At 37.0% G+C, this 72,089-nt stretch overlaps 2 protein-coding genes across 4 annotated transcripts; both read left to right on the plus strand.

The window, feature by feature from the left end:
- The first annotated feature begins 1,533 nt into the window (after positions 1 to 1,533).
- On the plus strand, positions 1,534 to 2,190 carry LOC134540926 (activity-regulated cytoskeleton-associated protein-like). Its single transcript, XM_063384003.1, has one exon. It carries the CDS (start codon positions 1,534 to 1,536, stop codon positions 2,188 to 2,190), a length of 657 nt encoding a protein of 218 aa, XP_063240073.1.
- Positions 2,191 to 6,925: 4,735 nt separating this feature from the next.
- Positions 6,926 to 54,206, plus strand: LOC134540930 (ADP-ribosylation factor GTPase-activating protein 1). 3 transcript variants are annotated; one of them, XM_063384008.1, is made up of 10 exons: positions 6,926 to 7,181; positions 12,177 to 12,344; positions 15,299 to 15,412; positions 15,867 to 16,093; positions 17,052 to 17,166; positions 26,868 to 26,990; positions 29,363 to 29,422; positions 30,620 to 30,759; positions 35,785 to 35,889; positions 48,672 to 54,206. In XM_063384008.1, exons 1-10 carry the CDS (start codon positions 7,122 to 7,124, stop codon positions 48,889 to 48,891), a joined length of 1,332 nt encoding a protein of 443 aa, XP_063240078.1. In that variant the 5' UTR covers positions 6,926 to 7,121; the 3' UTR covers positions 48,892 to 54,206. The 3 variants fall into 3 exon arrangements, with proteins under 3 accessions (XP_063240078.1, XP_063240079.1, XP_063240080.1); XM_063384009.1 differs by having other exon boundaries at positions 26,868 to 26,957; XM_063384010.1 differs by lacking the exon at positions 35,785 to 35,889.
- The last annotated feature ends 17,883 nt before the right edge of the window (positions 54,207 to 72,089 follow it).

The following is a 72,089-nucleotide window of genomic DNA, read 5'->3' on the forward strand; positions in this document are numbered from 1 at the left end:
AAATCCATTGCTTAAAAAAAGTGACTAGCCGTTTCCTATCGTACACTAGGAATATGGTTAGGGTACAGGTGTAGCAAATTCAACACTTTAACGAATTATTTTTGTGTTGGACTATTTGCCGTATAGTTAATTTAAAATATTTATTTTCAGTGAATTTTTTCTATTTAAAACTAAATTCACCTAATTTTTACATATTTTGAAGTAGCATTTATGTTAATCCTCTGTTTATAATTGTATCCTAATCAATTCTAAATCAAATATTGATTGAATAACAAACTTCCGAATATCGAAAGGTTTAATCAATTGTCATACCCACCATTTTGGCCTCGGCTGGTATAATAGCACAAGCCCCAGGTGCGCCACCCCTCCTACACACTCTATGGGCAGGACATTTAGTTCGCCACCCGCCCCTAGATGGCAGACAAAGGGGAATGTAAAGTAAGGTGACTTTGTCTACCTGCCCCGTCTAACTCAGGGCAAATATGTAAATATATGGTGTGGTGACAAGAAACTGTTAATGATACAAGTGAATGTAAAGAGTTTTGTAAGTCGAATATGTATGCACAGGAAGGGTACAGATGTGCCCTCCCTACTGAATATGTACATATTTTGTATATTTACCCTGGCTGAGCTAAGCCAGGCAGAAAGCTCTTCCCAGTATTTCTGGGCCAATAAAAGTGACTGAATACTTGAGCAGTATTGTTTTAGACAGCGACCTCTCTGGAGGACTGCTCCTCCCCCTTCCTTCCTCTGGTAGGCAGCGACCTCTCTGCAGGACTGCTCCTCCTCCTTCCTTCCTTCTCTGGTAGGCAGCGACCTCTCTGCAGGACCGCTCCTCCTCCTTCCCCCCCTCTCCTCTGGTAGGCAGTGACCTCTCTGGGGGACCGCTCCTACCTCTCCCTGTGCTTGGGCAGCGACCTCTACTTGGGGACCGCTCCTGCTCCTCACCTCTGCCTGATCTTCCCCTGCTCTTGGGCAGCGACCCCTGTTCGGGGACCGCTCCCGCTCCTCCTCTCTGCCTGGGACAAGTCAATTTGGATAACCTGAGGACCACGCCCTGCCTCTACGAGAGCCATCAGCAAAGCTGGAGCAAACATCCACTTCCAGGAGTGCAGACAACACCTGGTGGCGCCCAACAGAAGTACCGCGATGGAGGTTACACCGTGTGCCGCCCCAGATTGCAGTGCCCAGGATGGACCCCAAACCCCCTGCGTGTGTTGCAGGACATTATTCCACTTGCAGTGTCTGGGACACAATAAGCGAGACCTCGATCCCCAAGACTTCATCCACATATGCCAAACCTGCCGAGAACAATTGCGGGACCAGAAGCCAACGTCAGTTGTACCACGCCGATGCTTCGCCCAAGGCTGCCCACGGACTGCCCTAGTACTTACCACCTGCAAGAGCTGCTATCGGGAGTACCATTTATCCTGCTTAGGCTGGGAGGACACCCCACTGAACCTCACAGAACTCTCTTTCAAGTGCGGGATATGTAGGAACATCCCAGAAATTCCCAGTGGCGCCGAAACGAAGATGACACCGAGGCCTTTCCGGGGACAAGACCATGAGGATCCTGTCAAACAGCTCCAGCACTGGGAGCAGGCCCTACAGACCCAGGGGATTCCCCAGGGCGAATGGATTGACCATGTCGGAGGACTACTAATGGGAGAAGCTATTGGATGGTGGAAGAGTCATGAAGGACTTTACGACACCTGGGAAGATTTCGCCTCAAGTTTCGCCAACCAGTTCGGCAGCCTGCCACGAATCGCGGAACTTACTGCCCAGTTGTTCAGCCGCAAGCAGAAGGACAGCGAGGAGATAGAGAGTTTCCTCGCCCGCAAGAAGAAACTATATGAACGCCTCTACCCTGATAGAAATGTGAAGGAATTCCTTCCTACGGCACTGGAATTGGTCAGACCCAACCTACGGCCATTCCTCAGACATCCACCTCCCAAGGATTGGGCAGAGCTACATCTCCGAGCAACCGCAGTACAACGGGACTATCAAGAGATCCGGAGCACTCCCACGGGAAAAGTGAACACCTTCCCCACTCGGGAAGAGAAACCTGTCAGCCGCCAGGAGGTACCAAAATGCTGGTACTGCCCTGAGAGGCACTTCAACGCAGAATGCCCGGTCCGACGCCAACAGCGGGACACCCAGGACAAGAAGCCCTTGCAGGGAAACGCATAAGGGGAAGGAAACCTACCTCCGGAACCTTCCCCAAGGGAATGGAGGAATACAAGAACCCGCTGGCCATATCAAGAGAACCAGAGGGAGCTGGGCAAGTGACGAGCATCCAGCAGAACCACCCTCGGGTCCTACCCCGCCTTTCCGTACAGCTGGGCCCTCACCAAATCTATGCATTACTGGATTCTGCAGCCACTACCAGTTACGTAAAAGCTGAGTTGGTTCAGAAGACTGGAGCCGCCATGACCACACAAGTACAGTATGCCCAACTGGCACAACGAAACACCCGTATTATGCTCCAAGGCAGGACCTCCTTGAGATGCCACATTGGAGACAGGGAAGTGCCAGTTTCCTGCTGGGTAGCCGAGGACCTCCATGAAGACATGATACTGGGGCAAGACTGGCTTATTGAACAAAAGGCTGTTATGGATTTCGAAGCAGAGCGGATATGTTTTGGAAGAGCTCCACGCCAAACCCTCTACTGGGTAGCCCGGCGAGTAACTGAGACATCCCTACCGGAACTATCATTGGCAGACCTACAACAAGCCTTCCCTGAGTCTCTTCAACAACAATTGGTTGATATGCTCCAGCCCTATAGAGTTGTATTCATGCCCAATGGAAACCTGCCACGAACTTCAAGTGCATGTCACCAAATCACGCTGAAAGACAACCGTCCCATCTACTGTAGGCCGGGGGATCCTCCACACCTCAAGCGGAAGTTGATTGCAGAACAGGTGGCTGAAATGCAGGAGGCGGATATCATAGAGCCCAGCCGGTCTCCATACAACTCGAAAATTGTCATAGTGACAAAAAAGGACAAGACACCACGCTTCTGCATTAACTTCCAGCCGCTGAATGAGGCGACAGTCAGTGCAGCGCCCCCGGCAGTAAATATCCACGAAACGCTTAAAGCCATTGGGACAGCACGGGTATTTTCCACCCTGGATCTTAAATCAGGGTACTGGCAGATCCCCATGCACCCAGACTCCAAGCATTTGACTGCCTTCACCACTCCGACAGGGGAGCGTTATCAGTTCAAAGTCATGCCCTTCGGCCTGAAGAACGCCCCTAGTACGTTCCAGCAAATGATGTCACAGGATGTATTACCGGACCTCATTGGGCAATGCTGCTTTGCCTACCTCGATGACATTATTATTTTTTCCAACTCTTGGGAGGAGCACCTAACCCATCTAGCACAAGTACTGGAACGGTGTCAGTTACACCATCTAACTTGTCATCTAAAAAAATGTCACTTTGGAAAGAGCCAATTGGAGTACCTGGGACACATCGTTTCAGCAGATGGAAACGAAGCTAATCCAGAGAAAATACAGGCCATCATGGAAGCTGAAGCGCCCAGATCGGTACGTCAAGTCCGGAAGCTAATGGGTCTCTGCAATTGGATCAGGGAATTTGTACCACATTTCTCTAGTATCTGCCAACCCATTACCGATCTGCTGAGCCCCCAAGTGCGCTTTCACTGGGGGGCCGAACAAGCACAAGCCCTGGCAGACCTCCGCAAGACATTCTCCCAGATCAAGAGGCTAGGCCGACCCGACCCAACCCAGCCATTCACGCTACAAACAGATGCCAGCCAAAAGGGACTAGGAGCGGTACTATACCAGGAACCGACTCCGGGAAACCGAAGGATCATTTCCTATGCCAGCACCAAGCTATCACCGGCAGAACAAAAATACCACAGCAATGAGCTGGAGTGCTTGGCCATCATGTGGGCCATCAAGCGATTTCGGCCATACCTGGAAGACCAGCATTTCACGTTGCGCACCGACAACAGGGCACTTACGTGGCTGGGATCCATGAAGGACAGTAAGGCGAAACTCGCCCGCTGGGCATTGATGTTACAGGAGTTCGATTTCACCATTGAGCATTGCGCCGGGAAAGACAATGAGTTCGCAGACGCCTTGTCACGAGCACCCACAGGACCACCACTGGAAGATGACTTCCAAGACTACGACAGGATGGTCGCAGACCCGAACCCACTCCCTCCAACAGCAACGGAAGGGATGAGCCTACAACAAACGGGGATCCTAGGAGAAAGTCTCTGCCAAGCCATAACACAGGGTCAACAAGCAGACCCAGGCATTTGTATGATGGTGCAGCGCTTGCAGCGCATACATAATACCCCACCTTCTGAGCAATCGCCCGCTGATCAACAGTTTGCTCGCACCCACCGCCTCCACCCCACTGGCCTAGTGAGATGGCCTGACAAGGGGGTCAACCCGCAACTATTAGTTCCCCGAGCCTTAAGGGAAAGGGTAGTAAGGGAATACCATGATGCGGATCTCGCCGGCCACCCCGGCATGGCGGAAACCCGGAGGGCAATCCAAAAGGGATACACCTGGGACGGGATAAAGAGGGATGTGGAAGAGTATGTAGGGCAATGCTATCGGTGCAACACGGCCAAAGCACACCGACCTGCGGGGCCCGACCACCTTCATCCTCGCCGCCCAGAGAAACTCTGGGAAACAGTAGCAGCCGACCTCATGGGGCCATACCCCAAGAGTGCCCGGGGAAATCGGTTCCTATTAGTGGTGACCGACCTTTTCTCCCGATGGGTGGAGGCATTTCCCTTAAGAAACTCTAAAGCACCAAGGTTAATACAAACCTTGGAGAATGAAGTCTTCTTACGCTGGGGATATCCCAAACAGATCCTTACAGACAATGGGAAGCAATTCACCGGAGAACAATGGGACAAAGCCTGCAAGCGATGGCGAGTGAACCGATGGACCACCGCACTGTACCACCCCAGGGGGAACCCCACCGAGCGAAGGAATCAAGAAATTAAAAAGGGAATACGGATTCGGCTTGGGGAAGACCACCGCCAATGGGACTCGCATATCCCATCGATATTATTCTCCCTTCGGAACAGATACAATGAAGCGCTCGGCTGCAGCCCCAGCCAGTTGCTGCTGGGAAACGAACTTCCCCGACCGGGAGAATGGGAGTTACCCACTACCCAACCCCAAAAAGCCGAAGTCCGACAACAAGCCGCCAGAGAACATCAGTCTCAATACCACCAAAGGGTTCACCCTGCGTCTCCTGAAGGAGTGCAAGAATCAACACTCCAAGTAGGGGACTGGGCCTACTGGCGGACACACCCAATGTCCTCACAGGGGGATAACTTCTGCGCCAGCCTCTCCCCTAGGTGGCAGGGACCCTACCCAATAGTGGGGAGACGCGGGCAAGTGCTCGCCCTAGAAATGAATCCTCAGAAGACCATCAAGGTCCACCAAAAGGACCTACGAAAATCCCCACTAAGGGATCCCACCGGAAAACCTAACTCAGGCCCAGATAACCTCCGCAAATCCCCATCATTAGGGACGATGTCATCAGGACCACAGGACACTCGGCAAGAGGAAAACACCACTCCAAGAAGACACTCCAGTCCATGCCAGAGGCTACGACCACGGGATCGCCTCACCAAACCGGCACGGTACCGGTTGTCATAAAGCGAAGTGTAGTGGCCAGTGTAGAGGAGCCAGCCCTGGGACTGAAGCCCAGCGTGCTGACTCCTGGCATGTGCAACGATCCCAGTCAAGACCACAGAGGGAGGGGGGCGAATTGTCATACCCACCATTTTGGCCTCGGCTGGTATAATAGCACAAGCCCCAGGTGCGCCACCCCTCCTACACACTCTATGGGCAGGACATTTAGTTCGCCACCCGCCCCTAGAAGGCAGACAAAGGGGAATGTAAAGTAAGGTGACTTTGTCTACCTGCCCCGTCTAACTCAGGGCAAATATGTAAATATATGGTGTGGTGACAAGAAACTGTTAATGATACAAGTGAATGTAAAGAGTTTTGTAAGTCGAATATGTATGCACAGGAAGGGTACAGATGTGCCCTCCCTACTGAATATGTACATATTTTGTATATTTACCCTGGCTGAGCTAAGCCAGGCAGAAAGCTCTTCCCAGTATTTCTGGGCCAATAAAAGTGACTGAATACTTGAGCAGTATTGTTTTAGGCAGCGACCTCTCTGGAGGACCGCTCCTCCCCCTTCCTTCCTCTGGTAGGCAGCGACCTCTCTGCAGGACCGCTCCTCCTCCTTCCTTCCTTCTCTGGTAGGCAGCGACCTCTCTGCAGGACCGCTCCTCCTTCCCTCCTCCTCTGGTAGGCAGCGACCTCTCTGGAGGACCGCTCCTCCCCCTTCCTTCCTCTGGTAGGCAGCGACCTCTCTGCAGGACCGCTCCTCCTCCTTCCTTCCTTCTCTGGTAGGCAGCGACCTCTCTGCAGGACCGCTCCTCCTTCCCTCCTCCTCTGGTAGGCAGCGACCTCTCTGGAGGACCGCTCCTCCCCCTTCCTTCCTCTGGTAGGCAGCGACCTCTCTGCAGGACCGCTCCTCCTCCTTCCTTCCTTCTCTGGTAGGCAGCGACCTCTCTGCAGGACCGCTCCTCCTCCTTCCCCCCTCCTCCTCTGGTAGGCAGCGACCTCTCTGGGGGACCACTCCTACCTCTCCCTGTGCTTGGGCAGCGACCTCTATTTGGGGACCGCTCCCGCTCCTCACCTCTGCCCGATCTTCCCCTGCTCTTGGGCAGCGACCACTGTTCGGGGACCGCTCCCGCTCCTCCTCTCTGCCTGGGACAAGTCACTATCATTGTTATAATTGTTAGTAGAATAATACTTTTATTAATTTAATATTTTTATTTTGCCGCAGGCTGCTAGGTCATTGCCTGACAGTCAGGCTGTGCATACAGTAGGAAAAAAAAAAATCCCTGTGTGTAATAATGGTTACAAGTTTACACGTCAACGTCTGTGGAGGACGACCTGTTTTGATTGAAATATTAACGTAGTATTACATTAATTTATTGTTGGCAAAGAATGACGTGTAACTATTGTTGATATAAGAGACTGACTGCACAATAATTCGCATAATATAGCTTCTTTTTTTCGTACCAGAACAAGAGTTGATAAGACATGGCAAGTCCACGAACCCGCCGTGTCCTCCAAGAACTTAAACCGACTAATGAAAATAGTGTAAGATGCATATTTTTGTTACATTATCACGGTATGAAATTATTTCAATGCATTAACCTACAAGTTTTTCATCGGTCTACCAATCGACTTGACGATTACATAAAATTTGAAAGTTGTTAAAAGTTGCGCACAAACATTATAAGTAGTAGTCTAGTATACTAAAATTAGTTTTGAAAATTTAGCAGTTTGTGTGCAGAACATATTGTAGAAATATCAATGACCGATGCATGTCTGCTAAATATTTAGCTCTACAATGGCTTATATGTGAAGCAGTGTATGCTGATAAACCTTTGGCCATATGGATGATTTATTTATTTATAGTAATTTCAGCATAATAACTGGGTAAATGTTGAAAGTTGCTGCTGATTGGAAACTAAAATAAATCCATGTAATAAGTTCTATCTATAAGTATAAACTATACTAATTGAAATATTGAAAGGGTGAAGTTTGTAGAGTCACTGCTTATATTTGTAAAATTGGAATATATGTGTTAACATAACAGATCTAACCTAACCAAACTTTTTTTTTTAATATTCACCTTAATATCAATAAGTCCAAAACCTTCACTTGTATACAAAATATTTCAATATTTTAATGGACCATTCAGTAATATACCTGAGTGGTACTAAGCCCTAATTACAGGGAAAATATTTTTGGTAATTTTTTTCCATTTAATTCCTATACGCCATTACTTTTCACAATTAAAATAATCTATGTTGTATTCAAATAGTTTTACTAAAATAAAAATATTTCATTGTGATTGGTACATAACAGATCAATTCTTTGTGTATTGGCGGTATACTTAAGAGAGATTCAGGAATGCCTTCATTCACTTAACTGTTAAAACGAAAAAGAATCATCTTGTTCAGTGTCATCCAATACTGTCATTGAATTGAATAGAGCTCTCTTGCTATTGGGAACAAACCCGGTGGTAAGTTGTCCCCCCTCCCCCCTTTTTTTTTCTTTACTTTCCTTTTGCCACCACCTGAATTGTACTAGGCTATGTAAATTTTTTGCCAACACACACACTATGTATTCCATTGCCCAATCGTCTTTCTTATGATCAGCGAGTTTTACCCCTTTCCATTCTCCCTTTCTGTCTAAATACTTTCCTGGATTCATCCCTTCTACTTCTAGATTTCCCTCTCTCAATGCCGTTACCCATCTTTTCCATCATCCCACACAGTTCTCAGTATCTGTTACATCTTAACTAACCTCTCTGTCAGCCTTTACATTTTAGGCTCTCCCAACTTATTTCTTTCATTAGCACTGACTTCAGTCTCATCGGACCAATGGTAGTTTTGACATGCCCCGAAGGACAAGACTACACATTACAGAATGTGATTGACCAATCACATGCAATCCGGCTGGAAGGTAGCATCTGGCAGCCGCCTGTCGACAATAGACTCTGTTATTTTGGTTGATTGTTCTGTATTGCGTATCCAGTATAGTTTAAAATAAAATATTTTAAAAAAAGACAAGATTTGGAGGTTTTGCTATTCAAAGCTGTATAATTACCAAAATCTATTTGATTTTGGAACGTATTTATAAAACTTTGGGGATTGTTTTTTTCCAGGAGAAATTACACTTTAACGTAAATAATTAAAATAAAGTTTGTGATGCGAAATAGACTAAATAAATTTGATTTTAAGAATTTTATATAAACTGGATGTGCAATAAGGAACAGTTACCAACCCTATTTGTGTACAAATGTATGGAGATCTTTCTGGTGCCAGAAAATAACAGGTTTATATTCTTGGGTGCAGGGTAATTGTGGACATTAACATCTGTACTGAGGGAAGGTAAATTTAGCGTTGAAGTAAAGATATTAATTGTGATGCAGAAATACAATAAATACAATTGAAATTAATTTTTTGTACTGTATTAAAAAAATTTTTTCTCTATCCAAAATTAGTAAATGGGTCAGATCCAAATTTTCTCTAATCCAAATACCAAATATTTGAGTAGGCTACCTCGAATATACCCCTCAAATCCGAATCTAGGTGTAAAATGTCAAAATTAAAATAATGTACAAGAAATAAAAAATATTAACTATGGTGTTAAAAAATTCTACCCTTTAAATGTTTGTTTCACTAATTAAGTTTCCAGAATCAACAAATATGGTAATTTTATAGTTACATGTTAAAAGTACAAAATTTTGGGGAATGGTAACCGGATAGGTATGAAGAAAAAAATTGGCCTAGTAAACTTTAAAGGTTATCGGTGTTGAATTTTTTAAATTTATTTTTTTTCCTTTGATATTTTTTTTAGAATCTTTTTCCTCAAATATTGACTCCTTCGAATACTAAAGATTTGATTGGACCATTTTATTGGCCCATGCCTAAGCAAAAACTCTGAAACCGTAAATGTTGGATCCTCAAACTCCACTTAGGGCCACTATTATTTATTTCCTTGTGTACAACAGTGACCTCCATACATCTCGGCTACAATTGTGTTTTATGTAGGCCTAAGTGTGGATCATCAAGAATTTAGTTATTTTTCAGGGTCCAGCCAGGAGCATATGCAGAAGTATTTTTTCAGGGGGGGGGGGGGGTAGAACCACTTTTCCCATTGTTTGTTTTCTAATTATTTTTAATTGTTGGTGAGAATGATAGATTTTTTTGGATTTTGGTTAGGGAGAGGGGGGGTTATACCTATACCTATTTTCCCAGTTGTGTATGCTCATGTCCAGCATCAGAGAAAACCTTGAAATATCATGTAATTTCAAGTTTTTGAAAGAAATCAGTGATTTTGGGGAATTTAAATGAAATGGTTAGACAAAGGCTTGTCCTATATCGTTCAATATTTATCTTGTGCAATTTAGTTAATTTTGAGCAGAGTTGTATATTTTTGGCACATGAATTTCATCTGTAATGGTGCCTCGGAGTGCAATGTAAGAAACACAGCTTTGTGCATAGTTTCCAGGATTTTTGTTACTGAACAAATATTTCTGTCACAGCATTAAAAAAAACAGTTAAGTGTGCTGTGACCATGGCAGTGTTTGAAATTCACATAAAAATTGATATTGGTAGTTTTGGTAAACAAAAAATTACAAAATACGTGAAGGAAAAGGTCAGGAAATTTTGTTTTTGGGTTTTGCTCGACCTGCTGTTTTTTTCTTCTTAATGGACTTCTAATTGAATAACTCTGGTATAAATTACATGTGGACAGCAACACATTAAAAATAGTTTTTCTTGGCTATGTAAGCTTCAAATTTAATCCTGCCATACTGATGAAGTCCCATAACGTTTCTTCTTTCTGATTGTGCATTATTTCTATAGAATGAAAGGACTAGGGAGAAAGTCCTTATTTTAAAATTGAGGGAAGTCTTGTGATGGTAAGTCATTAGCCTTGCATTCTAGGGGACCCAGGAAGGGTGCAATATGTAGGATTCTATGGCCGAAGGGTTTTGCACGTGAGGTAAACAGACTCATCGTATCGCTTAGGGGTTTGGAGCTTATATGAATGCAATAAGCTGGACACTTTATAATTTTTAAAACTTTGCTGCAATGGCTTCCTGTTTTGCCTGTGTCATGTCTCGAGTTGATGAAACATTAAGCAAAAATAAATATAAATTAAAAAGTACTTGTGAATTTTAGGTACCAAACCAAGCGTTTTTCAATTAGTGTGATGCTATGTAAAACTTCAGTAGACATCCAATATTCCGGAATCCAATGGTCCAGAAAGTCTGATGGTCCGGCACCGCGTAGGAATGTACGGACTCGAGCCAACTAAGTGATTCTAAGCTAAAATTAATTTTATATATATATATGTATGTATGTATATATATATATATATTAGCTATAATTGGAAAAGAAAACGCTTTTACAGTATGCACATAAGTGGCAGTCAGAAGCGTTCTGTGCAGCCTGGAAATAAGTTCAGTTGACAGACAAACTTAGTTTTGGCCTGTGTTTGCGTTGAAATGTTCATCCTTATGTTCCTGCTGAACAATGTTTGCAGCTGAGCACCATCTTGCAGACATATTTGCTCTACAACTTAGCGTTTATTGATAAAGGGATATACCATCGGTTGATTCAGCATTTTTGGTGATATGGCACTAGAAACATCCCGAACTGGCCAGATCGTCATAAGTTTACTCTACTTGTCTTGATTGGTTATCAGTTGGAACAGATGTTGTATATATTTTCAGATGCCCTTAACTTTTTTATATAACAATTTAGTGAAAAGTACCTACTTTCATTACTAAACATCAAAACTGTACATCATTGACTGCTCAGCCATCAAATTTACAAGGTGTACACATTCTGAAATTCAGGGGAAACAAGGAAATATCAAGGTAGTTGGAATTGGTCAGGTAATTTTCTTGAGATCCCATAATAGTCATGGAAATTTCCAGTGATGGTGATTTGGGTGGAAAATGTCATGCTCTAGTCTGCCATCACCCAGACTATGAAATTATTATTATTATTTTAGATTGTTTTAGTGCATAGTTATATTCTCTATAAAATGTTGTATTCAAGGTTCTGTTTGAAAATAAAAAAAGTGGTGAGAGAATTCTATGGTTATCGGGTGGAAAATAAAAAAAAGTGGTGAGAGAATTCGATGACAACGTGGTTTGTGGAGGCTGGGTTTTATTTATTCTGTTAAGAAATTTGTAATAAAAATTGTCAGGGAAGTTTGAAATTTCGTGTCTGGTAAAAGTCTGGTAAGTTTTTGTTTTAGAATTGTGTGGACGGACTATAATCATCTATGTACTATAAATGCATCTCCGATGTAGCTTGGCTTCTGGGTTGTAGCTGTGTCCTTGGCAAAAAATTCACAAACGTTTTGGTCGACATTGCAGTCACCATCATAAGGCAGCAGTAGGTAACTGCTCCCTGATGATGGTGACTGCAATGTCGACCAAAACGTCGGTGGATTATTCGCCAAGGACACGGCTACAACCCAGAAGCCAAGCTACTTCAGACAATGGCCGTGAAAGCCTGCGAACATCGTATCTCCGATGTTCTACCATTGCCAATGCTTCCCCAGAAATGTTTCGAGTGCGGCGCCCACAACCCGCAGTGGGCGTCCGTGACGTACGGAATATGGATCTGCTTGGAGTGCTCGGGGAAGCACCGGGGCCTCGGCGTCCACCTGTCGTTTGTGCGCTCCGTCAGCATGGACAAGTGGAAGGACGTCGAGCTGGAGAAGATGAAGGTACCTATGCTATTTTCAGGCATCGTGCCGGTCTGGGAAACATTATAAAATCCTGGCTGGGAAATTTTGGAGTGGGTCCAAGAAAAATATGGAAATATCAAAGAAAATTTAAGACCGTCAGATGAAACAGAAATGCATTATGACATTTGTGCCTGAAAAAATGTGTCTGCTAAATAATTTCCGTTTAGGACTAAGATTTCCTCTAACTGCTGAAACAATATAAGCCCTAACTTGGGATTGTTGAAATAATATTATTTATGATAAAAATTAGTACATTATTAATCAAAAATTCTCCTGCAGAAGAGTTGTCATACTTCACAAATTTATGTTTTTTTGTTTAATTTATACATTTTGTTTCAATAGCAACATTTCAAAAAATGTCTAAAATTCGTAGTTTTTAAAAATTAGGATACATACCTAGAAAATTGAGGGAAAATTACTTCTGAATTTCTTTAGCAAACATGTGATAGTGATTCTGGTTCCCACCAAGACTGTAAGGGTTTTATTCTCTGCGGGGTCAAACCCAACATTTTTTGCACATGGTAAATATGGTGGACTTTGCTGTAAGGTAGGCTGTTTTTCTCCACCAATGCATTCAAACTTTTCTTATCCCCCACCAAGGCATCATTCACTTCTTATTCCAAACAATGTATTCAGTCACTTCTTATCTCCATTAGTGCATTCAGTCAGGTATTATTCCTACAATGTATATATGTGTACCACTTATCCCCACCAATTCATTCAGTCATTTCTTAATCCCATCAATGCATTCATTCTCTTCTTATTACCATCATTTCCTTCAGTCACTTCTTATTCCCAGAAATACATCATTCACTTCTTATACCCACTTCCAATTGATCCATTCACCATTCATCCCCACCAATGCATTCCATAATTTCTTTTAGCAATTAATGCATTCAGTCACTTCTTATTCCCAACAATATGTTCAGTTTATTCCCACCAATTTAATCCATCACTTTGTATTCCCACCATAATGTCCAAAAATGTTTGATCCCCAACAGTGCATTCCAACACTTATTATTCCCACCTATGTGTTCAGTCGTGTTTTATCCCCACCAATGCATTCTTATCAATTATATTTCAAACCAATGCATTCAGTAACTTTTATCCCACCTATGCTATCCATCACTACTTATCCTGACCAACGCATTCAGTCACTTCTTATTCCCACCAATGCATCAATCACTTCTTATTTCCAAAAGGCATTCATTTACTTCAAATACACACCAATGCAACATTACTTCTTATTCCTTTCAATGCATTCAGTCACTTCTTATCCCCACCAATTCAAAAGTCACTACTTATTCCACCATTTCGTTCAAAAACATTTTATCCCCATCAATGCACTCCGTCACTTCTTATTCCCACCAATGCATTCAGTAACTTTTATCCCCACCAATGTATTTCATATCTCTTTATCTCCACTAATGGATTTAGTCACTTGCATCATTCACTTTTTAGTCTCTAAAATGTATTCATCACTTCTTATTCCAACCAATGCTTTCAGTTACTTTTTATTTCCACCAATGGATTCAGTCACTTTTTATTTCCTAGGTGGAAATTAATTTTATATTCCTACTATTACAAAATTCACTTCTTAGACTTCCAATGCATTCAGTCTCATCATGTTCCTACCAAAGCATCATTCACTTTTTATTCCAACTAATGCATTCAGTAATTTCCTATTCCCATATTGCACCATTCACTTTTTATTTCCACAAATGGTTTGAGTAACTTTATATCTCCACTATTGTATTCCATCACTCCTGATCTCACCAATACATTCAAATACTTCTAATCTTCATCTTCACCAATTAATTCCTTAATGTATCCCCACCAATGCAATCAGTCACTTCATATTTCCACAAAAAACATACTACACTTATTATTCCCACCAATACATTCAGTCCCTTTTTATCCCTACCTGTCCAGTCCATCATTTCTTATCCCCACCAAAGCATTCAGTCACTTATCCCCACTAATGCATGCAGTCACTCGTATTCCCAACAATGTATCATTCACTTTTCTTTCCCACCAATGTGTTCAGTCACTTCTTATTCCCACCAATGCATAAAATACTTTTATTCTCACCAATGCATTTAAATTCTTTTTATTCCCAACAATGCAACATTCACTTTTTATTCCTACCAATGAATTCAGTTGCTTCTTACCACTTCTTATTGCCACTAATATATTCAGTCACTTTTTATCTTCACCAATTCATTCAATCACTTCCTTTCCCCACCAATGCATTCAGTCATTTCTTATTCCTACGAATGCATCATTAAATTATAATCCCCACCAATGTATAAGTCACTTATTATTCCCAAAAATGCATTGTATTACTTTTTTTTTGTCAATTTAGTATATTAATTTTTGTATATTAGTTACTTTTAATTCCTAGTAAATTATAGTGGAATGATTTTATATGATTTGGCAAAATCTTTGGGTTAATGTTGAATGTCTTAATTTTGTTTGAAACAATTATGTTGAAATTTCTTTTGTGTGCATTAATGGTTTTATATTTAGTGTGTATTAAATGGATCATGAATGAGTGCTAATAATTAGCATATTAGTAAATTAACAACTGCAGGCCTTCTTCTTTTTATGTCTTAGTCATTCTGGTAACATTACCTAAATGAAAAATTATATTTTTTGTAACCATCATAGTAACATTTAAATGTTTGGTCAAGTTTAAGATATGTGGGAAATATAACTGAAAACTGTTTTGAAAACTTAGATAAGCAATTTTGAAATTTTTTTTTCCATCTTGTTAAATTAGGCCTAAGTGCCCTAAGTAACTATTTTTGACATAGTGTAGTTTACCTAAGCAACAATTTTTATTTACTTATTTTTATGGTATTATTGTATCATGTGTGTTATTTTTGTTTAGTCATAACCCTTACATTTTTTTTTTTAATTTTGTGTGTGAGGTCGGTGGAAACAGAAGGGCTCGAGAATTTCTGGAATCCCAGCCTGACTGGAACGAAGCGATGCCCATCCAACAGCGCTACAACACGAAGGCAGCGGCATTGTATCGAGACAAGGTATACATATTTTGGAAAACCACTGGTCTGCTATAATTCAGTTCCGCATAGGTTGCCGGTGAAAACATCAAACTGGTTCAAAGTTTAAACGGTGCTGGTTGCACAGGGGTGAATGCAGGTTTGACTTCTGGGGCTGACGGGTGAAGCTTCCTTTAGAAAAGGTCCTGATATTGAGCTTAATTGACTTAATATTTATAAACTTATAACTAGTGATAGGTCAAATCCCAATTTTATAGAATCCAGATCTCGAATCGGAATCCCAGTGGGTGCCTCGAATACGCCTCTGGAATCTGAATCTAGGTGTCAAGTGACAAAAATGAAATAATATACTCTAAATGAAACATATTAACTATGATGTTAGAACATTGTAATGTTTAAATGGTTTTTATAACGAACTACTATATTCCCCAAATAAAAACATATTGTAATATTATTAATGTGAATTGTTGGGCAGGTGGCCACCCTGGCGCGCGGCGAGGCCTGGGACGAGGCGAGGTCGCCGGCGCAGGGCCACGCGGGCGGCTCGCCGAGGAGGCCCGGGAGCGCGTCCCCGCCGGGCGGCGACGCGCCGGGCTACCAGTCGGGCGGCGGCTACCGCACCCTCGACTCCCAGCAGGCCTTCGACAACCAGAAGGAGGCCTTCTTCGCCCGCAAGCAGAACGAGAACCTGACCAGGCCAGAGTGAGTACCTCCGCACCTCAGGGTCGGAAACAAACCAAACCTAGTTGTTTTTTTTAAATCCAGGTTTTTGAAGTGAAACTTCATTGCTGAGGGGGCTACAATTTTGGAGCGTTAGGAAAATTTTGTCCACATGAGGGGAATGGTCAGGTACGTGGTAGGGGAACCAGGAGAGATGGGGAATAGTCAGGTACATGGTGGAGGAACTGGTAGAGGAGACAGGTGGGGAGAGGCAGAAGTGATGCAGCATACGTGCACATTTGCATACTTGCACTCAACAAACAAAGACCATATTCCTGTTATGGAATATTATGTGGTGGTTATATCCTGTTGACAACAGCAATTTTTTGCTTAATTTGTGTTTTTGTCTTTAGGGTATTTTTTAGTTTTCCTCTACAGACATACATGTGCTTAGCAATGGTGTATGTCCAAAAGTCAATACAATTATATTACAATAAAAATTATAATCAAATAAAGTTACATTTAAAATGAATATAACATAACAGAAAAAAACATAACGATGATTAAATACATTAGCAATGTCTTGAAGGTAAAATTGTGCTTCAGGAATACATTAAAAAAAATTTAACTTAAAAGAAAAGGCTTAAACCCTCTATAGTGTTATAAATCTATACCAATCTATAAAAGCATAACATGCTTTTTTTTTTTTTGTGGAACTTCATTTTTATTTATAGTATGAGCATCATATTTGTGTAAATATTTCAAATGCAGTCTTCCCGTCTTTTTTTTACAGGGTATTTATTAAAAAAAATTTTTTTAATTTAGATACAAAAATGTTTATTTGCTTGTTACGCATAAAGAGCAACAATTTGTATTTTTGCTAAAAGTACCGAGGATATCAAATTGAAAACAGTGTCAAATCTTTAAATTCGAGAACCATTTCAACTCTTTAGTTTCAGTCCGCTGATTGTCGGTGATGTGTGGTTCGCGGTTGTTCCAGTGGTGTTCCTCCGAGCCAGGGCGGGAAGTATTCCGGCTTCGGCTACACGATGGACCCGCCACCTCGGAGCAGCAGCCAGGAGTTCTTCGACAGCGCTGTTTCCTCTCTTGCCAGTGTAAGTTTCCTGTTGTACCTCACTGCGAGCCGAGTGGGGTAGGGGGCCGATGGTGGTACACATGCTGGGATGGGTAGCCTCAGCCCCTGGACATAGCTGCACCTCTAACACCTTTCTGGCTTGCGCATGCGGCGTGATCCGCATCCACGCCCGTGGGGGCCCCGGGGCGGCAGGGCCGTGAGGCTAAGAGCGCCGGGTTACTAAAGAAAAGGGGGGGAAACCCCTGTAACGGGCTTAATGTACTTCACTTAGGGATGGGGCGAATCCTGATTTCCTCGAATCCGAATCCTAACTCAAATCCTCGACTGGAATTGCCGAATCTCGAACCCAAACCTGAATCTTTTAACAGATGATGACCACATATCGAATGTAAGTGAGATGTATTTTGCTTGCACTAAAAGTCCCTTGACTTTCTCACATGTTGTTTGGTACATTTCTGGTATAAGTGTATATAAAGACAAAAATTATTTCTTGAGAAATTTCAGATTTAGTACAGATTAGCGGTTAGGATTTTTTTCTATAAATAACTAGAGGTCTGCAAGCCTAAGAATTTTACTTCGAGCCGAGCTCGAGCGAGCCTACTTGAAACATCTCGAGCTTCGAGCGAGCTCGAGCTTGAACTTTTGTGGTACAGTTACAATTTGGGAAATTATTTTTATCTTAAACTTAGTACATATAATGTTTGAATAAAGTATTAAAATTAAGTGGGCTTATTAATTTTGGGTAACTATTTACAGTGTGTGTTTACATTTTGCACTGCTAGAAAAGAAAAACATTTTTTTCTATTGAATCTTACCTGTTTCCATTGGTTCATTAGTAACTGATATCATCCAACCAACATAACCACAGTTTACAAGTATATGTTTGTGTAAATGTAACATATCTTTGGAATAATTTCATCCTTGTCAATTTTTCTGGAGTCCTTACTGAGCTTCAACAAACTTAGCACCAAAAATCATGTTGTTTGAAAAGTACATTCACATTGTTTCAACATTTCCACTTTTCAGCACAATAATTCTGAGAGAGATTGTCATAGAGTATTAAATTCTGTTCTTTAATCCATCATGCAGAAAAATAATTTGTTCTACACGTTCAGGAGTTAAATTATCTCTACGATTGGAGATATTTTTGCCAGCAGAAGAGAAGCGTCTTTCGCTGGAAACCTGCGTGACTGGAATGCTTTAGTAAAATTGCTTAACCTCAAAATTAGTGTCATAAATATCTGTAACTGGTCATTAAAGTTTAATCAATTGAAAGCAATAAAAATAAAATCATTTTACTTAATTCAATCTATACTTGAAAAAAAACATACGCACAAAAAACCTACATGGAAATTAAAGTTTTCAATATCCTGAAGACTGAAATATGTTTACTCATGTCATCAAATGTAGAGCTGTACTGAAGAAGCAGATTTTGCCAATATTTAGTTGAATCTGTATTTCTGCCGACTTCCGATACGCTTGTTATTTTTCGGCCAATATTACTGAAAAACGAAAGAGACTGTCATAACCTAAAAATCACCTAAACATCCACGAGTACCATTTTCACTTTTCTTTGTAGTACTGCATTCTTTCAGATCGCATTATTTCTTAGAAACATGTGCCAACTGTACATATCAAAATTTAACATCCTTTTTTTTCAACATTGTTCTTTAATTTTATGTCATAAATAATACATTACTATCACGGTAAATATACATCTCGGTTGTTACGGTAACTATAGTGCAAATGTGGTAGCTATCTGCTTCTGTAGTAACTATGGTATCTACAAAGAATCTTTAGTTCTTTTCATGGTAATTATCTTACAATAACTATTGGGTTTGTACTGTAGTTATGGTACATCATCCATATTTCTTCGTATGTTGTTGTTCATTTGTCTTTTCTTCATATTTACGTGCGCCATTACTATTTGAGACAGAAACTTTCATAAAAAATTTTAACGGGACTTTATATCACACATTTAATGGCGTAAACGATGAGACCTCGGGCAATTTAAACGCTTTATACGGAAAAACCTACCATGCGGGACCTTGTAAGCGGGTTTTACTGTTTTTTTTTCTCAACAATATGTTATGGCTAGAGGTAAGATTGTATGGTAAATTGTGTTAAATCAATATAACACCACAAAGAATGTCAATGTAACACTGAAATGCTAGTTAATACACCATTTAGCACTGAAACGTAACTAAAAACATGAAATCAATCGGCAGTTTGACAACACTTAACACTAATTACAAAATATATTTTTTTTATGGTAATTTCATTGTAGGTAATTTATTTTACATGAATTTTTACCAAAAATGTATTAACTAAATGGATTGGAAAAAATTAATACGTATTATATTAGTTTTATTTTGTACACTTTTTGTAACATTTTTTTACATTATGAAGACATTTTTCAAATTTACTAAATTTGTAGATTAATTTTTATTTTTCTGAATAGTTTTTTTCTAGACATGCAAATTATTAATGTTTTAATTGTATAAGCGCATCATGTGTCAGTCAAAATTAATATGACTGTTTCTGTGAAAAAGGTATTAGGAAATATATTAGTATCATATATAAGCTATGAATAAAGACAATGTTTGAAAAATAAAAAAAAACACTAAACCTCCTGATTTAAAAATGAAGTTGACCAGGCACAACAAATATACAAAGACATGTACAAAACGACAACATAAGAGACAAAAGACAAAACACAGATAAATACATTAATTAGTTACACAAAAAAAATTTACACAGAGCAACTGATCATTCACAGAGAAGATTACACCCGAAAATTACTACAGAGTAAAACAAAAACAGAGTAATGAATAAAAACAAAGCAGAATTAATAGGCTACTTAACTAAATTGCATGTTTCGTTTGTTAGTTTGTGACTAACCTCTAAATTAGGTCATTGTTCTTATGAAGGATGCACAAGAAAGATTTCAATCGACTATTAAATTGAGGGACACTCAAACCAGTATTGTCAAGTATATAATTGCATTTAATTTTGTGATTGTAACATTTTTGAATAATGAGAGCATCTCATTGTGTTCTACAATCAGAAAGGAAACTCAAAGATTGTTTTTCAATATAAAAATTTCTTAAGATAAATTTGCAAAATCATCGTAAAATTTAAGTTCCACATTGGTGTAGAAAAGTTGTTTTAACAAGTTTTTTCAAATTTTCTGGATGGTTTATTCCATACCCTGGCCCCATAGTGAAACCTCTTTCCTAAATATTAGGGTCTTGCAAATGTAAATGACGCAGTCTAATGCTAGAGTGGCCTAGAGTGACTATTTCATCAACTGCGGTCACTCACATAAAATAATTGGTTATTTTCTTCCGGCGGTGATAAGCAGAAGTGTAAACTGCGTAAAACACCTTGGGAAGTTATTTTTTTTATTTCTTGTGCCAATAATTAGGATGGTTATTTAAAAATATGAATTATAACAAAAATAACAGCCCTAGTATATATCCCCCTTAAGGCAGTTCGATATGGTGGTTGTCGTCAGGCTAAGGAGGAAGTGTTGACCTCCATTTGCTTGTATTTCATTAATCTTTCTTTTATATTGACATGGCTTTTGGCATTTCTACCTTTTCCCCCCACTTTTATTTTTGTGTAAACATCTTGGCTCTTGGTGGGAGTAATTTCTTGAATGTAATGGAAGTTGCATGGAATGGATATATGTAACCATGGTGCTGCCATCTGTGACGTATGGAGCAAACCATTTTATAGTATTAAATGTTCAGTGAATTTTAACAAGATGGGCAGTATTTTAATAAAATTATTTTTGAATATCAGGTTCTAGCTGGGGTTAGTATTTTTTTTTTTTTGTCTTTTTCCCTTTTATCGAAGAAGTTTTATTATATAGTTTAACCTTTCACTCTCCAAATTGAATGATTCAATAATCAACGTAGCTTCTCCGGCAATGTATTCTAGCGGCGGGTGCGGAAACTACGTGTGATTCACATCAAGAAATGCAATTGAAAACACAAATTTCGTAAATTTATCACACTCAGCATTATTTTAAAGAATTCTACGTTAAATTTTGTGTTCGAGATTAGTTTTATAAATGTATTTGCTACATGAGGACACATGAATTTGCACGTTACAAATGTTATATGTTTAAAAATCACTTGCTAGTACTGAAAGACTTCCTCACATTTTTTTTCCCTCCTACCACTATTGGTACTACTGGTGGCTGTGACTCACCATGTCTGTCAGCTAAGACACTGGTCTGTAAAACCAGAAATTCAAATCCTGGTTAGATCCTGTTTGTGTATTTCCTTGGTTTTCATAAACTACTTCAAACAAAGCACAATACCTTTCTCAATGTCCTACATACAGTCAAACTTCTCTGAAACGACCCCTCACGGTTCCCAGGAATAGGGTCGTAATAGGGGGGGGGGGGGGTCGTAATATGTTTTCCGAAATTTTCAGTTGATTTCACCCCCCCCCCCCCCCCTTCTCAAATCGCTACTCGTTAAGAAACCAAACCAGCCGTACAATGGCAGGATGCTGTCACACTCACAATGCTAGACGGCTTTGCTTTAAACCCACTTCAACCTTCATGACAAGTCCGTTGCCCTACAGGCCACCTCTAAAGAAAATATGTCATAAGACAGTTTATTTTTACTGGTTAGTTTACATGTACGTTTTCTGCTTGCCGTTGTTAAATACACAAGAACCCCGATGTCAAGAACCCCGGATTTAACGAAGCAGTGATTTTACGAATACATTCTCGGGATACAAGATATCGGTTGATCACTTCGTATACTTGTTCATAACTGGCTCAGGGTCGATAAAGGCGTGTCAAGAGCATTATAGTAATATCATCGCCGCGAAGCAGGTGCGAGGCAGCTTTACACGAAGCGTGCAACGGAACGCAATTAAAAAAAAATTATTTAGTAACTCGCGGTGAACATGCGACCAAGGTGCAAAATCAGAAAAAAAATTAAAAAAAAAAAAGAATTGAGAAAGATCATTAAAATCTGTTAATTTTAACACACGGCCTATTTTTGTGTCAACTTTAATACTTCCAATAATGTTCATGTAAGAATAACAAAAAAATAATGGGACATTTCCTTTAAATATATGGCAGCTGTAGGTTCTGCAACGCGAGTGGGCGCACACGAAGCTCGCCCGGCTGGCTGGGGGCAGCGGCTTCATGACACATAAGCTCACCCCTACCTCCCCTCGTTAACATTCTTCAAGGCTAGCTCATCCCTCCCAGACACACAAACCATCTAGTGTCCTCCCTTATAACACCCCAACTTCGCTCTCCTTTGAAAAACCTTCAGTGAGAAAATGCTCATTTCACCCTCCCTTCTCCCATAAAATTTTGCTATTATGAATGGGGTACTAAAGCGGTGAGGGAGGGGTAAGATCATTGTAAATATTGTAGTACCCCTCCCTCCTCAAAAACACGCCCAAAAAAAATATGTCAAAATATGTCACTTTTCACACCAAGTTCGAGTTCAGTCATCTCTGGCAAGAAATTGACAAGCTTTCAAACTTTATAACCTACACGTATTGCCAGATGTTTTCAGCCTGATCCATGCAAGTTCTTTAGCCACGTTTTGAATGAAAACAACTGGCGGGCCAGTGTTGTGCCCTGTTTTGCGGACACATAAAGCTTTTATCAATTTTCTGACAGTTTTAATATATTTTTACTCTCGTTAAAATGAAGCAGATAACGTGATTGTTAACAAGTACAAGCAGCGCACGGTACGGGGAGAGGGTGAGCAAGGGCGAGCGAGCGGCCGACTACCATGTTCACACACTGTGAGCGGAGGGTTTTTCCTGTATTGTATTAATAGTAATTAATATTTAATGGTATTTTATTTATTAAGTCATAATACACAAAATCGGGGGGAAAAAAGAAAGAAAAACTGCATAAGTCATTAACAATAGAATAGTTCACAAATTCAAGCCAGAAAATATACCAAATCGGACTTCAAAAACTAAGCAAACATTGTCAACCGATAGTAATCAAAATCAAGAGAAATCCAGCAGGTAGCTTTGCCTTAACTGCGTACCACACTGACACTCGCAAAAAGCTAAATGTAAACACGTTACCACAAAAACCTTTATCTGCACCCTGCTGGCAAAAGTACGTGGAATGGGGGTTGTCAAGCGCTGACAGCGGTGGACAGGAAGTGGTATCTATTTATAGATATGCGCTGCCTACGGCAGTACAGGACTCGGCAAGAGAAACGCAGTAACATGCTACTCACCACAAAAAAACTTATTTTCTGTCGAATTTTCTTCGGATTTTCAGCAATTTTTTCTAAGCCTGTGCGAATATCAGTTTTTTATTTCGAATTCGAATACGAATACCAAATTATTCTCGAATACGAATATTGAGTTCGAATAATTGGAATGAGAATTGAAATCCCATAAAACATGTTATATCTAGGCATGGGCCGGTCGAATCCTCGAATCCTCGAATCCCACCGAATCTCTAGTATTCAAAAGATTCGAAATTCGAGGGAAAAGATTCGGGATTCAAGGAAAAATATTGATGTAAATGTAGTACTTTAAAAACTTAAATGCTTACAATTTACTTGGCCTGTTTACGTTTTCCTTGGAACACATCCTATTGAGGTACAGTAGAACCTCGTTAATACGTGATGGTCAGGACCGAGATAATCACGGACTAGCGATTAAAAGCCCGGAAGGTCTTGTCAAGCTTCTCAGACACCTGCGTGCAGCTGGGTTAAGGCCGTTCACGGTAAGGGCCGGCCGTCTTCGAATTAGTGTCTCGGCTTAAAAAAAATACAGCACTGCCTAGCCATTAGTTCACGGTCATTTACAACAGACGAAGAGAGAAAGATAAGATCGTGCTGACCTTGCACCCTCCCCCCTCGCCCACTTCGTACAGCCGAATGCCAGCCAGACACGTCACTCGCCAGGCGCCTGCCGTGCGTTGGCGGGTGGAAACAAACAAAGGGAGACGGGAAGCAGAAGTCAGGACATCCCCCTCAAGTTTAAAGAGTGACAAATGTGACAGCTAAAAGGGGGACGACAAAGGGTCGGTACAAACCTTGGGTACAAACAGCGTTGCAGAGTTTGGCGGCCCACGCGATGGCTGGCAGTGTTTGCCGGCCGCCGGCCCGCGTGACGTTAATTTTAAGCACTGACAATTTTTACTTCTCTTTTTTCTGCTCTTTTAAATCGTCCCGGATTATCCGATTCCCGAATTAGTGCATCACGGATTAACGAGGTTCTACTGTATTGTACTTTTAATTCGTTATTATATAAAAAAAAATTATGAAGCATGTACTGATTTGGGAAACTTACTTTATATTCATGAACATGGATGCATTGTCGCTACATTGGCATTAAATAAGGCATAAATCACATATTTATTCTCAGAATATGCAAAAAAATAAAATAAAGCATTTTTGGGATCTAGACTAAATATGAATCTTGTTTTTTTTAAATAACTTTACAGAGAAATCTGTTACTTAGTAATACAACAGTAATGCCGACTTTCATCACAAGTTACGGTCGCACATGTAGTAATAACAATGAAATAATGAATGACAAAAATTAATACATTATACAATTATTATTTTAATCGCAATTCAATTTTAAATATTCTGATACACGTTCTATTTATGAATTTTTTTAGGACCAAGTTTGGTTTGTGTAGACTACCAACGTTAAAATATGTATTATCTGAGAATTCCATGATGGCCAACCCATAGAAAACACATTTACTTCACAATCTTGGTACACCATGTAACGTGATCGCAAGCTTTTAAGTAAGTTCTTGGCAAGAGTTTTTTTTTTTTTTTTGACGCGTGGGACAGGATAATTGCCTGAGCTGTCACTATGCGAGGAATTTGGAAAGGGTATAAAGTGGGGGGGGGGGGGGGGTTGTGTTTGCCGCCTGCATCCGGTCATTTGCTGTGTATTATCCTATTGAAAAACATTGACGTAGCATGTTAGGCTTTTGGAGTCTTTTCTGTGAGTATGCGGCCAGATGTTTTCCACATGGTCTGTACAATTTTCTTTCTCTTCGCCGTCACGTTCGGAACGAAATTACAGTGCCGACAAACCATGTTTCACCCTCTAATCTGAAAACTGTCACCTATAACGTCCCGGTTGTATGGATTTTACAGACACGTATTTATCTTTATCAGTATGCTGACAGTTCAAATCTATTTTAAAACGACCTGACGACACTCTTCTACATAAAATACGTTAGTTATCGCTCCGAATTACTGTGTTCAAATGGGCTTTACGTGGCCAGATGTAGTGATCCCGCTCAGCCTTTTTCGTAAATGACTGAATATTCGCTTTTTCGAAGTGTTAGTATTCGAAATCGAATCGAATACGAATAATAAACTATTCGTTTTGATATTCGAAAATTCGAATATTCGCACAGGCCTAATTTTTTCACGGTTCCTCGAAATTGGGTTGTAATAGAGAGATGGTCTCAATAAATGGGGTCGCAACAAAAAGGTTTTACTGTATAACCATATTTACGTGAATATAATGCGATGGTTTTTACGGAAACTGCTAAACCTAAAAGTTAAAAGAGTCATATTATATCGCAAACTTGTATCTTGCCACTGGAAGATGTGTACTTACAGAGATGGGAATAGCTCAGTTGAAAAACTACATGCTCTGCCTTGTAACTGTGTCGCTGAAGCCTTTTTAGACCGCTGGTATTACTGCCTGTGAACTGCTTCATGTATGCTACTTTAGTCCGCTCTTGTTTATGGCTTTCTGAACCTTGTTGGGGGGTAGGAGGTGTCAGCAGGCGTGATGAGACAGGATAACACTTTAGGATGCCATGAAGTGGAGGGGGGGGGGGGAAGTAGTTTCACTGCAGCTGCTAGCCCCCATGTCTTTCTCTTTCAGGTGACCACCGTATATTACAGCATTCCTTGCTTTCTGACGAATGGCTTATGAACTACAGTTATAAAACTCTTTTTTTTCTTCTAATTGCCGCTTGCTGTTTCTAAATGTAACTCTCTCTATTGGCAGAAAGTGGCACTATAAAAGCCGTTAGTAAATATGGTATGAATTTACTAGTTTAAATAAGGTTTGTGGTCACATTATATTCAGAGTCGCGTTATTTTAGGGTAAATATGGTATATAATATATGTGTTACCATCTTTAATGCAGGGTTCAGGGTTGCTACAGGTATAGAAAATATGGAAAAGTCAGGGAAACCACCAAATTTTTCCATAATTTTTTCTTGTGACAGCAAAATTAAACAAAAACTACCATTTCCACCATTTTTCTGAGTAGTTCTTTACTAAACTTGCATATTACAAATTATTTTATGAAGTGCATTATGTGTCAGTCAAGATGAGACTACTTTGGTGAAATAAGTATTAAGAAATATTTTAGTTTCATAGTATCATTTTTATTGTATGTTTATTGTACAATTTTTATTGTATCCAATAACACCATAATTCCTATTTAAAAAATGAAATTGACCTTGAAATTAAAACCATAAAATCTTTTCACTAGTAACTAAGTGCAATAATTTATATTGGTTGTTTTTATGAAACTATTTCAGGTGTTTGGTCAGTGTAAAATGGTAAAATAAACTGATGAAGTCAGTAAATTCTGTTTGTGGATTGTATCGAACATGCTACTCAATCTTGCATAAAATTTCCATCTTATACACTGGAAGATGTGATACGCTGAGTGCCAGTCTGATTTGTAAAAAAAGTTTTTTTTTAATTGCAGGGCTGGTCTGTTTTTTCCACTTCCGCGACGAAGATGGCCAGCCGAGCGACGGAAGGTGCTATTAAAATCGGAGGAATTGCCTCTCAGAAGGTAGCTGACATTAGTGTTTCTGTTAGTGAGAAGGTAAGAAGCTAGTGGTAGCTGCGTATGCTTTGCGTTTGCTTTCCTTCTGTTCGCTGTGCTCTAGAGTCTGGCTGTTATTAAGATTTTCCCAATTAGTTAGTTCCAATCGTTTATGCTGGTATCATAATAGTGTGACAGGCACAAAACGTGATAGATGGAACGCGAATAAAATATATTTTCTGACCAATCACATTCGACACTCTCGTGACGTCAGCACGACAAAATTTGCAGACTAGCAAACTTTCCGATTAGAAAATTTTTTATTTCCGTCACAGGTGAGATGTTATTGAAATACATAAGTATAAAGATTTTGTTTTTGAATTATGGTTAAATTTTGTGTAATCTTTAAATTATGTTCACATTCAATGATTTTTCCAAATAAATATTAAATTTGGATTAAACAAAGTTAATGTCAAACAGGTTGATTAAAACCAGTTTGTAAACATTAATAGCGTTCGTATGTGTCTTTCCAATGAAATTGCAAGAAACTGTTTTTTTTTTTATGTAGTTTCTTCTCTTAGTTGTGCAGTTAAAAACCACATGTTCACAATAATGCAAGATTTTTCTGTCATTTAAAGTCTGCCGTGCATTTCTGATTCCAGCATTATGGTTTGGTGCATATTTTATTTTCTTATTTCCTTTCTTTCTTCTTGGCCTAGTCTAAGAGTGGTTATGTTTATGATAGTTACGAAGAATGGATTTTATTTATTTAAATTTTGGTGTGTAGCAAAATGTATCATGCATTGCTAACTAACAGCTATAAAATTACTTCAACTGGATTTGGAAAATTTGAAAGAAAAATAGAATTGAGTAATTGTGATGGTGTAATTTTCATGGTGTTTGATTATGCTTTTTGTCATTACCGTTTGTTTTAAACTCTTTTATTATTTGCAAAAATTGATCAATATAAGTAGTAGCCTAACAGAATTATTTGTTGAGCATTAAAAGCGGTTCTTTTAAAAGATGATTTTAGTATTTTTCTGTTTTATTAAGGACAGTTTTAGTTACCATTTTCTTTATCTAATACTATACACAAGGGCAAGATTTTATGTTTTATTGTAATAAAATCTAAATAACACCGAAAACAATATACCATATAGTACCGAAATGCAAGGCAGTACATATATGTATTATGTACAATATGTGTAACACCAAAATGGTAGTTAAATCAGAAAATTAAACAGTATTTAACTATTCAAATCACAAAGTGTATTCTTTTCATACAACCAATATCTTATTTTCAGATGAATTTTGTACGTAAATAGGAAAAATTTATTTACCTTGTTTCTTGTTTGATTATGCATCTCTTATTGGATGACTTTTAACTACAAGTTCTAGTCAATTAATTGTTATTCAACCAAATGAATCTATTTTAAATAAACTTACTACATATATTTTATATTTTATTGTAACAATGCAGCATGTCAGCATTACACTATAATCTTCTCTCCAGATACAGCATAGAAGTTCTATAAACCACTTGTATGGACAATTTCTATGAATTTTTGTGTTAACTGCTGGTAGAAATGTTTTATTGGTTTTGTTTGTAGAGTGATAGCTTCCAATACAGTACCACCATTTTTATACTTACATGAGTACTTAAAAGCTTTTGATAGCTTGGAAAGCTTTTGATACAGTGATATGGCAGGCAATAATACCATCATTTTGATACTTGCTTAAATATTTTAAAACTTTTGATAGGTACAAAAGCTATTAAAGTATGGTAACCTATAATACCACCATGTTTATAATTCAATTGATATTTTAATAACTTTTCATAGCTTTAAATTTCAGAAACTATTGGAAATGCACGTGTGATTTTGCATTTAAATGACTCCCTAAAATGCCACCTGTTTGATTAGTGGGGGAAAAATACTCTAGTTTAATGTAAACCATATGACACTCTTTGACAATCTTTAAATTATTCAACTGTCTTACAGTGATAAATTAATTTATTACTCCACAGTTGGTACGTCTCTTTTTTAATAAAAGTAAGGGAGTTAAAAAGGTTTTGAAATTTTGTTTTGTGTTTACTTATTTTTAAGTGTAAGTACATAATTGTTTTAGTTAAATAATTTTAGCATAAAGTTATTATGGATTTTTTTTTTTGTAATAGACTGTAAACTTTAGAAAGTTATATGGAAATTCTGTTTCAGAGTGGAAAATATTACTTTTTTGCATTGCTGATACATTCAACCTAGTTTGCTAAATTTTTTTTTTGCTCTTTTTGTTCATTTTACTAAAATTACTTAGGGATACACGTATCATAACCATCGCATGTGCTTTCTGACAAAGTTTTTTTTTTTATTATTTATTTTAATCATTTTAGGTTGCTACTTTTTTTATTACAATTTTGTTGACTTCTGCAATAGGTGAAAGAAGGGAAACTCCTAGATGATGTGAGCTCTCAGGTGTCTAGCATCGCAAACAAGGTAAGAATGTTGGATGTAATCTCAAGTAATTATCTGTAATTGCTAAACTGTATACTAGTTATAACATTTTCTCAGTCTAAAAAAAATTTTTTTTGCAAGTCTTGCCTTGGTGTAATTTAAATGAAAATGATTACAGTAGAAGTAGTTACGTACACTTTAATTACTTTCAGTGTAACAAAAAACTAACCTTAATAAAAAAAATATTTCAACTAATTATGTGGGTAGATTAAAGAGTCTTATCGCTGAAAGAAAACATGTAATTTTGATTGTAAGTTAATAGGGCCTAACGCCCAAAGTAATTATGATTTGTGGTATTTCAGACAGTCATGTGTATTTAAATTGCATTATGATCTTGTTGTATTGGTTTTACTTAAGTTTTTTAAGTGCCTTTTGTAGTTCCCTAAACCTGCCATTGGTTTAAGTTGATTTATATTTATTTGTTAGGTCATACGCCAACTGATTTTAAAACTTAAAACATGTTTTAGTTACCACTATTGAGCCAAATTTGTTTTACGTAGGGTTGTGTTTTGAGAATTATTTTATTTTAGTCTAAAACTCCACACATTTTTCAATTTATTTTCATAAAACTAATAAACAAATCTGTATTAACGAGATGAAAATCTTGTTTAATCTCACATATCTCAAATATTTGATAGTCTCTCTAAGACCTGACGATTCCGGCAGCTTTGTGCTAGGATCGGTGAAGCTGCGAGTAATAGTCAGGGCCATGCATATTTCGCGAGAAGATTCAAAGACTAGCTGAAAGTTAAGGCACTGTAGCATCGTCTATGTTTCGTGATTAGGCGAGTTTCGTCCAGGTGCATGACGATTGTTAGAAAACCAATGACAGTAATTCGTTGCGGAAGCAAATGCGTCCTGAGTGGCTCAGCCAAACAAGGCAACTACTTCTCTCGCAGACGGCCGCCAATCACAAGGGAGATACCTCTGGTGCGCGTATACCTTGTTGCAGTCTAGTAGGCGTTCAGCTTTATTCGCGACAAATGCCTGCCCCTGGTAATAGTGTGTTTGTGTGTGTTTTTATGTTGTGTTTGTGTGTGTATTTTTGTGTGTTATGTGTTTTTTTGGTTTTGGGTGTTTGTGTTGTTTGTGTTTTTGTGTGTTTGTGTTTTTGTGTTTGTGTGTGTTTGTTGCTGTCTACATTGGAGTGTTTAAAGCGGTCCACATATTTGTTGGCAGGTGAGCGACCTGGGGAGGAAAGGCTGGAAGGACATATCCGGGACGTCGTCTGCCAATCCGCACAGCCCGCTCAAGGAAACACGGGAGACGTCGTCCACTGAGAAGTCCTCCTTGCTGACGGAAACTGGAATCCCGCAGAGGTAGACAAGCCTGCGAGTAGACAAGATGTGCCTTGGTTTTACTTTGATTTTTTTTTTACCACTTTCGTTGTTCTACTTCATCCTTCACAAGGGATGCGGCTTGCACAGAACACAAGTTTAGGCACATTTTTGAGTTTCGAAATATTTTTTTTTTCTTTTTATCTAGCTTGAAGTATTTTCTCACATAAAGCATGGATCATAATTTCAACTATTGAATCCACTTCTCTCAAATCCGTCCCTGATTCCTAAAGAAGGGTCTGTAAGAAATTAATATATGATTGAAAGCACAAAATTTTATATATGATTAAACATTTAAACTGTAAATATTTTTTGATTATAGTAAAATATCTAATTTTCATGTTTGTTTTGGTGTCAAAATTGTTCCCTGATGTGCTAAGCAAAAATTCCCAGAGCACTGTTGGGTAGTGGCAGAGGAAAACATTTCTTTGATAGATTCTGCAGATATGAATAATGTATAGGGGCATGCATATTTCGCGAAAAGATCCCGAGGCTGACTGAAAGTTAAAACACTTTAGCATCATCTGTTTTCGTGATTGGGTGAGATTCTTTCATGTACATGACAATTATTACAACACCAATCACAGGCATTCACTACGGAAGCAAATGCGTACTGAGTGGCTCGGTCAAATAAGGCAACTACTTCTCTCGCAGACGGCTGCCAATCACAAGGAGGAAATCTTTAGTGCGGGTATACCTTGTTGCAGTCTAATAGGCGTTCAGCTTTATTCGCGAAAAATGCCCGCCCCTAATAATGAAGTCTTGGTCAACTACACATGTGCTAATGTTAGACTTTCTGAATTTTCTTTTCTCCGTGAATATCAAATCTTTCAAGTACTATTTGATGGTATTTTAAGGATTTGATTGGTCCATCCTGATTAGGAACATTCATTACACCAAGTGCATATGTGATCAGCATGGGTTGTTAAACTTTCATGTATAAAAAAATGCTGTCTAAAGGGAAAAAAAAGGCCAAGTTTTTATGGCATGTATTTATTCTACGTTCAAGCAATAACTTATTTTAATTGGTTAATTAACTCCTGGTTGTAGACTTGTCACACTCCAAACTTCCCAGCTAGCTCAAATATTCCGTCTGGAGTGGACATTAATGTTTCACATGTTTCATGAACACTTAAAGAAATTAATTGGGGGCGCTGAAATAAAATTTGTAAGTTCCAAAATAAATGTTAGTGTCAACGATGGGTTACTGAAATAATGTCTCTCGTACAAAACTTGATTTTTTTACAGTTTTTTAATTAATATTTCCCGAATATTCACAAGTCGTCATGGCCGCCATTTTCAAACCACCATAACAAATACTTGTCAAATTTACAAGCAAGTCGCACATAACCTTTTCCATTTCTCAAAAACAAACAAGTTGACTGTTCGCAGGTACAGAATGATTAATATTATAATATTGTTCGCAAGTAAATCCCATGGTTGCACACAAACTCACAGTACAAGCCGATGGACTATTGTCCTCGGAACAACGGCGAAGATTATTCAATCCCTGTTTGGGGGTAATACCGATGACTGTGGTCAAAAAATTGGTAGTTACAGTTCCAAAAAGGGGGAGGGGGTTTGATTACCGTGTTTTATCGCATAATCGTCGCACATTTTATACTAAAATCAAGTTTGAAAAGTAGAGGTGCAATGTTTATGCGAGAGAAAAAAATTTTTGTTAGGTAAAGTTATCCAAAAAACAAAACCCATTCATGGAAAATACATTTATTTAAAAGTGGAGTATACAAGAGCACGCCAAACAAGTTAAATTAATAACTCATGCAACAAAAACCTTTCTTCAACTTTAAATAGAAAAACAAAATGTGAATGTGAATGTGAGCCTACGCACAACTATCGTCGTAGTACACACCATGAAAGGGGGCGGGCTAACAAATATAGTTACTAGGTACTCAACAAGGAGCGCCCGTTGCATGCAATCGGCGAGATATCCATATTCGATTACGTGCGCGCTCTATACAGGAAGCAACATAACCAAACATGAATGATGCCAACTAGCGCTGGCTACATTTTAATAAGCGGTACACTGCAGCGACGCAGACGAACAGATAAAGTTTATAACGTTTAAAAAGTCTTTAAAAGAAAATTTACACGTCAAACTACTACTTTGTATTTCCGTTAATTAAATAAGTAAGTGGTAATTTCCAATTAAATATTGGATTTCTACTTTAAAATACATTGTTTTATACGGAAAAGATGCCCACACCAAGCGCTCGGGATCTAATAGCGGGACCAAAAACATCATGCGATGTTTACGTGAGAGATTTTTTTAATCCAAGTTTTGACGCTCTAAAATATCAGTGTGACGGTTATGCGCGTCAAGGATTATGCGATGAAAGAGGGCATATACAATGGCTTCTGGACGACAGCCGCAAAATTCTCTATAACTCAATTGATATGTTTTCGTGAGTCACCACCCGACCCACGACCTACAGGTACCTCGTTCAGGCAATGAATGACTAGCGAGGCTTCGTGCAACTGCGTACCGCCCGAGGGAAGTGTAGGTTGTAACATTGTCCACCCCCGACTCACATTTGTTCGGGCGCCATTGGTTGTTGCTACCAAACAAAGGGATTTTCCAGCGGTTCAGTGGTTACCGAGAAATGGCTACACTAGAGTTTGTCACATCACTTCCACTCAACCAACTCGCAACACGTTGATCCAGTCTTTTTGCAGTTGCGCTTCCTTACTCCTCCCCTGTGCACCTTACACACACGTTTTCTCTCCGCGTCCCCTCCTCCATCTTGTCCTTTCTTTCTCTCCCGTCCCCCCTTCCGCCGGCACACCGTATCCCTCCGCCGCACTTCAAATGAGGGAACTTGAATTCAACACTGTTTAGCAACCTCACTTATTCTAACGAAGTATAATTTGAGAAAGTGTTTAACCACTATTATTGAAGTCCTACAAGTTAATTCACAACGCAAAAGTTTCAAGCTAAATACTAGGTGGATCAGGGCGCAAGAAAGTAGTTCTTAGCCAATAACAGCTCCCTTGCTATAGACAATACTGCTATCGAAGCGATTGGAAAAAGTGGCTCAACTGCCATTTACCAGGGCATTGGGGTAAGCTCCAGTCCACCTCACAAGGTGCACGGCCTCTTCAACCAATAGCAACACAACCCTCACTAAAACATGGCAGTACACAAATTCCCTAACCCTCGCGACGAGGAGCTGTTATATGAACAATACCAGGAAACATCACCAAAGTACCGAACCTGATGAGGCAACTTACTAAATCGTTAATTAAACCATTTCACAAGTGTCCAGAAGGTTTGTGGTAAGAGCCGGTGCTGTGAATCCATGAAATTTTCTGCACTTTAGGTTCGTGTAAGTTTTAATTTTGATGTACTCCATTACATGATAGTGTTTTCTTGCTTAGTGTACTTCTTTATATTTTATTTCTTTAATGAAGTTGCCACTGTTTGATTGAAGATCTTAATTTGTATGCCTTTATTACTCAAGTTACTTGCTACATTTTTTTTTTTTTTTTTTTTTTTAGGGGTTTGTTGAAATTTCATTTTCAATAATCAGTTATTAAAAATATTATTGATATTCATTGCAAGTGAAGATATAATTTTTATGGCATAAACAATGAACAATAAAAATTTGAGGGAAACAGTTTTGGGTTATTAAAGTAAATTACAGTAAAAAAAATTATTCTGCTGACTTCAAGACATGGCCAAGCACTGAAACTTGATTTACTTTTATCATCTCCAAATTTAAAAAAAAATACTGTATTGAAGAACCTGAGCTGTTAAATAAGATTAACCAAGAACTCAGGAATCTTAATTAACTGCTTGAAAAATATCTTAAACATTTTTTTTTATTCTGAAGATCTAAAGCCAACATTTGATTTTAGTCCATGTTTTTGAAGGGCATTGCAAAGAGAAGAACCTAGTTACAGAAGAAAAAGCTTGATATATTATTGTATGTTTGTGTTTAATTTTTTTTTTTTATCAGTGTTAAATTCTAAAACTAAACACGTCTATAAAATTTTTCCTTGCATTTTCTTCTGTAGTGATGTTGTGCTCTTCGGTATGGTCGTTGGTGTGAAAAGTGGGCGAATGACAGAAAACGCATTAAGCCTCAGAGCTTTCACAGTGAAGTTTCCCCAGTGCTGAGATTTTTACAGTAAACAATAATAGCTGTCCTTAACATTGCACCATAACTGATCGACTGTATTTACTATTTCATGTAGTTCATGTTTTGGTAAGTGTATTTTCCTTTTTATTTTAATGCATAGCAAGTGTGACTCATTAAAAATATATATATTTGATAAGTATGTAACATACTATATGATGCTAAAAAGATTTATTCAAAAATTTTGATTAGTTTCTGACACACAGTGCATACACTATGATTACAATTAAAAATAATAACATTTCTTTATATTTTATGTAAGTAATCAGTTGGATCTACGAAAAAAATTTCATTATTATGATTTTACTGATTTAAGGAAATACATAGCCAGTTTTTTATATATGTACATCTCTCTGTTATGTTACCATGTAAGATATGTCCATTTAAATTTCCCCCTTTTTATTTTACTGTATTTGGCATCAATTTTTCTTGGGCTCCTGTTAAATGTTGAAAAAAATATTATTTGAAAAATTTTCAGAATTGGTGAATAGTTTTATATTAAATCGAAAGTTTAATCTGGATTTTAAAAAAAATTCTCGGAATCTTATGTAGCCTGGTGGAAGAAAATTAATTTTTGATTATTATGTCTATGCTGTGCTGTCGCTTGAAAATATGCATGTTAACACTTAATAATAATAGTGTTGATGGGTACATTATGAACATCCTCAGTTTTTTTTTCTTTTTGCTTGCATTCCCCGACACTTTGCCACGTGTTTTGTATTGGTTGAGGTGCTCTGTAAGAACTCTTGCTTTTGTTTTTGTACGTTGTTTTTAAGTATTGTAATGCTTACTGTGTTGTTGATTACGTTTTGTTGCACTGTTCCATGCGGTCATGTCACACGCACAGAACTCACACGCAAGAGCACATTAGCTCCCCGTTGCTTTCTAACAGTCACGAGGATTCCAGCAACTGCGATTGGAACTGGGACTCGGGCAGTAAACACCACGCGAGGTACATGTCCATTAAATATGCTTAAGTATGTGTATTTTTGTGTTAATACATGTGTTTTCTGCAATGCCATGGTAATGTTGCTTTGCTAAAAAATTCTTGATAGTAATAGAAAAGATGTGAACCGAAAGACACCATCATCTTGATTTTGACAGTTTTTTATTTATTTATATTATTTTTTGTCCATCTGACCACCAAAATTTTTTTTCACACTATTGTATAATTAGTTAAATATAAAAAAAACTTTCAGACAAGAAAAAGAAAGCAAAAACAGCATTACAAGTACAAATATAGCTTCTAAAGATAAAAATGGATATACGTACCTACACACAGATGGTTTTTAAACAGTAATACAAGTACAGATATAGCCTATTGAGACAAAAAAAAATACAAGTACATACTGACACATTCCACTAGCTCAAATATTTGGTCTAGAGTGGACATGCCTGTTACATGTTTCATGAACACTTGTGTTGAAAAAATATGTGAGTTCCTAATATAGGTATGTTACTGTTAATTTTTGGTTTTTGAAATAACGTTTCTCGGACACAGATTGGTCGATATTTTCTGGTTTTTTTATTAATGTTTCACAAAAAATCTATAGTCATCATGGCCGCCATTTTTCGACCAAAAGAACAAGTAAATGTCAAATTTACAAGCAAGTCGCATACAACCTCTTCACTGGCTCAAAAACAAACAAGTGACGGTCCACAGGTACCGAAGGACAAATATTACAAGATAGTTCGCAATCACGTCCCATGGTTGCACACAAACTCACGGTACGAGCCGAAGGACTCAGTCCTTCGGAACAGAAACAAAGTTTACTCAGTCCTTCTTGTGGACTAATACCGACAACTGGGATCAAGAAATTACCCTCTTTTATCGCATAATCGTCGCACTCGCATAATCGTTGTACCTATATTTTAGGCGTCAAAATTTGGATAAAAAAACCTCTCGTGTAAACGTTGCATGATGTTTTTGGTCCTGCAATTAGATTTTGAGCGCTTTGTTTGTTTCCGTATAAAACAATGTACGTATTTTAAAGTAGAAATCTGATATTTATTCGGACATTACCACTTACTTATTTAATGAACGGAAATACGAAGTTGTCTGATGTGTAAATTTTCTTTTAAAGACGTTTGCAAACGTTTATCTGTTTGTCTGCGTCGCCGCGGTGTACCGCTTATAAAAATGTACCCAGTGCTAGTTGGCATCATTCATGTTTGGTTATGTTGTTTCCCGTATAGAGCGCGCACACGTAGTCAAATATCGATATCTCGCCAATTGCATGCAACGCACACTCTCTGTCAAGTGCCAAGTTAACTACGTTTGATGGCCCGCACTCTTTTGTGGTGTGTACTACGACGATACCGTATAAACCCACGTACCACCCGCGCCTTTTTTAAAAAAATCAGGTTCAAAAAAGTAGGGTGCGGATGTTACATGGGTCTTGGGCCATTTTTGCACGGTGACGAAATAGCGCCGGCACGACTGGAGGTTGCTGCGATAGACAAGAGGGGTAGGGGAAAAGGATGTGAAGGAAGCGGCAGACAGTCAAGGTCACATTCCTCACAGCGTTGTCACACTGCAGGGTTACAAACGCGCGCTCCCACGCACTGTCCTATCCTCATTTGCAAAGTACCCAGTGGTTTTACACATGTGTTGGCTGCAAGTATTGTAATGAATCGTAAAAAGTTGCGTTCTTTCACAGTTGTGGAAAAATTAAAAATAATCAGTGAAGCGGAAGAGATCGGTAACCGTGCCGCTGGGCGAAAATATGATGTCGACGAATCATGTGTGAGGGATTGGAGGAAAAGTAAAGACAAACTGCTTTCGGCCAGTGGCGATAGACGTGCGTTCCGTGGTGCGGTAGCAAAGTTTCCGGAGATAGAGGAAAAACTCTACGACTACATACAGCTGTGAAGAAGTTTAAGTCCGTTCTTGGCCGACGGCTGTGACATCATGTTATTCTTTTGTTAATTTTATTGTCTGTGTGATTTTGTACGTCACTTTTATTTAAGCCTAAATAAATGCTGTATTTGTGTTAACCTAATTTATATTTTTTTGTAGAATACGCCATATTTAGGCACAAGGTTTTTTATTATGCGTGGCTAGGACTCGCGTGCTTTATCGTTTATTTGTTTGTACGAGGTCATTGCCCAGCGCACGATAATGGACGCGGAAGATTGTAACTGTAAACAGCTGGGAGCTGGGCAAGGTCACGCGCACACACAGCGTGTTATTCTCGATCGCGCGCGGCAATGCCACGTTCTACTCGCGCGATGTTGCCACATTGCAGTTGCCTGCCTTCTGTACACTTTTAACACAGATGCCGAGGCTGTAATGAGTAGCATAGTACTTTTTTGGTAATTCTTTACGATTTGTTACTGTTTGAAAAGAAAAGAAATCACGACTAAATTATTTTTTTTTCCATGCAGATTTGCAATAAAATCATTTTTTCTTACCATGGCATTCTAAAAATAAGGGTGCGGGTCTTACCCGGGGGCGGGTGGTACATGGGTTTATACGGTAGTTATGTGTTAGTTATGCTCGCATTCGGATCACAGATTTTGTTTTTCTATTTAGAGTTGAAGAAAGGTTTTTGTTGCATGACTTATTAATTTAAATTGTTTGACGTGCTCTTTTATACTTCACTTTTTAAATAAATTTACTTTTCATGAATGGGTTTTGTTTTTATGAATGACTTACCTAAAAAAAAAAAAAATATTTTTTTTTTTTTTCACATAAATGTTGCACCCCTACTTTTCAAACTTGATTTTAGTATAAAATGTGCGACGATTACGCGATAAAACATGATAGCTCGCAATCATGTCTCATGGTTGCACACTAACTCACGGTACAAGCCGAAGTACTTGGTCCTTCAGAACAAACACGAAGTTTACTCAGTCCTTGTGGGCTGATACCGACAACTGTGGTCAAGAAATTATGGTTGGAAGTTTAAAACTATGAAAAAGGTTGATTGTACAAGGTAGCGTCCGGACCACAGCCGCAAACTTTACTATTCAAACTCAACATTAATATATTTTTAGTGAGCCACTGCCCAACACGACTTGTCGGTCCCCATTACCTGTTTGACGTGGCTAAGGGCAACTACGTACCTACCATCTGAGGGATGACCTCTCCAGCCAATCACAACGCAACGAGGATTTTCTGGCATAAATTACTAACGGGAAAAAATTGCATATTCTGGTGACATCTCTTTTACTCTTTTACCCAATCACGAAAATACCTGGGGAAAATATATCTGCCAATCCTATCATTTCGACTAACTCCAACTACCGAACTCTTCTTATCTCGCTCTAATATTACCCAGCTTGCAAACTACCGCACCTGCTCACGTTCAGACAAAGGACATTGGCAAAAAAAATACAAAAGAAAGTTACACTGTTAACACACAATAACGAACAAAAAACAAGCAATCCTTAAAAAAATACATGAAAGCACATAGTAACCTAAATACACAAACCGATAAAAATGACGCTTAAGGACTTATTCACCATAAAGTAAGCAAATTGTCAGAATAACTTAAAAGGCATGAAAGAATGTCAATTATAGTCATAAAGCATATGGCAAACATAAGAATACTTCTTAAAAATAATAAAAGGCTGTTATTTGAATCACGCCAGGAAACCTAACCATAGTACTAAACATGATGAGGCAACATAACAACTAGTTACTATTATTACTTAACTACAGTAGAACCTCATTTTAACATATTTCAAGGGACCAGGAAAAATATATGTAATAACTGGGAAAATGCAAAATGAGGGAAATGTTCAAATTTTTTTTATCATCTCACTATATGGGAAACAATAAGAAAATATATACCACACTAAATAATATGTCAGAGACGGGTACGTTTTTATATATTAACTAGAACTTCACTATCTCACATAATTAAAATTACAAATATATCCAATATCGCCGTTCTTCATTATTGCCGAAAGTTAAACATGAAATTTGCTGTTCTTGTGTAAGAGATTAGAATGTTGAAGCATCTTGATATAGCCACTTGGTGCTGAAATTTTGTAACACAATTGATTTTATAACTTTGTTTTTAATTACGTGTTAAAGTTTTATTAATTTCAGATTTTTTGAGAAATAATACTATAAAACTATAGCTACCACCATCAATATAATTGTTTACGTTGAGGAATAGAAGTTAAATTGCCATTGCATTGTTTGGATATTCATTGCAGCCATTTGACTTTTCAGAATGTTTCTAATGTGTTTAAATGAACATCGCCGAATATGCATGAAGACACCATATTTATAGGAAACTCGTACGTTGCTTAAAATGTATTTTAACAATGGAACAGTAATCCACTCTTTTGTGTATTTAAAATGTGAGTTTTCACCTTTATTTTCATGCATAATACATTTAAGATTAAAGGGGAACGCTAAGAAAAGTACTTATTAATTTTCATGTTTATGTCACCATACGTTTGGTTCATGGCCGTATGGTGTACAATAGCACGTGGCACAAAAAAAAAGTAAGTTGTTTACAATGGCGAACGAAGCTGTGGTGACCATACACTCATGCAGTAACGCTTAATAATTAAACTTCACGCTATTCATTTTGAGAATTTATTGTTTTCTCTAAATTTTCCGATGGTTTGCCACGAAATACAGCACTAATTCTAGGTAAACAGTGGGAAATGCTTTTGCACAAGGCGGGAAAAGAATGCATTATTAGTAGAGGTGTATAAAATTCGCAATTGCGATAAATGTTAAATAGATGCGAATTTTTTCAATTACTGCGATTATTTGCGATACTTCAAAATTTATTAAATGCAGCGAAACCCCTTATTTACGTTACAGTTATTTACATTTTCCCGTTATTTGCACTATATTTTTCAGGTCCCGTTTAGTTCCCATTTAGTCCAATACAATACTTTCACGCGAATTACGTCTCAAAAATCGAATCCATCCCGCTATTTACCTCACGTAACAACCATAGTAGGCCTAAAAACATTGTGAAAAACGTAACGTTTATAGTCGGCAACGAATATTTTAAATCGCAAAATATATATATTTTATAACATGAAAAGTTGCTTTTATTTCTAAACATAAAATAATTTAAGCCTAGGTGTGTAAAAGTCCGAGTAATTATTGTAGGAGACAATCTAAAATGTACTAGGGAAAAACGTAAACTCACGAATTTATAAACGAAACGGGAATATTACAACTTTATGAGGCTGCTTATAAGTTCTGATACTATATAAATGTCACAACTTAGCCGAAATACTGGTACGAGACATAAACTTACTTCACAAGATAAAATGAGCGCAGTCTTGTAACTTTTTTATATGTATTTTATAATTTCGGAAGTATTGTACAGTTGACGCCTATTTTTTAAACTAACCATTTATTTCTGGGGATCGTAAATAATTAATTATTGGTATCAAGACATCAAGATGAAGGTAAACTTGAACATGTCACGGCAGCGAGAAAACTGGTGCGTATACCAATAAACTGGTATTAGAACTGGACAAAACTGGTACACGGGAGGTGGAGCTTATATTTTTTTCCGCTAAGCTCGCATCTATTGGCTGGCTGCTGATGGAAGGTCACGAGTCTGGGCGGAGCGTCGAGTGAGTTATACTGCGCATGCGCAGCTCAGAGAACAGAGAGAGCCAGCATGCGGCTACGCCGCGCCATAACAGCTGATTGAGTACTATGACCTTTCTCCGCGCACGGCGCGCTATTGACGGTAAATTTCCAATTTGCGGCCCTTTTTTTTTTTTTTTTTAATTTTTTTACTCTGGTGCAATGCATATGTGTAATGTAGCCTGTATTTGTTATGAACGCTGCAGGATGCGACTGTATTGTAATTAACTTTAACGTATTTCTTACTTTTCCCTTTATTTACACTTTCCCGCATTTTACACTTTTTTACTTTGTCCCCATGAAAAGTGCAAATAGGGGGTTTTGCTGTAATTTCAAAACATGCAACTGAAGTCCCCCAAAAACCGCGAACTCCATTTTAAAATTCACTCTGTCATTACTTAATACCTATGTGCATTGTACATATGCTTTAATTATTTACAACAACAAAATCAACAAAAATAAATGCAAGTAAACAATTTTTTTAAATGCTTCAAAGTGCTAAAAATCACAAAATGGAAAATGCTATAAAATGCTAAAAATCACATAATAGATGCTATAAATTAAATTTTTAAAAGCTCTTTTCATACACCTTTAATTATTAGTATAGGGAAATTGACAGTGCATGTAAAAAAATAAGTTTATCGCGGGAATTCGTATATCGCGGGTACATAAAAATGAGGTTCTACTGTATTTAACAATGTGGGAAAGACAGTAGCCTGGGTTTTCAGTGTCATGAAAATTTTTAATTGTTAAGTTTTAAAAATTGGACTTTGTTAAAGATGTCACCACTCACCACCTCCGGCTAGCTCAAATTAGGTGATGAGTGGAACATACAGGTGTCAGGTCACGAAGAAAGAAGAAATTTATACACAAAGTTCGATGTATTACCTGATTTATTTATTTATGTATAAATCACACTATATTCTGTACAACAGAAAACAAAAAAAAAAACATAACTTGTAACGTTGCAAGACCCCTGCCCTCCTAGCTAAATATTTTTCTTTTAAACTGTTTTCATGCATGTAAACATTTCTTAAAAAGTCTTGCTAAGAAAATTTTTAATGTTTTTATGTATTTTAGAGTTGATATTTGCACTTGCTGTGCATTCTATTTAGAAAAATAAAACAAAAACTACAGTTGGCGCATAACATCTCTTTTTTTTTTTAAATTTTTTTATATAACAAACCGGTTTAAACTGTACATTAAAAAAAAAGATAAAACACGGAGCCATCGCCCGGCCACGGCCTGCTCGGCCCGGCGCCCGAACAACGACCGCTCGGCCCGGTGCTCAAACAATGACTGATCTTACAGCTTTCCTCTCCCTTGTGCGAGCAGTGTTCTGGGCTCGCTGACGTAATTTTCAGCCAATCACGGCGCATGGCAACAGAGGCTTCCACGAAATGCTTACTTCTGTTCCCACGACGCAGCGATTTTGTCTCTCTCTCCCACTCCCGTGACCGTGACTCACACGCCTAGCGTGTGAAACAAAGCCTGGGTCGTGGAAAAAACGAAGGAGAATCACGTCAGCACGCCTTCCCACACAAAGACGCCAGCAAAAAATTACTTCAATAATAAACATATGAATTTTAAAAATAAAACCATAAACCCGGTGAATTTCATTCACACTAACTTCGAAAAGGAAAAACTTTACAACTAACCTGAAATATTACAAAAAAAAATTTATAACAAATTATTATTACTGGATTGTATAAGGAAGGCTGTAGTATATAATTAGGTAAATTAAATGCCTGATGTTTGTGTCTGGCTATTTCAAATAGTTTTCCCTCTGAAGTCATTGGCACTTAGTATTGGATTCATTTTTGGGAATGACAACGATTGTAACAATACTTTCAATAGACACTGTATTATGGTGTGGACTTCACACTTGCTTCAACAATATAAAAACTTTTAATATAAAGTGCAAAAATATGGCATAACAACTGTTTAAATCAATCAGGTGCCTTTTGGTTCTAATATCTCCCCCTTGAAGTGCAAGAATTTAGAGGTGCTACAATTGGAATGTTCACTTCATTTGAATTGGCCAAAGTAGCTCTGTCTCTAACCAATCCGTAGGCCTATCTGAAAAATATATATGTACTTCTATATTTCAGTTTTGTAAAATATAGCTGATATTAAATTATCTGGATGTTGGTAGCAAAATTTTAAATATAACACAATTTTGGCATTTTATTTGTTTATAGTTAAGATGATATTTGAAATACTAATGTAAAAGTGTAAATTTTCTTAAATTGCTTTAGTTTGCAAAACTTTCTGCAAGTGGGCTGTTGTTTAAAAATTTTAGATCACCAAAAATTTCTAGCTTTGAAAGGATTATAAAGGTCACATAATGCATGAATGATGAAAATATAAAAATATTAATAGAATCTGAACGACGTGATGGAATTCAATGGGGTTGGTAATGTCGGCTGGATATATTCATTACAGATACTTGAAAGTACAGAAATAGTCAATATAGTATGTAGTTTTTTTAAAAAAATAATAAACAGTTTTTTATTAAATTATTAAAATCACATAAAGTAAAACTCTAATATACCCTAATTTTGTAACAAAAAATTATTACAATTTTAAGCTAACTTTAACTTATTTAATAATTGAAATTTATTGTGTTCTAAGAATTGGTTAATATAGAGGTTTTTCTTGTGTGATTTTAAGTATTTTACAGCCAATATTATTTTCATTTTTGTAATTTTTTGGTTTAAAGCCCATATCTAATGAAATATATATTATTTTTTTATTTTTAACTATATACTTTATTGACTACTTCTGTACAATCAGGTATCTGTAATAAAAATATCTAGCCAACAAAACAAACCCTTTTAAATTTTGTAAAGTCATTTGGATTCTATTATTGTTTTTATATTCTCATAATTCATGCACAATGTGAGCTTTCCTAACCACTTAAAGGGGTGGTTTTCTGAATTATTTCAGTCCCAAAATCCTGAAAACTGAAGTTTGAAGGCATTGGGAAAATTTAGAGTGTAAATATGTATTAATGATTTCTTTAAAACTGAATGGTTAGTTTAAGACTGTTTATAACATCTCAGATCACACAGATTTACATGATAGAACCATTAATAAACCTACAGTTATAGATAGGTATATTATTAATAAATTGAAACCATTGTAAAAAAGGGATAATATGAACTAAATAATTAAGGAAACTATTCTCTTAAGGTTCAGGCCCGCACTGAAAGTTGATTTGTTTTTTTGTTTTAGTCATTACTTTTTAAGGGCTATTCCTGAAATTCTAACTCGACACTCCCTTACGTTTGATGTTCTGCCGCAAGTATTTTCCACGTATGTTCTTCAAGTTTAATTATGGGTGTAAAAAGGCACGCAAGTCTTCGTAATCATCACCACTTGCACAACATTTTACACCCATGATATAACACTAAGTGAATATCTGTTTAGAATACTTGTTTCAGAACGACAAATGCCAGAAAGGTATTGAATTAAAATTTTAGAAAAATCCCTTAAATAAAAGTAATTACAGAAAAGAAAAAAACCAACGTAGTTTGTGTGACCGAGCCATAAGTTGGGAAAACTTCTTGTATCTGTAAGTCTATTTACGCTTGATAAATTTATATGTGAATAAATTTTTTGTTTGTGGGGTGTTTTCGTGTATTTTGTGTGGATTTTTATGTGTGTTTGTATGGATATGCTTGTGTGTGCATTGAGGGACCTGTTTAAATGGTCAGTTAACCATTTTTTCTAAGTTCTAAGAACCAAATTCGGAATATGCACAAGAACTAAATCCTGAAATATGCGCATGATATACAGCAGGTTATAAATAATAACTGCTGTTCCTCTGCAGTAAATTATGTGTGAATAAAGAAATATTACTGATAATCAATAGCTTAATTTCAGTGATAATAATTTTTTTAATTTTCTTCTAAACAGTTGAATATATTGTACTTGATATTTCTCTTTCACCTACCCTCTTTTTATCCACAATATTATGATTTTTTTTTTCTTTTTTGGCATAAATTTGTAACACATGTGTGTAGCCAAAAAAAAAAACTTTTTATGTGTACAAACTAACTATAGAAAGTTCTAAAACTTATCTTTTTATGGTACGTATGTACATATTATATTATTTCTCAAAAATCTCACTTTGAATTTAGTATGCTTTTGGATATGTAAACTGTATATATTACTCAGATTCATGCAACTTGATTCATGCGACTTGATCCATAGCCTTATGGTACCTGCCGTAATCATAGGCTCAACGGAATGAATAAATAGATACATAAAGTAATTAGTGATGGTCAAATTCCAATTTTCTCGAATCTAAATCTCAAATTTGAATCCCAAAGAGTATCTCGATATACCGCTCGAATCTGAATCTAGGTCTCACGGGTCAAAAATTAAATAATGTAGAAGAAACAAAAAAATATGTATGGTGGTGAAAAAATCAACCCTTTAAATGTTTGTTTCACAAACTAGGTTTCCAGAATCAATACATAGTGTAATTTTTATTGATATAATTACAAGTTAGTAGTACACTATCTCAGGAAATGGTAACAGGATAGGTATTAAGAAAAAAAACTGACCTAGTAAACTTCAGAAATTATCAGTGTTGAATTTTTTTAGTTTACTTTATTTCCTGTAATATTTTTCTTTGAATACTTTTCCTTGAATACTGAATCCTGTTAATACTAAGTATTTGGTGATATTGAGGATTTGATTGGTCCATCCCTAAAAATAATAGTCATCAGTCATCTCTATAATTGGCTGGAGAGTTAAGCTCCTGTGGCATGTAGTAAAACTCAACGTAGTGTGTGTGACTGAGCCATAGGTGGGGAAAATTTCTTGTGTCTGTAAGTCTATTTACGCTTGATAAATTTATATGTGAATAAAGTTTTTGTTAAAATTTGTTATGATAAATTAATGAATACGATATTGACTATAATATATTTTCCATAGCCTTTGGAAGGTTGAAGCAAAATGGTACAGTGATGTAGCATGTAATCAGTGATTGTAATTAACCGTAGCAACAATTTATTTTGCGGTTATAAACTGATGTGTCGTTGTGGTGAGATTCCACACATGATAAACTTTTCTTTGCTTTTCATTTTAGTCCATTAATATTTTCCTTTTTCATATTGCCATTTCTTTTTTACCAACTGTTCTGATTTAGCATTGTGGGTCCGCCCATCCTGACTTTGTAGAAATCACGCCATGCAGATGCTGGGGTAGTTCCTTACAATTCTATGGGTCGTTAGCATCAGGGAAACCAGAGAAGACCTGGAATTGTCAGGAAATATTTTAATATTGGGAAAAATCAGGGAAATATGTTAAGGCAGAATAATTGTATCGCCAGCCCATTAAACTGTAAAAATGTGTGTTGTTTTTGGGCTCAGTCGGTCTGTTTCCCTGCTGCTGTGCCATTTATTGTGGAGCAGAGTTTTATTTTTATTTTAACAAGTGGCTGTCTTCCGTCTGTGCTTCGGAGTGGGATGTGAGTAGCATGAATTTGTTCACAGTGTCCATGTTACTGTGTAAACAGTTTAGCCAAGACATCGAAGGCTATGGCAGTGTCCGGAAAATGTGCAAAAACTTTGTATTGTATTTTTTTTTTTGGGAATACTACCGTATTTACCGGAATATAATGTGACCTCAAACGTTTTGATTATGAGTTTATGAAAAAGACTTTATAGATTGGAAATCCAATTAGAGTACTTAGCACTTGAAAACTATTTTAATTGATTGTATTCCATGTTTACCCTTTTTGGTGTCACTTTCATCAGTAGAGTAATTTACATGGTCTCTTTTGAAACACCAAGCACAATTTAAAAAAAGAAAAATTATGACTGTAGTTCAAAAGCAGCAGCTGTCCAGAAATCAAGGAGAGTGGTGATATTCAGTGGTCGTCTGGGAGTGTTATTTTCCCTTAAAATCAGTGTTATTTTTACCTAAAAGTGGGTTTATATTTTTATTTTTACGATTTCAAGTGTAAGAAATATGAAGAGAACATTGTAATATAATTGCACCATAAATTGAAACATTATAGGTAAATTAAAATTACACAAATATAGGTTAAAAAGACACAAGTTTAAGAACTCAGAGTCTAAATTAAGTCAACCCAATAATTTCAGAACCAAAGTACTTTGACACAACATTTAACTTTAAAATGAAAAAAAAATAGCCGTTGTAGCTAAATTTTCTTGTTTCAAATTAGTTCTCTTGTCCGTGAGAACATTATTGTATTGTGACAAGAAGCATAAACAGACGTATTTCGCAAAAAAAATTCACTGTATCTGAAATTATGTAAAAGTGAGTTTTTTCCTGTTAAACTTACGAATTTTGCGTAAAAATTTGTTTTATCGCAAATGCGAAATTTGCATGTCCCTACTCATGTCATGCCTGGGCGGAGGTTCCGGCAAGCCCCGGACTAGAGTGGCATAAGTGAAGCAGTTTACAGGCGGAGCATGTAGTTTTTCAACTAAGCTCTTCCCAATAGCAAGATACAAATCTGCGATTATAATGCTATTACCCCCCCGTCCCCCTTGACCTTTTTAGTTTCCAACCGTTTTAGTGAAAATCATAGCATTATATTCAGGTACATGTTTTGTTCGTTGAAAAATCATCAGTGTTTCCACAGACAGGGTAAATATGGAAAACTGGGGAAATTCTGGGAATTGAAAACATGCCTGGAAAACAACAGAGAAATTTACCAAATGGCTGTACCTATTGTCTGTAGGAGTACTATGTCAGAAACATTTGCGAAAACGCCAACAATAATTGTACAATCGTTGGAACGATGCATAGATGCACAAACATTAATCTTTATATGTATAGATTAGTAATTTAATGCATCTGTGTATCTTGCAAGATTGATTGATGAGAAGTGGTAGCCGGAGAGGGGGAGGGGGGGGGGTTGAGGGACAGGGAGAAGAGTAAATCTCAGGGAAATTGTCTAGAGTAAGAGTGTCGGATCCCTGGTTATAAAATACCTGGGGAAGCTTGGGAAAAAAATTCGAATTATTTTTATCGGAATGCCTTTGCTTATTTCTTGCCTAGTATCCTTTTTTTTTTCTGTCTGGCTGGTCTTTGTCTCTGATGACTTCATCGGCGAGACGTTTAAAACTCGAAATAAAAGATGATGGGTTTGTTCTGTCTGTCCCGACCAGGGTCCCCAGCGACACGAAGTCGTCCGGGGAGTGGGAGAACTGGCAGTCGGGCGACGCGGCCCCCGAGGTGGCGAGCCCCAGCGCTGCCAACGCGACAACCAGGAAGAGCAAGAAGGCCAAGGAGGGGCTGCTGATCGATTTCGCCGAGGACAAGAACGCGGGCTGGGACTCGAAGTGGAACGACGACGATGCTTGGGAGATGCTGAACAAGAAGGACTGAAGTCATCGTTCCGTTAGGTCTGTTGAAGTTGCCTGCGATGCATTGCTGTAGTAAATTTAAAAAAAAAAATACACAATATAAACTGCAGAGTTTTTGGGCCACAGTGCCTGCATTTGTGAAACTTATTGATGGCTTACAACCAGGCAGACAACACAACCCCAACGTATTCATGATATATTCGGTGTTACTAAGCATAGGTACAAACATATTTATGGCTCCTTAATGTATTACTGTATGTGACCGAAAAGTCACTCTTCCAAACTTGATCGTGACACAAATAGAAACAGTGTTAATCTTCCACGTTACATAATATTCCTGTGTAGATGTTAGTGACCATTCGCGCGACAAATCAAACTGCATCTGTCTGGTTCTAAGTTACCAGTATTAAAACTTTATTTTAATACTGCGTTTATTGAATGATATACATATACACCTCTTTACTTGGTGATTGAAGTTTCTTAGTGTTGCTTTGCATTCCATGTTAATAGGGACAAGATTAAACTGTAAATTGCAATGAAACCAAAATAACACTGAAATGCAACTAAAATCATGAAATCTACCAGCAATTTGACAAAACTTAACTCAAATTACAAAAATATGAAGTTTTACTACAGTATATTTAATGAATGTAATTTATTTAGTATGAAGAGTGTACCAAACAAGAACTAAATTAAATATTAAAAAATCAGTTTCAATTTGTTTGGTCTTATTAGCAACACTTTTTACATTAATGATGTTGGCACTTTTTTGAACACATAAAGATATTCTTTTCCTTTTAATTTTTCTGAGTAGTTCTGTCCAAAACATGCTTATTACAAATTATTTTACTGTAAAAGTGCATCATGTATCAGTAAAGTATTGAGAAATATTAATTTCCATATTTGTTAAATAAATGAATAAATACATTGTATGAAAATAAAAACAATAACACTGAAATCTTTTTTGAAAACAATATCGACTTAAAAATAAAACCATAAAATCTTGTTCCTACATATTACGTAATTATTTTAAATTTGAAACAGCTACATATATTTGGATGTAATTTTTTTTAAAGATTGATAACTTTTTTTAACTTGCTAGAAAAATGTGCTATGCCAAATTTGAGACAAGCGCATACATTTTTTGGATGAAGTGTATTTTTTGGAGCGATGTTAGTGTCTCTTGTTTGTTGTAATGCACTCTGAAAAAGTGCAGGACCTCGGTGCTAATGCAAACAGTTGAGAGATATTTATTCTGTATTTGTGGTAGTTTTTGTTTACGTGCTTACTTATCTGTGCCTGTATTCAGAACTTCGGACATTCCTTTTTTTTTTTGTGCTGCTCGTAACAAAAAATTATCTGTAATGTCTTCTCTGAAAACTTTTGATTGGTTTGTACTGTTATATGCAGTCATAGTTGTAATTGCTGTAAATACATACATACATGGTACTAATAAAGAGGTCTGTGTGCATGGCAGATACATATTGACATTGTCTGTCACTCCGTCTATGCAGTAAAAAAGTGGTGGATGCATTTAGCACATTTTTTTTTTAATTACATTAAAATATCTCGCTTCTCTGTGTATCAATTTCTGGTTTTTCTGTACAAGTAATTGTTTGAAATCTCGAAACTAGAGCATTTGCTGTGTCAAAGTCCAACTGCACATTCTGTAATTTCAATGAAAAGTGTGTGTTGGAGTACTATTGTTAAAAATGCATGTGTTATTGTTAACACACTCTGATTTTACAAGTTATATTGGAAAATTTTAAGCCAGTGTTTGAGCGGTACGCAGAAGATAAGAAATATCTCTATCTTTGGTAAATTATGTAACAGGTGTCTGCGAGTATTCAGAAGTTTCGAATTCAATATTTGCGTTAAAAAAATTTTAATATGTATAATAATTTTTTTTAATTATTAGTTACTGTTAGATACCCTAATAGCAGACGTAAGTTTAAATTTATTAGCTGTCACAGCTGTCTGTAACATTATTGAATAAGCCCTCAATGTCAAAAAATTTTTTCTGTAGAAAAGTACATTAATGTGTTTATATGCAACAAATAATCTGTGGTGATGCTTATCAAATTATTTGTAATACTCTGTTTTTATGATTTTCTTTTTCTTTCAAATTTGAAATTAAGTATACTGTAGTAAATTGAAATATATGGAACCATAATAGAATGATGTAAAATGCAAGGAAATAAAATAAATGGCAATGCATGTTCTCAAATCAGGAAATTTTAATTTCAAAAATATTTTTTTGGTTGGTAAAACTGTTAATATATATAAAAAAAATATTTCTTACAATTTTTTTATTATAAGCACTGGTTAATATTTGTTAGATATGAGTTACATAAGTTACAGAAAATAAATACAAATTTTTCACATCTTATTGGCTTTATACACATTACTTTTTTTTATTTGTTCCTTTTGATGTATCTCTTGCAGACTATTAGTTGAATACATAATATAATGTGTGTGTGTGTGTGTGGGGTGTTTTTTTTTTTTTTTTTTTTTTTTTTTTTTTTTTTTTTTTTTTTTTAAATTTGCAGAACCCCTGATTTCATCCCACGTCTATTATGGTTCCATGTGAGGAAAAAGGTTTCACTATACGTTTTGATTTGGGTTTAAAACAAAAATTGCAAAAGCTAACCAATGCTGTGCTGTTAGGAGAGAGTAACTCCTGTGATATTGGATTTTTAAAATGGAAGTAAGCCTTAGCTGACAGTACAGTTGTATTGTTTCATTTTGTGGCTTAGAAAACTACATGAACTTGTTTTCGACACTAGTTGAATTCGATATCCATGGCCTAATCTGCAATATCTGCTGTCACCCATGGGGTTTTTCCAAGGATTGAACTTGCAAAACGCTTTAATTTTGTGTGAACTTCTTTCTTACAACAAAACAGAAGTTTTGTTAAGTATTAGAGCTGGGCCGATGCCGATCCCCGATCGTAATAATCGGCCGATTTTGTTAATTTTGCCGATCATAATGATCGGCAAAACGTAGCCGATTATTTGAGCCGATCATTGGTCTCCTACTGCAAACTTATAACATTGAATAATTACCTATATCTAACAAATTTCCATGTTTGTTTGCGGTACTTTTCGGGAAGAAAATTCAATTATTCATTGAAAAATAATAGGATTTAATAATTTAAAACTAACCGCACACGAAAAAAATATACCAATAAAGTAAACAAATAGCGTATGTTTTATAAACATTGAACAGTTACATACCTAAGTATCAATTTCCACGTATATTTACGGTACTTTCGGTAAAATAATTTTCCATTATACTATTTGCAAAGTTATTTATCATTTACGAACCGAAAACTATGTAATTGTTTACCATTTACGGTTAATATTACCGCAATGGCGAATGGTGACTGTTGTTCAGGTTGGTTATGTGACGCCAGAGATTAGAGTGACGCGCGTCGCGCGACGGAAATCGTACAGATAAATAGCGCTAGTAGTCTTGTGGTTAGTCTACCTCTTCGGGAATTCATCTATTTAGTTTTTTCTCGCTAAATATGGCCTATTGAAAGTTTTGTTTAGCGAAATTAATAATCTTACCCTGCTTAGCGGGAAATAGAGCTTATTTATCTTTTGTATAAAAACCTGGTTGATGAAGAGTTTTGTTCCCCATTTAGTGGTACAGTAGAACCTTGTTAATCCGTGACGCGCTAATTCGGGAATCGGATAATCCGGGAAGATTTAAAAGTGCAGAAAAAAAAGAGAATCTAAAATTGTCAGAGCTTAAAATTTACGTCACGCGGGCGGGTGGCCCGCAAACACTGCAAGCCATCGCGTGGGCCGCCAAACTCTGCTACGCTGTTTGTACCGACCCTTTGTGTCGCCCCCCTTTCAGCTGTCACATTTGTCACTCTTTAAACTTGAGGGGATGTCCTGACTTCTGCTTCCCGTCTTCCTTTGTTTGTTTCCACCCGCCAACGCACGGCAGGCGCCTGGCGAGTGACGTGTCTGGCTGGCATTCGGCTGGACGAAGTGGACAAGGGGGGAGGGTGCAAGGTCAGCACGATCTTATCTTTCTCTCTTCGTCTGTTGTAAATGACCGTGAACTAATGGCTAGGCAGTGCTGTATTTTTTTAAGCCGAGACACTAATTCGAAGACGACCCTTACCGTGAACGGATTATCCGGGTTTATTATTAGTATTATTTTTTTTACAGAATTTCAATTATCCGGGCATCGGCGGGTCCCAATTAACATGAATAATGGGGAGTTTACTATTTTTATCCATCTGCTGCGAAGGCGCAGTAAGCCTCGGGAGATGTTACGTCACATGACCTTGGCCTTAACCCAGCTGCACGCTGGTGTCTAAGAAGCTTGACAAGACCTTCCGGGCTTATAATCGCTAGTCCGTGAAATTCGGTAATCCGTGATTATCTTGGTCCCGACCATTACGAATTAACGAGGTTCTACTGTATTTCGTATTCACAAATTAACTTACAATCGGGAATTATTGAAAGTTGGTTGGCGGCACTGGGGGGAATAAAATTATCATCGCTGACGTCTACCGGCACACACGGATCACAGAATGACGTAGTTGTGATTAGGTTGAAGATTTGGTTTGACCTTATTACATTTTAACGCAGTTAATTGTGTGTACGTGTGTGTGGTGATTTATAAGTAATCATGTCAATGAAAAGTAGTTTTTTCTGGGAATATTTCACCGTTTATAGTGATCCGTCAAAAGCAACGTGTAATCAGAGGTACTTGAAAGGCTCTAATCGGCTCAGAAGATCGGCAAGATCGGCAGCAGATGATCGGCATCGGCATGATCGGCAAAATAGGTGATCGGCCCAGCTCTATTAAGTATCCTATCAGTATGGAGAATACTTTATGGTGAATTGTGATAAAGCCAATATAACACCATAAAGCATCAAAATGAAACAAAAAATCATGAAATAATCAGCCATTTTAATTAAAACTCAAATCAGATTAAATTAACTTTATCTTTTAATATATTAAATTCAATTAATGTAAATTATTTAGCATTGAATTAGTACCATAAAGTATGCACCAAATAGATTGGAAAAAGTTGTTGCGGTTGTTGATATTGCAACTGTTACTTGTAACTAATTTTGACATTACGCCATTCGTTCATTTTTCAAGTGCACATATTTTTTGCTGATTTATTTTTATTGTTCCCAGTAGTTAGACATGCTTATTACAAATTATTATATTGTAAAAGTGCATCATGTATCTGTCAAAATGATAACTGTTTTGGTGAAGTAAGTATCATTTAACAAGTAAGTGTCGTCGTTGTTGAAAATTGTGCTATCTTTATGAATAAACAGAGTTCATAAAAAATAGAAACAATAGCACCGAAATCTCTTGTTTTAAAAATGATATTGGCCTAAAAATAAAACCAAAAATCTTGTGACTACCTTTTAGAAATTACCTACCACTACTAGGTTTTGTTGGTAACTTAGTATGTATGGCAGACTAAATAAAAATACTATATTGATAATTAAAAAATAGTTTATTTTTTATAAAATTATTGTATCTGATTTTAAATTTATTAAACACATTGTGTATCTTTTTTATGGTTAAGTTAAAAGCTAACTGATTAATTTGTGTGTTACAGTTGGTTTAAATTTTTTGAAGTAGGTAACAAACTTTGCAAAATTGGATGATTGTAATTCAAACAGAAACAGAGGAAACGAAGCAAAATAAGATAGCAAAGGAAACTACAAATTTTTAAGTTTCAGTAGTTGTAGTTCACTGTAACTAGCTAGTAGTAATACGTTTACTTTTCACTAGCAATGATCGACCAACTTAAAAAAAATGGCAATAGGCTACCAAATGCATAAAATGTGAGAAAAAAGGAATTTCAATGTTCATGTATTGGTAGGGAAGGAGACAGCTAATAATTAAGGAACCGCCAAATCTGCTTGAGGCACTTTCTCTGTTGCTCTTGACTCTGTGATGTTGCCCAAGTGAAATACTAAGTTCGGGTTTTGGTACAGAATTTCACGAACAAGGGGACCACCAAGTATGGTACAAACAGATTTTTTAGGTCTTATATATGTTATGGAGGGAGGCCCCAGAGTACTAAGCTAAAAGGGTTTTGTCCGATGCGCCTTAGTTTTCGCGAAAATGGTGGTTAAAGTTTTATACGAACGTTTTACACCGGTACATTTCCGTCGCGCCAGGCGAGCCAGCCTAGCCTAGTTGGTAAGGTCTCTTGCCTAGCAGTAGGCCGGTCAGGGTCCGCTTCCTGATCATAGTAATTTTATTTTTTGATTATTTCATAATTATAATTTCCTTGAATAGATGTCGGCGAAGCAATCAAATCAAATGTTCAAAAATATTTGCAAAGCCTAATCGAACTGCGAAAATTGTTCTCAGCGAAGCTCTATTACATTTATTTTATAAAATACAGGAGTAAAGTAAAGAAATAATAATTGGTTAACATGTGTAATGTTTGATTACTGTATAAACCCACGTACCACCCGCACCTTTTTAAAAAAAATCAGGTTCAAAAAAGTAGGGTGCGGGTGTTACATGGGTCTTGGGCCATTTTTGCACGGTGAATAAATAACGCCGGCGCGACTGGAGGTTGCTGCGATAGGCAAGAGGGGTAGGGGAAAAGGATGGGAAGAAAGCGGCAAACAGTCAAGGTCACATTCCTCACAGCGTTGTCACGCTGCAGCTTCGCTGGTTACAAACGCGCGCTCCCACGCACTGTCCTATCCTCATTTGCAAAGTACCCAGTGGTTTTACACATGTGTTGGCTGCAAGTATTGTAATGAATCATAAAAAGTTGCACTATTCACAGTTGTGGAAAAATTAAAAATGATCAGTGAAGCGGAAGAAATCGGTAATCATGCTGCTGGGCGAAAATATGATGTCGACGAATCATGTGTGAGGGATTGGAGGAAAAGTAAATTCAAACTGCTTTCGGCCAGTGGCGATAGACGTGTGTTCCGTGGTGCGGTAGCAAAGTTTCCGGAGATAGAGGAAAAACTCTACGACTACATACAGGAAAGACGGCAATTCGGGTACGCTGTAAGCACGGAAATGTTTTTTATTATGCATGTAATAAAAATAGTTTTTATTATGCGTGGCTAGGAATTGTGTGCTTTATCATTTATTTGTTTGTACGAGGTCATTGCCCAGCGCACAATAATGGACGCGGAAGATTGTAACTGTAAACAGCTGGGAGCTGGGCAAGGTCACGCGCACACACGGCGTGTTGTTCTAAATCGCGCGCGGCGATGCCACGTTCTACTCGCGCGATGATGCCACATTGCAGCTGCTTGCCTTCTGTACACTTTTAACACAAATTCCGAGGCTGTAATAAGTAGCATAGTACTTTTTTGGTTAGTCTTTATGATTTTTTACGGTTTGAAAGTAAAATAAATCAGGACTAAATTATTTTTTTTTCCATGAAGATTTGCGATAAAAACGTTTTTTCCCACCATGGCATTCTAAAAATAAGGGTGCGAGACTTGCGCAGGGGCCGGTTGTACGTGGGTTTATACGGTGATTAACTGATCATCAATAAAAATTATAAAATAACCATGTGTAATTAGATGCCTTCTTTTAATTTTTTTTAAGTAACCAACTTTGTTCAAGCAACACTTATACAACACAAATAAATTTTTTTTATTATTTCCATGTGCAAATCATAGGCTTCCAATGTTTTGAAGCTTTGAAACAAATGCAAAGCTTCACATCAGACCCAAATATTTGCATCAGAACTGAAGCTTCAAATAACAAATTGTAAATTTCCTGGCAAAGTCAAACTGAGTATTAAAAAAGAGCTTTGATTATTTTGCTTTGTCGAAGTTTCCGAGCAACTTTCATGGAGTGAAAGAATGACATCTTAAGTGGCAAAGTGAAGTGTGTACTGTTTAGTGGAAGATATCAAGAATCACTTTGCTCTCTTTACAAAGCTTCAGTACATTTGTTAAAGAATGTGAAGATGGGTTGTCGCAAATGGTGACTGTTTCTCCAGGTAGTTTCTTCCGTGGCAGATCAACATGAGGGCTTCAAACCATTCACTTTTTGTGCAGTTGTATCGGGAACCTATTGGTCAATTTTTGGTCCATGTTTATTGAGTGATGTACTACATATGGAGGGAGAATTATTTCCTGCAGCATGTCTAGCAATGGAAATGCTGGTATTTTTATTAATTGCAAATTTTTTCAGGGTATTTCACACCACGCTTCACGATAACATTTTTTCGTCCTGTATCATCCGGTCAGATTTGATTCGTCAATGTTCCAGATATTCTGTGGGGGCACATATTCCCCAATTGCCTAAGTTATGAACATATATATTATCGCATAGTCTGTACATTTGTCACTGATTAGGCTCTATTATTGCATGTGAAGCAAACGGACAGCCCAGGTTTACGTTTCAGAAAACCCAGGCAGGGTTCTTTATTTGTCTCTCCAGTCTATTGAGATAACTTCTCACGATGCGAAGATCAAACTCGTCTATTGGGAAGTCAAAGTTATTTCAGCAAAAAATTTTCCTCTTGCTCTGAAAATATTGGAGGTAAACCTGATTTCTTTGTATGGTAATGTTTATGGTTCAAAATAGTTATCTTTGGAATTTTGTACATATCTTACTCTCTTCCTGTGCGTAATTGATCCACTTTGTACTGCAGCCAAACACATTTTCCATTATTCCTGGGGATAAGCATATTTGCAGGCTCCAACTTTTCTTTGTCTACCCGTGGCATTTCTGCTGTGTAAATGATCAAATGTGAGATTGAAACTGCTTCTAACAATATACAAATAATTTTATTTCAGCAGTGGGGTAACTTCGTCCCAAAAATGCTGTGGAAAAATTACCCCATATAAACAGTATTATAGCTTCACACAACTGTTGTTCAAGTAACACTAAAACTATTTAAAACATACTCTCTTTTATAATTAATGGTAACAAATAACTAGTTTTCAATGAATGAAAGCAGTTACTACAAATCTGTTTAAGATCAGTGCTGCTGGTTTAAGAACTTTTTTTTTTAAAGGCAAATTATTGGAGGGAAAATATTACAAAGTTGTTACAGAAGTTTAACATAAGCAAATGAGTAATGTATCAAAGATTTGATTGTTGAAGGAAGTTCTACGGTACCAACCACATAAAAAATAAATGCCCAATCCCATTAAATTATTCTTATGTGAATGTGGTGATATTGGTTTTAACCTCTTAGCAACCTCTTTGCATGAACATTGTTTAACCTTCAATATTACCTCTTATTCAAATCTATGTATTAATTCATGTAACAATCTAAGTCATGTTTTGTGCTTAATAAAGCCTTAGTTTCTGAAGATAAGTTTTATTATGTCAATTTATTAAGCACATTCTATCAAGAAACATTTAATACAAACAATGGACAAGTATTTCAAGCCCGAGAGATTTGAAGCAGATCACACAACTGGGAAAAGCTCCTCACAATGGAATCACTGGAAGAAAACATTCGAAGTCTTCACAGCTTCAATCAAGGCTTCTGAAGCTGATAAGCTGTTACTACTCTACAATCACGTGAGTCACAGTATATACGAACTTATTAGCGAATGTACTTCTTATGCGTCTGCAACCGAAAAGCTAGATTCACTCTTTATTAAACCTAAGAATGAAATATTTTCAAGGCATAAACTAATGAGCCGACACCAGCAACCTGATGAAAGTGTAAATCAATTCTTACAATCTTTGCGTCTCCTTAGCTCTGACTGCGAGTTCAAAGATGTTAAAGCAGCAGCTTATAGGAATGAATACATTAGAGATGCATTTATAAAAGGTCTCTCATCGAACAGTATCCGACAACGTTTGTTAGAAAACGCAACTCTTAGCCTGGATGAAGCATTTGCAAAAGCACGATCATTAGAATCAGCTCATATAATTTCTGAATCCTACATTCCTAGCCAGACACCTTTAGCCTCAACTTAGCCGGTTCAGCAACCAAATTCTCCTGTAACCGCAGCCAGCAGTAGTCAGAAATGTTTCTTCTGTGGGTTCCCTCGTCATCCTTGTTCTTCCTGTCCAGCGCGAGAAGCTACATGCAAACTCTGTGGTAAGAAAGGCCACTATGCAAAAGTCTGTAGGTCAATTAAGCCCAAAGATCGTACTGCCGCCTTACCTGACTCTCCTCAAGACACAGATGACTTCTCAACTGTTGCTTGCCTTCCTGCTAAGTCTCTGGTTTTCCCTACTAACCAATCTAATCGTAATCGTAAGACCAAACCAACATCTTCCAAAACATCAGCTGCTTCTCCAACTAGCCTTTCCAAAACCATTGTCAAACTGAAAGTAAATGGTTTTCCAGCTGAAGGGCTAATAGACACGGGGAGTTCGGAGAGTTACATAAATGATGGTTTTGTCTCCAAACATAAATTAAAACAATATCCTACGTCATCTGAAGTAGCTATGGCATCGTCCTCTTTGGCCATGCCTATAAAAGCTTATTGTTCCGTAGATTTACAAATCTCGGACAATATATACAGAAAAACAAAGCTTAACGTTCTAAACAACTGTTGCGCAGATGTTATATTAGGGCACGATATCTTTAAGCAGCATTCCACTCTGTCGATAGTTTTTGGTGGTAATAAACCTGAACTGCAAATCAGTAGCTTAGCATGTGCCAAAGTCGGTCCGGCCACCCTCTTCGAACACTTAACACCAAATTGTAGACCTATCGCGATTAAGTCCAGACGACACTCAAACGAAGACGAAAAATACATTCAATCCCACATAGAAAAACTTTTCTCTGACGGTGTCATTGAAGAAAGCAACTCACCCTGGAGGGCGCAGGTACTAGTCGTGAGTGGAACACATCGAAAACGTATGGTCGTCGACTATTCTCAGACTATAAACCAATACACAATGTTAGACGCTTACCCAATCCCTTCCATAGAGAAAATAGTTTCCGATGTAGCTAAATATAATATCCACAGCACAATAGATCTCAAGAGCGCATATTATCAAATACCAATAAGGGTTGAAGACAGGCCGTACACCGCCTTCGAGGCAGCAGGAAAACTCTGTCAATTCAAACGTATACCAATGGGCGTCACCAATGGAGTGTCTGCGTTCCAGAGGAAGATGGACGAGATCAAGACCAAAGAAAGACTACAAGGAGTTGACATCTACTTGGACGATGTGACGGTGAGCGGAAAAGACCAATCTGAACACGACTCCAATCTACGAAAATTTTTAGACGTCTGCAAGAAATATAATTTAACCATTAATCAAGAAAAATCCCATTTCAATTTGAAGTCTCTTAAGCTCCTCGGTTATCTCATCGAAAACAATATACTCAAACCAGATCCCGACAGACTTAAGCCACTGATTGATTTCCCTATCCCTAGAAACAAAGCATCCTTGCAACGAGCACTAGGGATGTTCGCTTATTATTCTAAATGGATTCCAAAATTTTCAGATAAAATACGTAGATTAGTGAACTGTAAAGTATTTCCTATGGCCCCTGAACTAATCCAAGACTTCAACAATTTACGGAACTGCATAGTTAAATCCTTCGTCGTTAACGTAGAGGAAGACATCCCATTCTGCGTCGAAACAGATGCCTCTGACGTCGCCATCGCCGCCACTCTGACTCAAAACAAGAGACCAGTAGCCTTCTTCTCGAGAACCCTCACTAAGAGCGAACAACACCATTCAGCTGTCGAGAAGGAAGCTTATGCGATCATTGAAGCCCTTCGGAAGTGGAGGCATTACTTGATAGGAAGAAAGTTTCAACTTATAACCGACCAGAAGTCTATTTCTTACATGTTAAACATTCGGCATCCTGGTAAAATCAAGAACGAAAAATTTACAAGATGGCGGTTAGAACTTGCTCCTTACAACTATGACATCATCTACAGACCGGGGAAGGAGAACGTGGCGGCTGACGCTCTCTCTAGGACTTGCGGCTCGCTCCATACCTTCGACAGACTTGTCCACTACCACAAGGCTTTGTGTCACCCAGGGATCACCCGGATGGCTCACTGGGTGAAGAATCAGAACCTTCCCTACTCCATCGACGAGATACGCCGAGTCACGTCTTCCTGCAGAACATGCTCCGAAATCAAACCTCGCTTTCACAACAAGCGGAGCACCCTCATCAAGGCCACCGCACCCTTCGAACGGCTCAGCATTGATTTTAAGGGACCATTACCATCCAACACTCCTCGGAAATATCTGTTAACGGTAGTCGACGAGTACTCCAGGTTCCCTTTTGCCATCCCTTGCAACGACCTATCCTCCACAACCGTCATTCAAGCACTAAATCAGATCTTTACACTCTTCGGATATCCTTCATACATTCACACAGACAGAGGCACATCCTTTATATCCAGAGAACTTCAATCATTCCTACATTCCAATGGAGTTGCTACTAGTCGTACTACACCATACAATCCGTGTGGAAATGGCCAAGTAGAACGTTACAATGGGATAATATGGAGAACTGTATCGCTGGTGCTGAAAACGAAGGGACTCGTGATAACGCAGTGGGAGAAGGTGTTACCTGAAGCGTTGCACTCCATCCGCACACTGCTCTGTACTGCTACTAACGCTACACCCCACGAACGTATGTTCTACCATAAGAGAAGGGCCAGTTCTGGAGTTACTCTTCCTTCGTGGCTTACTACACCAGGGAAAATTCTAATGAAGAATCACGTCCGTCAGAGTAAATATGACCCCCTGGTGCAAGAAGTAACTCTGCTTGAGGCGAACCCTGACTATGCTCTGGTTCAACTTCCAGATGGTAAGGAGACAACAGTCAACCTCAGGCATCTCGCTCCTGCAGGGGATATTGTCAACAATGAATCTAACTTAGAAGACGTGGATTTTCCAAACCTCGCTGATGATCCTAATCAACACACTGAAGCATCTGAAGACACCCAGCTGAACCTCACTCCAGAAGATTCACCTGCGAAGAACATGAATGATCAAGACCTACCTCAAGTGAACCCAATTCCGACTCCACCCAGATCTCTTCCCAGACCTCAACCTCCACTCCGGAGATCTTCCCGCACCACTAGACCTTCTGAATATCTCAAGGACTATGTCCTTAAATGAAGAGGGGGCGAATGTGGTGATATTGGTTTTAACCTCTTAGCAACCTCTTTGCATGAACATTGTTTAACCTTCAATATTACCTCTTATTCAAATCTATGTATTAATTCATGTAACAATCTAAGTCATGTTTTGTGCTTAATAAAGCCTTAGTTTCTGAAGATAAGGTTTATTATGTCAATGAAATATAGTAGCAAAGAAAAAATGAGGTTTTGTTGTAAAGTGTCTCTTGTAGAAGCAACTTAACTGTAGTTAGTTATTTTATCCTCCTCGTACTGGTGGTTTAGATGATGGAAGCTGTTAATACGAGAATAAGAGCATGATTACACAGCATAGATAAACTAGTTTCATTTAATATTTTTAGGTAGCCATATTGTATAACATTAATTTCGTTGAGAAGAAAGTGCTTGTCATGGTACTTGGAAATCAACTATTTAAAACTCAAATTGATTGCATGTTTGTATTCCATGCCTGTTTGGAGAAAACTAAATGATTTGTATATTTTATTTATGTGTTTATTTTTCTGTTTCTGCAGGACTCTGCATCTTGTTTAGCTATGGTTTGTTGGCGCTAAACCGGCCAATCAAAAGCAAGCATAGGATATATGTATGTGTTTAGTTTGAAAGAAAAATCACTGTGATCTGAACGTGTTCAGATACGTGTAACAAGTTACCAAGTCGTAACAAGTTACTACCAAGTCAAAAACATATTCCAGGGAATTAGTTCAGTTTGCTTTGTAATTATTTTCTAAAACACAGTTATGAATCTTGGGGGAAATATTGATATCCTGTGTAATAGGATTAACATGAATAAATAATTTAAAATATCTGGTCGGCTTACTAATCATTCTTTATTTTCTTTTACCACTTCTATTTTCTGCTATTTTAGGCAACTTCTTTTTCATTTCTAATAAAGTTCCCAAACTGCTTTATCCATTCTTCCACTCTTACTTCATTATAACTAGAGACGGGCTGAGACTAATGAACTTGAATCAATTTTGTAGCTGCAGCTCGGATCGGCTGGAAAGTTGAAATCATTCTATTCGACAGGATATGACTCGGCATAATTTTTGTTTAAATTCAAGATATATTTTATTTAAATTTACCAATGAGCATAAAATCACATTCCGTTACTTTGCAAGAACTTCACAGTGTAATCTTGTATTTACTATATCACAGTTGTTTTAACAGTATAGTTAATTTTACATAATTACCCTGCTCGAAAAAGTATAATGCACATCCTGCTATTTGTGTGTCAAAACATTGGGGGAAAAAATACAATTTTTATTGGAATAGCCTGCTGTACATCATCGATTTGTAATGTAGCAAACGAGCATAAATTAATTAATATGTAAATTAATATCTGTAAAATAATCTTTTATCTACTACACCAGCAGTTAGTATTATAGTTCAGCACAAACACAAGAAAGTAACACAGCTTGTATCTTCGTATCTTTGATTATCCGGTCAAAATGGCGGAAAACTTTATTTTTGTTTATAACAAAAGTAATTATAATTATGTATTTCACACCTAGTTAAATGGTTCTTTTTTTGTCTTTCTTTCCATTGATTATTGAAAATGCTTAAGTATTGCAGATTTTGAAGTTGGTTAAGTGTTGTTACCTGAAAAATGACAAAATAAAAAGAAAATTAAACTGAGTTTATTTTTAAATTAAAAAAAAAAACACTACTGAGGAAGGTTATCTAAATAACTTAATTTTTGGGTGGAAATCTTAAAAAGAAAAAAAAAACTTAACATTGTTATGGATTTCCCTCCCCCCCCCCCCCCCCAAACCCCTTTTTCCCCTTTTCTTAATTCACTAAAGCACTCATATTCCTTGACTTCAACAGTCTTCATACCTACTGAGTTTTTCATAATCCAAGGAGAATTAAATATTCAATTTTAAAAGAAATTGACTGTCACCTATGCACTGACTTTGGTGCTAATGTTGCATTAACACAAACACCAGAAACACTTTTTTAGTCTCAAAAATTTCGGAAAATTATTCACAAGGTCTACTATTTTTAGACACACTGCTCAACTGAAAAATAATCAAATGTGGACTTTGGCTCGACCAAAAAATTTGCAAACTCACTCACCTTTAATTAAATTTTGTACTGGACTTATTCTTGTAATTTTAATCTTCACCCAGTTTCTTTTAGTCACTGCTAGAATCAAGATGTAATGGTGCAAGCATTCATTGTACTGGTGACAATGGATATTGAGAATCCTGCCATTTAGTTGGGTGGTTGAATAGTTGACGTATGCTGCAATCATCTGTGAAACTTATAATATTCTGTACTGCACTTTGCAAACAAATGTTGAATATGTAACGAACGTATGGACATTTAAAAGTTACTTCAAGCTCAACTAGAATTTTGATGAACTATTTGACATTTTTGGTAATTATCGGACGTTGCAGGTTTTTTTAGAACGGAAAGAAAAAAAAATTGGGAAACATGGTTTTCACGCAATACACAGATCCCTAAATTTACTCAGATGGGATGGTTTTGTAATTCCTATTAGGTATTTTGTGAAAAACTTAAAATGTTATATCTTGCATTACAATACCTGTGCTTTCATACTGCCTTCGCCATGACCCGCGATGGATAGGAATATAATTTTTCCACATACATACTTGAACTGTTATTCTTCACGAACCAGTAGGAATTAAGGAACCATCATTTCAGGGTAAATTTAGGGACGTATGTAGTGTTTTGAAAACCATGTTTTCCAATTTTTCTTTTTACGCTCTGAAAAGCAGTGACGTCCGGTAACTACCACAATTTTTTACACATTGTGTTTCCATCATTTCCTTGCGACGTGAAAGCTCGACATTAAAAAGGAGTATTGGTTCAATCTGTGAAACATAGCAAGTATGCATCTGCACATAAATTGTATTTTTATTCTGTTTGCATGTGTCTGTGATGTACCTCTGTGAGTACTTGTTTTGGACTGAACTGTTTGTCTAAGCCACAAAGTCAGACCGAACCCAATCCTGCCATTGTTTTCAAGACAGCTAAAATGAGACATTCAATAAATATAAAAATCTGAGGTGCTAGATTTATATTTGTTATTGGAATGTGAAGAAATAATAAATATGTATTTAAGCACGTTTCTCTTAAGGAAAAAAAAAAGTATTTTGGGGACACTAAATATCTGGCCTTTGTTTAAACTAGTTAGGTAGTTTATTCTGTGAAAAAACATTCTCTAAATACTTACTGCATCTCAACATGCATACATACACAGCAGGAAAAATGGATTATTATTAGAATAATAATGTAGCTATGTTTGCAATCCTTTTTAGTAAAAATAAATTTTTATTGTAAAACATTTATTTTTCAGTGCTCTTAAATGTTCATCATAGCTTTTGTTTTGAAATGAAATAGATTTGTAAATACCACATATATAAAGATTAAAATTAACTAATGAAAGGGTATGTGTTATTCTTGATTTGTGCTCTTTTTTTATACCTGCAGCATGTATTTTAACAATTTATGAATGTAGTGTTTTCTTTTTTTTATGTCTAAAAGGTTGGTGAAAATTTGTTTATAGCAGGCTTTGGTTGAATTTTGTAAAACTGTTCAGAGAGTTTGAAGCTAAGTTGATGGTCATGTCTATCGCCGTTGTTACATATATTAGTTCTGCTAGTCTCATTTTGTACACTTTAAGACAATAAATTAAAATATGGTTGGCAGGCACTGTGTTTTCCAACTGGTTTTTCTTAAAGCTGTGAGAATCATTTTCAATTTCGCTGATCTATGTACAGTCTATTTTTGAGATTAAAGGTGACATTTATGCTATCATAAACTTTATGATAATATGTTTTAAGTTTGTGAGGTGTGACTTAAAACAACTAGACTTTTTTTGTTTAAAATAACAAATGCGTTTTGAGGGGATTGTTTCCTACATTATTTTTCCCCGTGATTTGTAATTACTCAACGGTGATACTACAGTTGATAGTTCAGAAATAGTTTTGTCCTGCAATAACCGATAAGTGTTGCATTTATAATGGTTTTAAAAACTAAATGACAAATTCTAGCCATAATTGAGAGCGTTAAATTGTGTGTTATACAATTTTGAATCAACAATTTGTGTGTAGCCTTTGTTGTAAAACACTTTATTTTTAGCTTACAATTTATAAAAAAAATAAAATTATGTTTTTTTCCAAAATGCTGAAAATCTCACATTTCTAGACTTTTTGAAGTTATACTTCTTTAGGCGCGTTATGAAAAAATGACGAGAGTGAAGTTTTAAGATGCGCGCGCATCACTGTAACACAAAATTAACAGGTTTTGAAGCTGCCCGCTAAACCACTCATTAAGTCTCGAAAAAAAGCTACCAACAAAATAGAAATAGAACCTCTATTAGTCGCGCATGTTGGCACGCTCATCGCCTCTGATCACTGTTTTCATATTTATAATATTTATCCACATGTTTCTAGTTTCTACATTCACAACACGTGTTTTAGTTTCATACAAGTGCTAATTATATATGTGCTAATAAATTATATTCAGTAGTGATTTAAATTGAATATTTTGATTAATATTATTTACTATTCGTAAATATTAGTAAAAAAAATTGTGCCTTTATACTTTTTCAAGTGCTCCAATATAATTGAGGTTAACTATCAGTGTGTATTATTTATTGATATAAATTAAAACATTATTATTTAATATTTACAAAATTAAGAAATAAATTTAATAAAACATTTAATAAAAAATTTGTGACAAAAATAATATTGTACATCAAATTAAAATATTAATGTTTATTATTTATTATTAAATTGAATAAATAATTAATATTTATAAAAATAAATGAACAAATTAAATGAAAACTTTTTGATAAAAATGAAAAGTGAATATTAAATTTAGAAAATAATAAATTTTTAAAAAATGAATAAACTGAAATTAAATTTTTGAATTTATGATTAAATTTATTTATTTTTTTTTTAAATATTAACTAATCAATAAATATTTAAAATTAAGAATCTTATAATATTTAGTGCAAATTATGTCATATTATTAACTTCTAAATTTTATTTATTTAATTTTTCAAATTTAAACTGAACTTTATTGACTGTGTTGGCTATCTTTTTCCAGCCCTTTTTATTAAGTTATTGTAATTAATTATTTGCATGCAATTAAAAACTATTTTTTAATGATGCCAAAGAAGTATAACTTCTCACGCGCGTAATAAGTACACGCACCCATATTTTTTTTTTAACTTAAGTTCTTATTTACAATTTATATTCTGAAAATAAAATTTTTTAAAATAAAGGCCACATACAAATTTTTAATATATTATTGTGAGATAATATAAAGAAACACGAAAAAAGTATGAAATATGATTTTTCGGCAAAATTTGCTAGGGGAAACCCCGCGAAAACATGCAAATATGTGTCAACTCCTTTTTTAGCACACGAGACAGTGCCCACTTTTCTCATCTTGCTATGCTAATAATTTGCTATCCATTTTATCACTGTAAACACAGCAAGAAAGGGAAGTATGTAATATGTACATTATTTAACTTGTATTGTCTTCCATAAATGCATGCGTTACTGTATGATGTTTAGAATCCAAATGGTAGTTGTTTATTTTTTTTTCCAGTAGAAAATAAAACGCTGCCAATTGATGAAACTCTTTCTAAGCTCAGATTTTTGTGCGGTAAATATAAAGCAATGGAAGCATTCACAGGCGCATTCGTGATATTTTATTGACAGACATACACTATCTTGTTTGTTGATGCTGCAAACTAGACAAGTTTGACAATAGCTCGTGAAAAACCAAAATATTGCAAGGATATTGCACTAATATTATAAATGTGAAAATTTGTGTGTATGTTTGTCACTTAATAACGCCCAAACTGCTGAACGTATTTGGATGAGATTTGGCATACAGCTAGCTCATAACCTGGATTAACATATTAGCCACATATTACTATGAAATGCCTTCCCTAATGTAGTGAAAAAGGGGTAAATTCATTTTTATAACTGAAAAATGTAGGTCGTAGACAAACAAAAAGTGAGTTGTGTCATTTCTGTATGTACGCCTCATAGTCATATAGTAAGGTCTGGCAACTTTCTATTTTTCTCCTTGGTGAGACCCATCCACTTAGTGAAGCTCGCGGCGGCTAGCGAACTAACGGCGCTAATACCAGTTCAGTTTTGAACTTCATTAATACCGTGTTTTCTCGCATAATCGTCGCACATTTTATATTAAAATCAAGTTTGAAAAGTAGGGGTGCGACGATTATGTGGAAAAACATTTTTTTGTTAGGTAAAGTTATTCATAGAAACAAAACCAGTTCATGGAAAGTACATTTATTTAAAAAAAGTGGAGTATACAAGAGCATACCAAAAAATTTATATTAATAATTCATGCAAAAAAAACCTTTCTTCAACTTTAAATAGAAAAACAAAATCTGTGACCCGAACGCAAGCCACTTGAATATGTGACGTGAACTAACGTAACTATTGTCGTACACACTTACCACGAAAGAGTGTGGGCTATCAAATGTAGTTAACTCAGCACTCAACAGAGAGCACGCGTTGCATCCAATCGGCGAGATATCGATATTGAACTACGTGTGCGCTCTATACGGGAAGCAACATAACCAAACATGAATGATGCCAACTAGGGCTGGCTACATGGCTACAGTACACCGCGGCAATGCACACGAACAGAAAGGTTATACGTTTAAAAAGTCTTTAAAATAAAATTTACATATCAGACAGCTTTGCATTTCCGTTAATTAAATAAGTAAAATACAGTAGAACCCTGTTATAATGTGCCTGCATATAATGTTTTCCTGCTTATAATGTCATATTTTTAAAGTCCCAATATTTCCCCCATAAGGACAATGTATTTATTTCCTGCATATAAAGTTCATAAATAGTGTAATTTCTTGCTTATAATGTTAGCTTTCTAACATTCAATAAATGGGGAAAAAATGTTTTAAAACCACATTATTCCAACACTTACAATAAAAAGTTTCCTTTATGTATGTTTATGTTTACAATCACTGCCGTACAATACACGAAGTTTGTTAAAATACAATTTTATGCAATATACTGAAGGTACACAATGTTCACAGTTACGTGTCAGTTGGCACACTTCTCTTCCTTGCCATTCCAGTGGGTATTCAGATGCACGTACATAGTCCTACGATATTTAAGTTGCCAACCGTTGAGCGAGGGCATAACTAAAAGTGTTTTCTAATGCTTACAAATAATTTTTTTTTTTATTCATATGTAGGAATCCAAAAATTAAACATTTTCAGGTGGCGACGGAGTAGACGTTCTCACTCGCATCATGAATCGTGAGACAATTTTACAAAACATGTGGTAGTGTATCTTTAAAGTCAAACAAAATTTAACCAGGGAACAAGACGAAGTTGAAAAATTGTTGGCTTGTTTTAGAAATCAAGTATAATATCTTTGGTTTTAACATTAAAGTTGTTTACATAGCTTTGTGAGTCCATTGGTACAAAGCTCGAACATTGTTGCTAAATTGAGATTTCCTGCTTATAATGTTTTTTTCTTGTGTTCCCTTGAAAAACATTATAACAGGGTTCTACTGTAGTTCATTTCCGAATAAATATTAGATTTCTACTTTAAAATACACCATTTTATACGCTCGGAATCTAATAGCGGGACCAAAAACATCATGCAATGTTTATGCGAGAAGTTTTTTTATCCAAATTTTGGCGCCCTAAAATATGGGTGCGATGATTATGCAAGTGCGTCGATTATGCGATAAAAGAGGGTGTGTGTGTTTGTTACTTCTTCAAGCTGAATTAACACATAGGCTACTTTTTATCCAGAATAAACAAAGTAACATTAGTATCTCTTGACAATGCGTGAGAAATATCTACCAATAAAGTGGTTTTGATTTTGACAGCTAAGATTTTTCAACCTTTTTGTTAGTTCTATTGTAAAAACAGTAATGCATGCAGTAGTCAATCTTAGTGTGATTGTAGAACAAACTCTGAAGTATAACAACAAATAATAAACTTCGGCCAAGTGCGAATTGGACTGGAACCAAGTGTTGTACAGTGTTGTAGTGTGTGGTGGTACGGATCCCTTGGCGCGTGAGTCCGACTAGCACTTGACCGGTTTGTTAGGTGAATTTAACTGTTAAACTGATGGGGGGGGGGGGGGGTTGTGGTGGTAGTGTTGTTGTGTGTTGTTGATTGTTGTGGGGGGGGTTGTATTGTGTTTGTGGGATTCTGTTGTTTGTGGGAGGTTGTGCATGGCATGTTTTTTGTGTGTGTGTTGTGTTTTTTTTTTTTTTTTTTTAGTGTTGTGTGTATGGTTTGTGTTAGTGTGTGTGTAAAACGGTCATAGAGTAATTTATATAATGCTAACCTAACCGACCTTTAATTTTAGTTACGATAACCTAACCTTTTACTTCAGTAAACTTAGGAACTGTTCGGGTTGTGGCTTTCCTCCCTGTGAACTGTAGGTTATCCGTCTGAAACAGCTGAGTCACTGCCACCTGCATTAGACCAGGGATTGCCACCTGCGTGTCATCTGGCGCCAGTTAAATGGTCCGCCAAGCGTGGTGACAGCACTGATCGTGCACACAGGGGCCAGGACCACGGGTGTGTGCAGAGGGAAATATCCCCTTTCCCCAACTTCCCACTGCCCCCAAAAATAATCCCAAAAGAAGTTGTTCACACCAGCAAAATGGGAAGGATTTGAAAGAAAACAGTGGAGAAAGTAGTTAAGATTCTCCCCCCCCCCCTCCCCCCCCTTCACCAAGGCAAGGACTAACGGTGAGTCGGAGCTTGTCGTCTGACTGCACGCATGTGGGAGATCAATGATAGTCAATACTGAACCTTCTTGATGCCACTTACGAGTCGCGCTCTGGGACATCAGTGGGGTCGCTGTGGCCTTGTTCGCAGCGTCCACCACCTCATTGTGTTTCTGTCCGTGTTTAAACAAGCAGTAGAAGAATTGCAGGCCTGAAGACCTTTTTAGGCAAGTTACTGCCTAGTGGACACGGGAAAACAGGCTGGCATCCCTACTGTATGTTCGGCAGGTACAGTCTCTTATTTTATAGTAAACTAACTGTACCGGCTACACGTTGCTGTCTCTCGTTAAATCTAAAGAAAGTAGAAAGACTCCACACATTTCTAATATGTTTAATTTCACAATTTTTGAAGTGGAACCTCTTTGAACGAAATGATAGTAACATTTCAATTACAATTTCAAGGCCGAATTTTAATGCAACATTTTTGCGAAATTTTTTTTAACGTTCCAGACACCAATACATAAAGAGAGCACTTACAAGTCTAGGTTTGAATTGTTTCTATCACATGTACTTACTTACACAGGCTCTTTTTTTTTTTTAATTATTTAAAAAATACAAGGTACAAATGCAACAGTGTGTCAAAATTTCAAAGCAATCGGTTAAACACTTCCTGAGATTAGCTATTTTGTACAAAAGAAACATTTTCATTTTTACTTATGTTCATTGATTAATTACCAAACCTCTTCTCAGTTTATGATGTCCTGGTAGAATGAATATAAAGATTAGCAATAAAAACCATTATTTATTCAAAAAATTGGTTGTCTGTTAAGTCGGTTTACGGACGATAGTTTAACGTGACAACGTCGTAACAAAACATTGATGAAATGATTGATCCAGAAGAAAAGGAAATATCATATTCGGCCTGAGACTGAGCCGTAATAGGTTTTTGCAACCAAACCATTTAGGCATTAAAAATATTATATTCTTTGAGGAAGAATTTTTTTTTAATTTTTCTATCTTTTGTATGATAAAATCTACCTCTGCATACTTTTATGAATATAATTGAATCATTTTTATTATCACTATTTTGTATAGATACAAAGGAGTGAAATGAAATGTACAATTTAATTAATAAATTTACTTTTATGTGCACTCATTATTCAAATATATTTATTACTTTTGAAATGTTACATGCGCCGTATTTATGTTTACAAGTTCAAAAAAAAATTTCGCACCTGCCGGGATTCGAACCGACAATCGGTGGACGATCGTTAAATTACATAATATTAATAATTCAAACGACGAAAATATGATTGAAAAGTCAAATCGATGGTTGTTCCAATCGAGTGGAAGAGAGATGCCACGCATACGTACAATGAGCATGAAGTGAGATGCCACGCATGCGTACAAT

The sequence above is a fragment of the Bacillus rossius genome, chromosome 17 (genome assembly GCF_032445375.1).
Source record: "Bacillus rossius redtenbacheri isolate Brsri chromosome 17, Brsri_v3, whole genome shotgun sequence".
NCBI lineage: Eukaryota > Metazoa > Arthropoda > Insecta > Phasmatodea > Bacillidae > Bacillus > Bacillus rossius.

Bases quoted from the DNA above. Each gene is read 5' to 3' on its own strand.
- LOC134540926 (XM_063384003.1), top strand. From the start codon at position 1,534: ATGACACCGAGGCCTTTCCGGGGACAAGACCATGAGGATCCTGTCAAA.
- LOC134540930 (XM_063384008.1), top strand. From the start codon at position 7,122: ATGGCAAGTCCACGAACCCGCCGTGTCCTCCAAGAACTTAAACCGACT. The intron at 29,423-30,619 runs GTAAGAATGTTG...ATTTGTTGGCAG, and splicing joins TGTCTAGCATCGCAAACAAG to GTGAGCGACCTGGGGAGGAA. The intron at 30,760-35,784 runs GTAGACAAGCCT...TCACACGCACAG, and splicing joins GAAACTGGAATCCCGCAGAG to AACTCACACGCAAGAGCACA.